This window comes from Channa argus, chromosome 23, assembly GCF_033026475.1.
Source record: "Channa argus isolate prfri chromosome 23, Channa argus male v1.0, whole genome shotgun sequence".
In the NCBI taxonomy this organism is placed as follows: domain Eukaryota; kingdom Metazoa; phylum Chordata; class Actinopteri; order Anabantiformes; family Channidae; genus Channa; species Channa argus.
The window spans coordinates 6,713,828-6,785,916 of NC_090219.1; positions in this window are offsets into that span (position 1 = coordinate 6,713,828).

Here is a 72,089-nt window from a genome sequence, read left to right on the forward strand (position 1 = left end):
TCAGAGCACATGCATACAGGCCATGTATTATTAACATAATGCATCACAAGTTGTAATTAGGCTTTAAAAACCAATGAGATCCCTATGGAAACATTGCATCTCCAGGTTATTAAATGGAATATTGTAGGTTTCATAATTTATTTCCTTTTGACTGATTAAAAAAGGAAAGTGTTCAAATTTAGACAGGTAAAACAAATGTGCATCTACTGCAGACATCAAGCTGACACAGCATTACATAGCATTGTACTGTAATAGCTCATATATTGTAACATAAAGTGTGTTAGTGGTAAAATTCATTTTCCAACTTTATTTTTGCTTTTTTTAATTTATTTAAAAACCTTTAATTTTAAAGGAAAATGAGCTGAGATTGAACAGAAAGCTCTTGTGGGGGTTGATCCGGGGCCATTTGTGAAGCAGGAAAATATATTGCAGAGGCAGCAGATCATTACGTTGCTTTAGTGAAGCGAAGTCACAAGGCCAAATGTTTGATTTGAGATTGAAGTTGACTTTGGTGACATGTCTCCGAAGAAACCGCCTTAAGAGAAATAACAAGAGATAGAGAGAACAGTGGACCATTTGACACATAGTGTGGGTCTAGTCTGATCAAAATCACTTCCGAATAGGGGGTGTGTTTGTGTGTGTGTGTGTGTGTGTTAATCACACAAGTGTATTTAAACTAATACATTGTTTATGGTTCCTACAAGCTTTTGTCAGAGGCTGATCACAACTAAAGCTTGCATGTTCCCCGCACCACTAGTCACTCAGTTAACAATATGTGTGCACACATGCCCACACACACACAAACACACACAGATCACTTTTTCTCTCACATTCACCTTTAGCCCCTTTTTTCTCACCTTCTCGTCTCCTTTGTTTGACCATAAAGCCTTCATGTGTTCCATTTCTTTCTCAACATGCAGGCTCCATGTGTCAGGCCGATGTGGAGTCAGCTCAAGCTGGGACTGCGGGACCGTAAGCCTCTATTCCCTTCGAATTTGTTCAAGTTCCCATCACACCGCTGCCTCTGGCTCTACCCTAGCTGATCTGTGCTGCAGCCAAGGCCACCTTACCTAACCTCACACCAATCCCTCTGCTGCTAGCTGCTCTATAAAGCACACTGGCCCAGTCCAACACAGCTCACTGCACATCCAGGTAATTTGCCTGTGTGGGATGTTAAAGTGCATGTTCATTATGCAATGTATTATCATATTGCTGTGTGAGGTAATGTTTCATAAAGCACCAAATTGCAGAGGATTGTAACATCCTTTACATCCTCTGCTGCCACACTGAATGGTTGCACACATTTGTTTATGTTTGACTTTGCAGTCTCTGACGTGCCACTGCAAAAGCAAAGGTCAATAACTCACACAAGGATTACAGAATTGCATAAATTGTTTGGGTTTTGAAAGAATCAGACAGGTCTACCTGGAACTGAGTTCTGCAGTATGATTCTTATTGTGCTGAATGAGAGTAGTAAGGGAAAAAGAGCATATGTATGTTTACCTTGTCTAGCCATTAAAGTGTGTGTGTGTGTGTATATATATATATATATATATATATATATATATATATATATATATATATATATATATATATATATATATATATATATATATATATATATATATATAAATATGAAAATATCAAAACTTTCAGAGCACTGTGCATTTATCTCTGTGTACTGGAAAGCCTGTGGAAGTCTTGGCAAAGGTTTGATCTGTTGGCTGGGAGTGTATTCAAGCCATATGTATGCGACTCCAGCTGAGCGAGATAATTCCCTAGATGCTCCCAGTGAACTGGGCCCTCACAGATCCACTATAATAATACAGCACAACTGAAGGATGGAAGTGATTGAATTTCCAAATCAATTTTTTTGTATCCCCATATGTATGTCTGTCTGTCTGCTCACCAGAAGAATCAAGCCCCTCGCTTCACCACACAGGGGATACAATCACTCGGTGATTGCGTGGCGCATTCCTCTGTGCTGCGCCGATGGATGATGCTCACTGCTTGGACAGCCCTCAAAGAGATAACTGTGCGGAGAGATAAAGGTAAGTAGTAGTTAAATCTCACAACTTCTCAAACTACATGCAGCCCTCCTGGCCTCACATCAGAAGCAACTTTCCTGTGTTTGTCTTCTCATCACCCCTCTGTCCCATTTGGCTCTATTGTTACATTCAAGAAAAATATGATTGCTCTCCTATAATTGGTAACAACTGTCCATTTTTTATTTTTTATTTTTTGTATTATTAAAGTGTGTTTTTTCTGCTGCATGGACCAATTTGCGTATACAAATCAATAGTAAAAGCACGACACAGATTGTGAGTTCGATTAGATGGTGGTCCTTCATGCTAAATGCCATGCTTTAACTAGTTTCAAGTGCCTCAGGGCTGTTTTGATGTGAACCAATTGATTTTGTTGTAACAGTAGACTGAAACATAGACTTCTAGTGCAGTCAGAAGGAATGACATTAAATCTGCTATGGACTTATCCATTACAGCAGAGGTTTCTTGCCAAATAGGAACATACCCGAATGTAACACAGTGGGGAAAAATTGATAATATGCACAAATGTACTTTGTAGGAAATCTCAGGGCAGTGAAATGTTTCAGTTGTGCCAGAGCACTAAACTTTTAGTACTCTTACTATTCTATGTAAGGTATGCAATATGATTATTTTCCCCCTTATACTCAATGCAGAATAACACTACATGTATTCAGCATTTCCCCAGAGACAGGGTTCTTGGCAGAATTTAAAACCCCTAAAAAGTGTTTAAAACATTAAGTGACAACAAAACTTGCCAATAAAATCTTTGATGAAAGTCTTTTAGGGTCAGCAGCTCATAAAGGCAAGGAGACCAACAACATCTATTCAATGATAAGTGGAAAACTGGCAGACATAAGGACTTTAAATAGAGAATTAACTCACAAAAACATCACTGAGCAAATTGCGGATAGAAAAACCATAACCTCTATTAATAACAGCAAATGACAAAAAATGAAACTAATGAATAGGCAAACTCATATGTGACTACACACTATTGTGGCCGTGGACTGGCACTAAAGGGCCATCATTACGTCTGACTTTAGCCTTATCAGTCTTTGAAGGCATCGTGTGTGAAAAGAAATGAGTGTTGCTGTAATTATGGTGAATTGGACCCCAAACACACGGGAATAGTAATTTTATTCTTTAAAAGATGCTTTTGTATTGCCTTAGCAGAAAAAAAATATGAAATTAAGACAGGGACAAAGAAGGGTGAAAAAAAACAAACACTCTCTGGATTTTGGCTATTGTGCCCTCACTTAAATCTGCTATCAATATTTTTTATGTTACCAGTGGATCAAATGACTATGTGTAGTGTAAAGTGGTACTCATAAACAGAGAACTTTAGGACCTTAGCACTTTCCTTTCCTTGGTTTTTTGGCCCATAACTTTGTTATTATGGTTCACTGTCTTCTGTGTATTCCTCATGCACATATTGTCATGGCGTAGGAACAAGCAAAGAAGGTTTTACCAGCTTGTACAAAGGACGAGTACAATTTCTCTCTTTCTCTGCAAATGTCTTGAGCGAGAAAAAATACAAATGGAAAGACTTAGATACCTACAGGCAGTTTCTCACACATGATCGAGAATAGAGCCTAATGAGCTGCCAGGCCTTGAGTAGGTTGAGCAGACTTGCCTCTGATGGAAGCAGTCTCTCGTCTTTTCCCACAAACGAAACCCCACTCGATAGGGTTAGAACTCACCTTGGTCTTGATTCCATATTTTCAGACCTTGTGAGTTCACAACAGTGCATAGCTGCAGAGCTACAAGAAGACAGATGAGAGTAGTAAAAAATGATGATGACTGTTGCCTAGAGAAGTGCTAAGAACATAGCAGTGCGTTTCCAGGAAGGGTTATTTTTGATGTTTTGTAAGTTTGTAAGAGTTTTCATTCCTGTATTAAACGGCATTCATGCTCTAGTCCACGTGGACTAGACTATCAACAACAAATGGAAGTCAAAGCAAGCAGTAAATAAGAAACTGTGAATTGTAATGTGACAAACAAACCAGAAACATTAGCTGAATATTCTTTGGGTCAGCGATCAAAAATAACCACACAGTAGCATTGTATTTCAGAAGGACCATCTGTGCTTTTTCTTATATCTCGTACTCCATGCTGCAATTTGACATTCCCTGCGGGCTATGGCAGCCTTGTTCAGTTTTTGACTGTGATCCATGAACTCACATTTTGAGCTGTGCCGCTGCCCACGGGAGCTCTATGCCAAACCAGTGGGCCGATGACCATTGCCTGGGCACTCGTCCAACAAGGCATCCTAGAGAAATAAGTAGTCTCTGTAGTCGCTGTGTTGGAGCAGAATGTAAGGACACAGATACATTATTTTCCAGACAGTCATTGGGAATGCAGATTTAATTTCAACTGATTTGCTTGTGTATCACGAGGAGACAGAAAAAATTGAAATAGAAAACAGGATATCCAATAAGGCAACTTGAGGCATGTGCGTAGTTTTCATGATGAATACAGATCTTGAAATAGTTGCTGTTTTGAATTCATAACGAGTTTTCTTTATTATGTGTTGTAGGATCAGCCTAAGTTCTGGCTTAAACCTATGACATGTTGTACATACAGTGGTAATCATAGACTCTGGGAGGCCCCCGGTAAATAAGCCCTTTAAGGCCCAAAAATCCCTCACGTTTTCCTTCACTTCTTGAATTTCCATTTGTTTCCGGTGGCTATAAAGTGTACGGACATTCACACCAGCTGTCTTTCCTTCTCAGTGGAAACCTAGTATAGTGGCTCAGTGCACCAACCTGTGCAAGACAGACAAAGTGTCTTCTCCTATTTTGGAGGGAGGTAAGGGGTGGCAGACGTCACAGTAGCAAGGTTTGCCTCTCCTGTGGTTATAGCTAAATACTAAATGCTCTTTCCACAATGCCTTAGCAAGCTGGTCATAATCCCTACCATCTTACTTTAGCGGGTTAGCATTCTAGTATTGATAGAAATATTATTAATACATGAATATTCCTGTGATTTTTTTTTCTTTGAATAAGAGAACCTGCTGGGGGCACTAGATGGAATGTCAAAGGGTCACCAATGTCATTAAGATCCTCTGCATAGCTTGGATAGCTGTACCAAATTTGATGCCAGTCCAACCAAAAGCCGTTGAGATACTTCTCGCTGTGGTAGAAAAACAGACTGGCAGATTGACATGACTCCCTAGAGCAATGCTGCTAGCGTGGCCAAAAGGAGCTCTGTAATCCTTTTTACAACCCTCACTAAGCCATAACAGGCCTACATGACATGCAAAGATAAAGGTTTAAGGTTTATGGCATGAGTCAGGAATTCAACCTATGTTTCTGGTTTTAAAGGAAATGTAAACCCACCCATCACCTTGAGCAACATATTCTTTCTATGGCACAATTTCAGTGTCAAGATCCTGTTTGTTTGGGTTGTGTCTCCTTTACAAAATCTTTTGGTGGAGGGGGAAACTTTTTCCTACTTTTTGAGAGTACATATTTGCATTTCAAGGCATCCTCCTTAGGACACAAAAATTTTAGAGAGCAGTTTGTTGTTTCTTAGACTCTGTGCAGAAATCAATCAGTACACCTCCACAGCTGTAGTCACTTTAGCTATATGTGTCGAAGTGATTCAAATGGCACATGTTTGAGTATGAGAGCAATGGTTTTTTTCCACCCTTCTGGCTTCCACAACGGTGGTTAACAACTGCTATCAGGAGCTTTGTACCAAAAAACTTGAAGAAAAAAAGCATTTGTTTATTGTCCAATAGGATTTAAATAAGAGAAAATATGAAACCTTCCCTTTAGCCATTCTGCCAGAAACTAAGTATCCGAAATGAAGTACCAGGCAGAATGAGTCATAGACTGTCAATTAGATAAATTATCAAAGCATTTGCTCCATGGGTTCCCAGTCCACACTTATTATCAAATCACCTCAGGTTGGCGTAGTGTCATTTTCCACACAAATCATCTTGACAGAGCAGATAATTGAGATAACTAGGATTAGCATTCATGCAGCACTTTGCCACCCTGGTATAAAACTATAGCACACATTAACACCTACAGTATGTAGGTAATTACTGACAGGTCCTTCAGAGTAGATTCTGCTCATACTGACACCATGGACACGCACCTATCAGTCCATCTGTCTGTCTGAGTGCCTGTCTGGCAGTCGGTCTAGTTACAAAACAGTGCAGCGCTTAAAACTGTAGGGTCAACAGTATCCAGAGGAAGACAAGGACATAGATTATGACAGAGATTTGGCAACAGCTGCCCTCTTGGATTACCAAAAATAGTCGAAGGGAAAAAATAGATTGATGGGCCATTATCCAACAAATACCAACCTACAGTGTTATTTTTCAGATAATGATTGCTTCTTTCCCCTTTCTGCATGTTATTTTTGAGATCTGAGTCAGCAGTAAGTCTATCAAAAAAACCGTATAGGGTATCTCTTAAATGCTGCCCTCTCTATGGGGCGACTGTGGCACAGGAGGTCATCCACCAATCTTGCGGTTGTTGGTTCGATACCCGGCTCCTCTGGTCACATGTCGAAGTGTACTTGGGCAAGACACTGAACTCTAACTTAGTTGCTCCTGGTGAGAGTTGGCCAGCTGCATAAGCTGCTCCCCCATTCATGTGTGTGTGAATGAGTGAATGAGAAGCAGTGTAAAACACTGTACCAAGAGAAGTGATTTGTAAGTGCAGACCATTTACTGTATCAATCTGGTATCGATTTCTACAAACAGAAACGTTTTTGTGGCAGGCGTTGAGAAAGATTTACGTGTAATGTATTACTTAGCTGATGCATTGCTGCTCATGACCTGACTCTAGTGTGTGATCTGGATAGCAGGAACAATTCCAATACACCAAATAACCCTTGTTGCATCCATCAATTACAAGCTACATTATAATCTATATGCATCGATAAGTATTCAGGACTATAATAACTGTCTGAAAGCTTTTCATTTGCATCCAGACACATATGTCCTTTGTGCATCAATTCCTAAAACCATACCCTCTAAATCTAAATTCATATTTATTTTCCTTTCTTTGCAGTTGGATAAAACTGCCAGTTCCATCTCGTTTCTTTATTTGGTATCAAATTAATTTCAGCAAGACCTGCAAATCCACTCTGCCATTGCATAATTCATGGAGCCCCTCCGACAAAATTCGCTTTCATGTGGGCAATGCGCCCTGAACGAAAATCCTTGAAAACCTGGATAAGCCCAAATGGCTTATACATGATGGCGATGCACAGCTGTGCTCAGGTAAACTGTCTGTCTCATAAAATAAGGTCAGGAGTGAATAGTGTGATATTTGATGTCATCAGCTACTAAAGAGTCAGTGACACTCAAAAGGTTTTTGACACAAAAGAGAAGGGATTGTTAACCTTTAAGGCCATCTGGCAATGGGGTCTCTGCACTCAAACTGTTATTTTTTTCTTAAAAGCATCTCTTCTTTTTGGCACCTGTTTGAGGTTAGAGACTTCTTAAAGCTTTAAAGTTGAATATGATAATTTCATATTGTAAAACAGCCATTTAAATCTCTGCAGATATACGAAATTGAACCCTTGTGGTGAATTGCTTCACTAGCGAGGAGGGTTTTTATTTGATGAATTGAATGGACCCCTGCCAGAGAAGTCATTAAAGTTATCCATTAAGGCAGTATTATTGAAATAAAGTGGGGGTGTCATTATTAAAATAACAGCAAAGTCATTTTTTTAAGAATAAATGTTGAGGCAAATGTCATGTTTTATAGTAAATCTATACATTTGTTTTAACCAGTTTTCTTTCATGTAATGCAAATGTTTTTCAGCCCCATTTTGTCTCATAATCATGCGGCGAATATCAACTTCAGGCAGCTCCCTAATTACCAGCTGTGTTGGCTGTTGTGAATCGTCAGTCTGTGATGTTCGGTACATTTCGGTCAGTCTGGATATTAGTGGCAGCAGGTACAAATGGTGCCGTACAGTCTCCGGTTTAGTTATACAGAACAAATTGCTTTGTTACATTGCTGCGCAACAGCAACTCAAATATAAAAAAAAATTCCAATTTCAGTATTAAAGGTTGAATTGCACGCTACTAAAAGGGGTTCTTTTATAGGAAACTGAAGGATAATTGTTGAACTACTGCTCACTGAATGAGCTGTATCGTGTGGTCCTTCACTCATATACAATACACAGCTAAAGTAATTATGTTCTCTTATTATCTTTGTAATAAAAATTGACGATTGCAGCATGAAGAAGAACGCAAACATGGGAGAAAGAGGAAGCGATCCAAGCATACTAATCACAGAAACAATCAAAAAGATTTGGCTGTAGTTTTTGCTGGAGATCCACAAATTTAAATGTAATTTCGTCCCCATCAATTTGGTTTGTGGATGTGAGCTTCTTGGTTTTTTTTCTTCAATCTCGCATAAATTACACCAACCAGTGTACTCCCCATTATTATACGTGGTGTACGGTTTGGCTTATACAAATGGGATGTAGCAAGAGTCACGATGTAAGGAACTGCTCCTACATTTCTGATGGTGTAATAATTTTGTCTTTGGTAGTCAAAGCTCCAAATCAGCCACTGGAGTACGTACTGTCATACCGCACAATACGATCATTGATTGGATCGGGCAATCATGGATCGGCTGTGATTGGATTTCACAGGGCTTCCCTCGCAATTGTCAGCTTTTGTTGTTGCTTTAGACATGCCATCAGAAGTACTTTGGGCCAAAAATGATGCAAAATGATTCTCCATTGGCCTCCTACTGAGAGCACGACAGGTGGAGCGATTGGCCTTTATTTCTCTGATACAGTGTACAGTAGCTGGATGTGGTGTTGTATAATTGGCATTTGAATTGTGTGTGTGTGTGTGTGCGTGTAGATTTAGCACATTTAACCAATGCAAATGTTTTAGATTTTTACTAGTTCTGTCCTTAATCTCTACTTTAGCCAAATTACTGTATTACTAGAACAAGTAATTTAAATTAACATAAATGGATGCGTGCTCTTAGTACAATAGCATATATTTAAAGGACTACATCTGCTTCAAGGCTATGTTTTTATTTAGATCCCTTATGTGTGTTTATGTGTCTATTATGAGCATAGAGGTTTGACCAAAACCCCTACCACCAACAGCCAAGTGTCTCATTAGCCAGAAATACCAGCAGTCAGCCTTTTACACACGTCCTCTGATGTGACGCCTGGTACAATTACATCCCTCCTTCACTTTCCACACTCTTGCTTTATGTGTCTCGGTCTTTAGATCCCTCTCCTCTAGCGTCAGCTATTTCAACACAACCTCTGATTTGGGCCAAAACGTTTCCTGCCAAATGGCCAGTCCCAAAGTGCTGTCTGCTGGATTAATATCTGAGCTTGCTAATTTATAATTGCTCCATTGTGGCATCTGTATAGTAAACGGACGCTGACAGGTTAGATCCTCTCTCTATGTTGGTCTCTCTCTCCTTGTGATGCCCTACTCCCTAGACTGTAAGAAATTCTCTTTCTAGCTTTTCCCCAAGGGAACAAGAAATAACTCACTGTAAATTTACCAAAAGATAAAGATCGTTGTAAGACCTAACTCTAAATATTAATTATGTAGTTCATCAGTTCATCATCATCATTGCAGACAAACTGTTTACACTGGAATCTATGGCAGTGTTTTTCTTGGTGGTTACTAGAGCTGGGAGACACATACTGCAGTGGAGGAAAAACTATAAGATTTCTCTCTGACATGTCTCTTATCATTTATCAAACTTCTGTGTGTGAATAGTTTGAAATTCATGTTTGACAGATCGTTCTTAATGGCACTGTTTCCTTCTTGACTCTAGCTACACTCTGAAATTCCTCATTGCTACAGTAGCAATGGCTGAATGTAAATGTCAGTAAATACAAATTTACTTAAATTTTCCATTCGGGTGTCCATGAATTTTACCTAGTCTTTAAACAAACGCTGCATCTGTAACTGTATTTTCACCCCATACTTTCTGGACAGACTTAAAACATTGCCAGCTTATGGAGTGTGTGGGCTAATGTAAATGCATTTAATAATCAAACAGTTCATTTAATAGTAAAAACACTGGATTGCTCATCTAGATCAGCCCTGTCTGTTGAACGTTCTGGTCAGCAGGTTTGTCGAGGAATGAGCTGGCCCGAATCTCTGACCAGTAAGAGGCCGGTTAAATTGGGTCCTCAGATCCCACTCTGTCAAGCAGCCAAAGCATGAATAAAGATGAAAGCTACTCCAAGTTTCAATTTTCCAATTTTGTGTTTTTGTGTCTGACATTCCAGAGATAGGAAATTAAAAGCACAATCCAAAATCAGATTTTCAAATTGGTTTGACAACTTAAAGTACAACTTTAGAAACTTTAATTCAATTTTCTAATTTTCTGTTTGGCACTTTGTGAAGAGAAAATAGAACTGATAAGCGTTTCACAGACCGATCAAACCCTCATTCTTCGTCCATCTTAGAAACATGTTTTTGGTTTACTTATTTCTGTAATAAGACTTGAGGCAGGATATGTCTATCTTCGAGTGCTGCTTGAATAAAATCTAATAAATCTTTTTAAGTCCCATTAGAATGCAGAGCGTCTACAAAAGGCATTTATCTTATGGGGCAGGCAAATTCAAAGTTAAATTAGAGAATATGACATTTATTTGAGTATTTAAATAATTTGCATTCTGCTTCATTGCCAATGCCAGCACTCTCTAACAAGAAGTCTTAAGTGATTCAGTGTTAATGAAAAGCATTCAGTTGGAATTGGGATGAACTAGTACGGCTCTTCAGACAAGATACATGACGGGGCAGAGTGATGCTAAAGCTGAGACTCTTAACCTATTGGTCTGGATTATTTATTCATGAATCCCCAGATTTAAAAACAACTATATAGTGTTAATATATGATTCTTTATTTGGGTGATTTGTTCATTGTTTATTAATATTAAAAAAGAGCAGATGGTGTAAAGAATTAAAACTTGTTTTAATTTGTAATGCTACTTTGTCAATTACATATGCTGAAGTCATTTACTGTTTGTGTGTTTTATGCTGCATGTGGTGTTTATGAGAATTCCATGTGCTGTATTTTGCTTGACTTTGTTTATACGCTGCACCGCCATGGCTGGGTAAATCTTCTGGAAGTGTTCCAGAGGACATAAAAAATGGAAAACAAACACATCAGGAGTGCAGTGAATTTAAACACATGGCAGCACACACTGCGTTGACATATAGAAGCACATAAAATCAGGGAACAAAACTATAACGTGGTCCTAGAAGCCAATGTCCTTATTAAAGTCAGCATAGCTAAAAGTACCTGCTGAGAGTTTGCATGTATCCCAACTTTAAAGCTACATTCATGCCAACAGTCCCAGTGCATGTGCATCTGATAGAGGTGACTATAAATTAAGGATGCAAATGCAAACATGGCCCGAAGCAATCATAGCTCAATGGTCAACAAAGACAAACGCCCTCTCCTGCATTTCCTATTGCTGTGAGGAATCAGTGCTGTATCAGCAGAACAAAGGGAAGGACGGCGCGTAAGCAGGTCAAACATGTTGCGACGTCACATGGTGTCAGAGCCTGTTGCTTAGTGCCTGTGTAATGCTGGATGACAAAAGCAGCTTAGTGATATTAAAACCTTAAGAGCACAAAGGGACCAGTAGCAAAGATTTGTGTGTTAAAAATGCAATGCAGAGGCAGTCACGATTTGAGACTGTACAAATACAAGCATTTCTTCTAACAAGGTGTGAGAGCACTCAAGATTTAACAAGGGTGAATCAAGTCTTTTCCTTTTACCTCCTCCACACGGGCCACTTAAGAGAGAGGAAATTTAGGTCCAAGGTGTATATAATTTACTTTTTTTACACAGACAGCCACGCATAAACCGAAAAGACAATATTTCTGACATTTCACATTGTCTTTTGATTCAAGCTTGCTTGTGTTGGGCCATCACTGGATCTTGAATGTCAGGGTGTTTTTAAACCTGTTAGGCTTTGATTGTCACTAAACCAAGCATAAAAAATGTATTTTTACTAATAAACACATTAATAGTTCATATTAGTGAATATTGTTGTGAATAAACACTCAAAAGCAGCGTGACTTACACTTTGTGGAAAATCAAATCTCGGTTTTTCTTCATGAACACTAATTTATTAATCTGCCTATTGCTGCAAAACTGATCTTTATTACATTAATTATTACATTATTAATTAATACATTTTAATGTTTTGACCATTAATACAACAAACATAGCAAACAGGAAATGGTAACAAGATATTTTAATGGCACCGGTTTGACAAATGTAAGGCCTGCTGTGTCAGGCTTTAAAAACCTTTCGCATATATACTGTATTAATGAGCAACCAAGTCTCCTAAAAATTGAAACCTAAAATTCTGCATCCAGTTTGTGGTTATGTTCAGGCAAAGAAACAAAAAAACAAAAAGCCAGTCCACAATCTTTCTCTAATAAGAAATTACTGCTGTGAGTTCTTAGACACAATTCCACAACAGTTGAATAGTGCTGTTATCAGACAAATTGGATGTTATACTTTAACATTATATATTTTATATATTTTCCTCCAAAATCAGATGTGTTGGTAGATAATGACACTCTTACTCTTCCACCCACTTCTATTCTCCCCTTGTCCATGTACGTGCCTTGTATTACTATATAAAGGAGCAACAATAACGGCTTCACTGGCTTTCTACCAACAACCTGACCTAATTTTAACATTATTTCAAATTAAAATGACTTGGACTTTCATGGGCCTGAACATCATGAGACGTTTGAATAATGAATGATGTCCTTTAGAATAAAACAAAAATCAAACACTTATTCCCAACCTCCTCTTGAAGAGTTCTAAGTGTGAAACGTGATGACTACTGCAATTTAGCAGTTTTATGGCACATACCTACAGGCAGTAGCACTTACTCTTTCTCTTCACACTCCCTTTGTCTCTCTCTTGCTCTTACACACACATGCATGCACTCATACTTTATGCCAACAATATTACTGCCAGTCCAGAAAGCAGATCCCTTGGTTCAAATTACATGCACCCTTTTATGATTTTAAAAGCAGGACAAGTAGGGGAATGCACAACTCTCAAATCATCAGTGGCAAAAAAGTACTTCAAAGGCATGTGCTGGAACCTTCACTTTCAAAGATCAAGACATAATGTGGTTTGATGAATATTACAAGCATGAGTTGATTTAAAAAAAATGTAACAGTGTTGAAGTTCAATCAGTAAAACCAACTATAATGCCTCATTTTTTTAGGCCTTCACTCACATTAGAGCACTGACTATTCTCTAATAGAATATAAATGTATTGATGGGTATTAGATAAGCATAAAGAGGACACATTTGTATTCTTGTGTTCTTACAAGAAAACCTTCGAATCTAATCAAATCTATTTTTAAAAACTTATCAATTAACATAATTTTTATTTCTTCCACCAAAACCGTTTTAGGTATTATTCCTTCCTTCGAGGTTCCCAGGAAAGAGGGTGTCATATGCTGTAGAGATCATAACGCTCCTTGAGGCAAATTCATTATGTGTGAGATTTGCCATTATAAATCAATGTAACTTGACATAAATTAACACTTGCCAGTCTGTAGTCAATGGAGCAGTTTTCTTTCCGGGATGTTGAACTGCAGAACAATAAGTATAGTTGGTCCAACCTTTATAGACTGACAACACTGAACCAGAAAGTGCATCCTTGGTAAAACAGACACTTACAGAACCTGTTGAAATACATAAATAACTAACATACTACCTAACTGCAGTTCAGGAAATACTCCTTGGGTTTTTCAGTTCAATGTTTTATCCAGCTCAACCCCTGCTTATACTTTATAGGTGATTTCTTAATACCCATAGATGTACAATCGTTTTAACATGAACTGCTGCAACTGTGGGTGGCTGCATTAAATAAACCTACTGTATGTATTACAAAACAAAGTACTTGTGGATCCTAATGGTAGCCATTATTGTTGTGGGCAAAAAATTGAGAAAAACAAACACACCAGACACTATGATTCACAAGTGACTTTTAGAGATAATAGATGCACCAAAAAGCATCATTACAGTTAAAAAAAAGAACCTTTATGGTCTACAAATCACTTTTTTCAGCTTGGATTTTTTTCCATGCTTCCTCACATTAAAGGGCATATTCACACATTAGTAGAGTATTAAAACATTCAGCACTTGTTTTTATTTCAGTGAGTTTGCAGGGTGTTGCGATCATCTGAGAACACAAGGTTGTCTGCATAAAAGTTGACCCTGCTTCAAGCTTTTGCTGTGACATGATTTGTATATTTGTATCTTTGACCTTGCAATGATCAAGAATGGAGATAAAATGATTGCCACTTCCTAATTCAACATGTTTTTAAGCCCATTTCCCATTTACATGGTAAAATCTGAATGGAAATAGTGCAAATTTGAGATAATCTAAAAAGTATGACCCAAATACGTATCACTTTAAGAGCTGAAATGTAGCAAAGATAAAAACATCAGATCTATGTGGAGCAACGGGGAGACTGTAACCTTCCTCACATTAAATTAAGGAACAAACATTTCTCTTTTTTTCATGAGTTTCTGTCTTATGACTCACTGTTTTAATTAAATCATCTTATCAGAAGATTGAATCATGTCAACTGGACTTCTTTCATCTATATCATTTTATGCAGTCTTTTTCTGCACTGGTTTAATGGCACCAAGATCAAGAAGTTTTACACCACCAACTGGAAAACATTCATTCATTCATTCATTCATTCATTCATTCATTCATTTATTTATTTATTATTGTTGCTACAACAGTTGCTAGAACTGCGCTACATTTGAATTGAAGCTTGATGAGCAACCGTGTACTTGCACCTGAGCCTTCACTTACTCAAACTTTTCTGGATCATATGTCATCATCTAATCCACCCTTGAAACGACACACACACATACTCGCACAGAAACACACACACACAGTGCAGCCCCTTCTGTACCTATGCTTTGCTATATTCAGTCTGAACTCCAGCTACATTATACTCAATTTACTTTCTCAGATTACATCATTTGGTCACGTCAGACAATACAATAAAACAAATGAATGTGAATGTCATGGTTTTTGCTTTTATGCTTTAATGAATTAGTCACAGTTCCGGTTTGGTCATGAGTGAAATTTTCCTTATTGATGTTTAGCGAAGCATGTTAAGCCAAGTGTCCACACATTCAGATCATGAAGGTCAAAAGTCCTTCCTCATTGAGGTGTCTAACAGCTATTAACAGGGTCAGACCAGCTGAACTATGGGGCCGGCCATCTGAATCAAATTGAAAAGGTCAGTGATTTGATACCTAAACACCAATAGGAGGCTCTCAGCTTGGGATGGAGAGCCTGGAGGATTAGAGTGCAGGCTGCTGATGTGCACTTGAAATGAAGCGTTTAACCCGCGGGTGCTGTGCCACAGTTGACCCTGCCGTGAGAGGCCCATGTGGAATATATTCAGAGGATTTAAATTTTTGTTTGCAAGTGTGAATTCCAGGTATAAAGAACCCTTCAGGAGCTTACCCACAGTACTGAGTTTAAGCAAAGATTACCCTTTCCAGACCAAACAGTCAATAATGCAAAGTACTGTGCACACTCTGCAACCTATTGAATATCTGAATACAAATATGTACCATATGCACCATAATCTAGGAAAAGCTGTTTATTCAGATCATTACTGCATAATCCCTATTAGATAAATGTAATCTTTATTTAAGCAGGACACATGACTGGGAAAACATGTGCTACAGTAGCTTTGGTGTGCAGTTGCAGAGAGGTGGGAGCAACAAATAACTACTTCCCACTGGGAGCTGCCTGTTACAACCACAGTCTTGCACTGAGCAGCTCCACTGTTGTGCATTATTCTCAAGCAGTAATTGATGGCAACTGCCCCGGTCTAATTGAGATTCTAAAGCAACTGCCTTCAGGTCTGGACTCTGCAGTTATCAGCTGTACCGGGAAGGGACCTACTTTGTGATCTTTGTCCTTTTGATGTCTGATATATAAATCTAAATTAAACTAATGCTTTCCAGAATGTAATGAATTCTAACGGAATGAAAATGGAGATGGACCTGCAACTGCAGTCACATAGACACAAACATAGGGAGACATAATGTATGCATAACCTCATATACACACAGGTCTACACAGAAGCATTAAATGGAGGAAAGCCTGCAGGGAGCCCGTGGGGAGCCTGTTGATTCGCCGAAGCAAATTAGCTTTATACCTAAGTCTATCAGCAGTCAACGCTAACGCGGTACAATTGGATCATTGGTGCAATTATCTCACTGACTGTCAGCTGTGTTTGGTGTTCAGAGCAGTCACATTACTCCAAAGTGAAAGGCTGTGTGACTCGATTAAGACGCAAAACATGTGAGGCAACGTAACCACCACCTGCATTCAGTACATAATATTCCAGTGGTGAATATTGTCTTTCTAATGAAGTCCTGCTTTACTTCAGGTGTCAAATATCCTTTTAAACAAAATCTTTAAAAAAAATAAATAAATAAGAGCGGAAGCCATATTTGATCACTCCTGGCTGACAGTAATCTTCCTTTTCTGTGAAGCTATTGGAAAAAGCCAGTTCTATAACCATTTTGGTGCATAGCATTTTTTTAATAATTTGATTTATGCTTACAGATATTAGTGCTAATACTACTTTTGCTTTTTGTGCTGGCAAATGTTCAATACAGTTTGATTATGTGATATGTGTGGTGCTTTTGTGGTAATATATACTAAACATTAAAAACATAATCATAAACTGCATTAATGAATATCGAAATTAAAAGGAATAACACCTGCAGATATAAATAATTATGATAAAAATAATAACACTGCTGCCACTAGAAATATATATGCATTAGAGGGTCAGTACCCGAGGGTTCGGCTCAGTTTCAGACTTTAGAGATTTTGAAATAACAATCAGGTTTGGTTTGGTTATGTAGTGTAGGATAAATAGGCATAATAAAAATATTCAGAAGTGCTATTAAACACAATAATTATGAGCCTATTGTGGCTATCGTGCTTCCAATTTAGTGTTTGTACAAAAAAATATACAGCACAAACTCAAATGCATCAGGCTTGGGTGCGGTGGAATACAATATTCATGTCGGGCTCAGGTCGGGTTCAGTCCGGGTTTCGTTTAAGGTTCAAACAGAAAATGCGGCTCAACCATGTTCTAATGTGCACATGGCCTCAGAGCAGTAAAGGACGTTTACTGCTGACAGCATATCCAACTGAGCTGCTGTCATCAGAAGCAGACGTCACTTTAGATAAAGGCTTCAAGTAAAGGACGTGTCATTTCTCTAAAAATATGTCTCTTCATTTCCTCTCTTTTAGCAAATGACGGAAAAGTGAATGCATTAGAAAACCGAGATGTACTCTAAGTGTGCTTTGAACTACCCAATACTGTAAGCACTATTAGTGGCAGTCTTAATTATCATAAAATATCAGCCTGAGAAGCACACAGTTCATCTGTTCATCTTTCCAGTTAATTAAGATGTTAAACTGCACTTTCTGCATGGGCAGGAGTGATTTGTACTGACCCACAGCCACTGTGGTGTAAAGCACCACACATGATAGCTGTTACTGTGTGCCACCAAAGTGTGACCAGAGCTCAACCACAGACCTAAACCCTATATTCTCTGCTTCCTTATCTCTACACAGTACTCTACTCCGAATCAGAAAGACCACAAAGTGTGTTGAGGAGTTCCTGCAGGTGACAGATCGATAGAGAAGGATGCAGTTGTAGAGGATTTTGATCTAGTTGTATGTATACCCCTGCACAGGACGTTGGCTTGTCTAACATGATTGTTCTGTGCATATTCAGACGCCTACTGCAAATCAATTTCCCCTGAGGGATGATAAAGCAAAGGAAAGATGGAATTCGAAAGTGCTAATGAAGACTTCCCACTGTTTCTTTGTTTCGATCCATGGAGGACTGCATACTCCCAGACCTTGTATCTATGCTTTAACATGCAAAACCTCCTATCTCTGTTCAAAGTATAATTAGTAATGGATGCTTTTGCTTTTGCCTGTGTAATCTTCCTTTTTTGAGTTTTCATTCCACCCTTTTTCATGGGTGAGATGAGCATCAGCACGCCTGCTGTGCCACGCCGGGGTTTCCACTAATGAAAAGGTGCTCGACAATCGAATTCCCTGCTTTCCCTCTGAGCCACTGATCAGCAGAAGCACCTCACCACCACCATGAGCAAACTTTCTTAATTGGGGTTTCCTTTAATTTTACCTTTAACAAGCTACTCAGTCACAAATAGATTCTAACTTTTGTTTTCATCATATTTAATTACTTGCTGTTAAGACCAACTTCACCATTTTTCAGCTTGCTTCCTATGGTTGTAGTTCAGGGAGAACGCATATTTTATGTGAATAGTATCAAACTCGCCTCTGCGTTTCTTACATAAAACACTACCCTAGATGACATCAGCTAGCTAAAAAATCTCAATCGGAGATTTTTTTTATTTAGATGATTTAACGCACTGCAGTTATTTAAATTCCCCTCATTTAATGAAGTGTTTTCTCCAAACTTAATTGTACTGACATGATTGTAGCATCTCCAGTCTTTGACAAAAATACCTGCACTTGCATCAATTATTTTGTTTACTATCTCTATAAACCCCATATGAACCCCCTGTCTTTCTAGCCATGACATCCATCCTAATTCTTATCATTTTATAGGCATGAATGTACACGTGAGATTTAAGATCCGTATAAATGACTGTAATTACTTAGTTGGTAGAATAAAAAAATTATCTCTGGTTTGACTTGTAAGGATCAAATTCAATGCAACTGGAATAAAAATCATCTTCATTTGTTCAATAAGATCTATTCATGACTTACTCAAGTACATTTTACCTAGGTTCACATTTAACCTGCAAAAAATGGACAGAATGTCTCCATTGTACACACTGTTTTTCTTCTTTCTTCCTGTGTGTCCCACAGCCAGAATGACTCAAAAGCCAAATAAGTGCAGTGCCCTTGATTCCAAGGTTCTTGTGTACAGTTTCACTTTTTGTATGCCTACATAAACTCCCACTCCTTATCTCGACTCTCAAACCACAAACTGCAGAGGTTGGGGGTGCATTCAGTTCCACCACATCCTTTGATGTCTTCCCTCCAGTGAGCCCCCTAGTGATGGAATTTGTTACGTTGACGAAGTGAGTCCTTCTGTTCCTCAGCGAGGGATCAACCCAAGTTCACATTCAATGCACCTCACAAAAACAAAGTGTTGACATGTTAAGGCCTCTTTGTTGTCAACAGAAACCCTTCAACACTGCAGCATTGTAAATAGATAATGAAAATTAGCCAGCTAGAGTTAGAGTTTAAAGGTGCCCTATGGGGCTTTCTTCTCAAACAAAGTTATGTTTACATTCAATGTTACTTGTGGTAAAGCACTGTGTGACGGATGTTTCATGTGGTTTTGGCACAAAAATTAAATGGATGGGGTATGATAAAATAATAAAATACCACTGAGTAAAGTAATAGCATTCACTACAGTCACAAAGTCTGGTCTTTAGTCACCCATCCATCCACTCTGATCTCCTCCCTGTAAAAACCTGTCAACTCAATATTACACCAGCTACTGCCACTGTGATGTCACACTGTCATATTTACTTTAGCCACTAGGTGTCAGCCATTTCTCACACATCTCATTTATTAGAATTACGTCAGTAGGTGACATACCAAACCATATGTATGTGATGATGATGAGAGAAAAACATTTAATGGCTTAGCAATGCTCAAATCAGTCGATGCTTCATTGTACTATAGTGCCACAACGGTTGAACAGTAGAATAGTGTGAACACTAATGTTTCTTATGACACATGGAAATTGGAAAATCATAATCACACTTTCATGATAGCAATGTTGACTCTAAGTTAAAAAGGTCAGAGGTTAATATTTTGTCACGTGAAAGCCTAAAAGTTATTCTGAATCAATGGCCCCTCCACAGTATACTGCTTGTCCTTTTCAAGATTTCAGGTCCTCTACAATGTGGTGCCCATTACCCAAGTAATATTTAATGTTTCTTTTCAGTTTATATGTTTTAGTGCATTCTATATGCAATACTACTGAACTTAACAGCTTATCACAAATTGTCACCTGGTGAACCATCGCAATTTAGACCAATGGAGACCAAGCAGCCACAGAGCAGCTAATCACTCACTTTTGTATAACTGCATGCCTTCAATGCATATAATATTTTAATTTCATATTTGGAGTATATGTGTTAGTATTTCAGGGACGGCTGTGGCATTTTCCAAGTAAAGTACAGTATTCAAGGTGAAATAAACTCTAAATGCTGTTCTGGGCAATATGAATAATTATTTCTGATTATCAACAAAAGTGAAACAACATCTACTTCTTGTTTTGTGTCATAAATTAATCTTCACATGTGCTGTAAAGCAAGAGAAATAGAAACTACTACAGATTCAGTCTTCCCAGTATTAAATGGTCTTATTTTTTTATTCTACAGAAATAAATATAATCTTTTTCTGTGAAAAGTTATAAGATGCAGCTCAAAAAAAAAAAACTGATAGGGGTAACACAAATGAAATTCAGTGTGTGAATTCTCTGCAGCCTCATATTATTGTCTCACTTTTGAAATTGTGTTAACATGACAACCCAGCCTGAACAGTGCAACACAATCAAAAGATAGTAAAAGTGAGGAAAAAGTAAGTCAGGAGAAAGAGAGAGAGACAGAGAGAGAGACAATGGAAACATATAAATAAAGTGGAGAAGGAAAAGAGACGATAGAAAGTGGCGAGAAAACTGCAGTCCCACTCTGGGGACTGTTTGGAGTCTGAAGTAGTTCAGTCTCTTTGAACACAAGCCATCAGCAATCTGTGCTGCGAAAGTGAGTCCCTTTTAAAAGCATAGGGGAGATTCCTTCTCACCTTTTTGGTCTCATCTTGTGTGATTGTTGTTTAAATGTTCTTTAAAAGCCTATTTTTAAGAAACAAAACAGAGTAATATTTTAAAGCACCATTTAACTTGGATTAATTGTAACAGTGCCTCTGTGCTGTCATGTGGGATTGCTGAGCTACTTTGGAGCTTTTACTGTAGTGATAAACACATCTATGGCATCTTGTTTTTTTCTGTCCCTTTACACAACAACTACTTCAAATCAACAGCAGCAGAGGCAGGTCTAGTTAACAATAGAGGAAAAACTGTATGTTTTTTACATAAATATTACAAGAAAGCCACAGTTATACTGCTTTGGCCAACACAGAAACACCTGTGCTTTCATTAAAAACCAACTAAAACAAACATTTCTGGCCTTTATGCCAGAAACATCATCTCACATCCAAATATGTTAGAAAACAGGGCAGTGGATGCAGCCTATAAATAGAGCTTTGTGTTAAAGCATCTTCTTTTGATTTGACACTATAGCTGCAGAAGCTGTTTGATGGGAGCAGAGAAGCTGTCTGTATTCTCACAAATTAGGACACGTATATTTGCAGGAATGGATGTGCCATTACACCACAATGGTTCCACTTGATTTGAATGGGTTTAATTAAATGTGGCTATATTTGTTATGAACTTCCCGCTTTGCCTAGTGCAAGACCACGAAACAATCAACTGTTATGAAATATTCAAGCCTGTCTCTATTGTAAAAATGTTGTTGTTTTTTTTTTGGATTTTGTATGTCCTAATGAGATAAAAGAAAACATCATATTATGCATGCTGGAAGGTGGAGTCAGTTCTCTTCACCGGAAATGCAGATCACCTAGTCTGACTGCAGCACCATATAGGTTCCTGTCAGTGAGGTTCACTGGTTTGCCCAGCATTTGGTTAGTTTTTTTTTCTTTTCATGCTTTGAATTGCTTAGAATTTGTAGCAGAAGGGGATTTCAAAACATTGAAATACAATAGAAAATGTATTAATCAAAAATATAATACTTTTAGTTAAAGGTGCTTTGCAAAGTGGGCACATTAAAGGAACACCATGAAGATGCCTTCTTACACAAGTGTGTAACGGCATCAATAGAGAGTTCCCTATATAATACATTTCTAAATGAAATCATAAGGGTAAATCCTCAAGGACCCCTGCTCTATGCTGTGCTTGTTTTTCAACTACCCACTGCAGATTACCTGGATCAGGTGTGTTCAGGCCCTTAGTGGGAAGCTACCATTTTAGATGAGAGTGGTGTAGGAGGATAAAGTGAATTGGTATCTTCCAGCTTCTGATTGCCTGAACATTCCTGATTCTGGTAATCACCAGTGGGTAGAGCGGAGGTAACAAGCAGAGCAAGGGTCCTTGAGGACTGAGAAACTCTAGCTCAGATATTTCGGGCTGACTTCTCAAGAATGGTTAATGCAGACATACTTCATGTAGTGATCAAGCTTTGAAACCGCAAGCAAACATGTCGGTGAAGATTTTCAGTCATCCAGATTTGGGTATCCAAGGATTGAATCATGTCGACTGGACTTCTTCTTAGTTAGAAACGTTTCGCTACTCATCCAAGCAGCTTCTTCTGTCGGACGAGTAGTGAAACATTTCTAATTAGAAGAAAGAAGTCCAGTTGACACGAATCAGTGCTTAGACACGTGCAAACATTGTTCACCTCAGATTTGCAATAGTAGTCTGTTCTGTCTGTAGTCTATTCTTTCTACCTTCCTCCTGTTCTTACCCAATTATTTTTTGTCAGCTCTTTGTCATTCTCTACATGCAAAGTGACCTCAGCCATTGATTACCAATGGATTTGCATACTGACTGATCACCACTTATTTGTTACTCTTGGTTGGCTTATCTTCTTTAGAGACCTTTGGAGAAGAAGCAGCACATATTGACATTAAATGCTCATAACCTCACAACATTGTTTAAACATCTTCAGTTCTTTGGAGCCACTGTTCAAATACAGTTTATATCTACTGGTAATAAAAGCGTTCAGTGAAGGTTGTTGCTTGGCACAAATATGTCACCCTGCCTTAGACACACTGTTCATCCATGCTGGCAGCTCTGTGCTTGGGCAAAGCAATACTTTAAGTTAAAAGCTAATCAACAAGTCCTGCAACCCGTTTTTTTTGTTCATATCCTCTCATACGACCCACAAAAGTGTTCAAATTGCGCCCCTTTGCCACCAGGCATCCAAATTGGTCACTGCCAGCTCAGACTATGGTACAACACAAGCAGTCCTTATAACTAATTTCAACTGCAAACGCAGTTTGTTCAGGGCTAGGTTTCAAAAAAAACATTACGTTATGTTGTCATTCTTAGAATAAAAATGACAGAAAATTTGGTGACCCAACCACCCATGTCCTTACAAAATTTGACAGGAAACATGACGAAAGAGACGGTTATGACCTCTGTTTACGTAGCATGCACATTAACCATTTACCTATTCATTATTGTGTAACAATTTCAAATCACTAGAAGAGAGCTGTATGAGTAAGCAACTACATTTTGAAACTGGAAATCTTTTTTGTCCTATTTTTGTTTGTCTCTGCACACACAAACCTTTGATACATGATTGTGTGTGTGTGTGTGTGTATGCGCGCACGCACGTGTGTGTCTGTTGGAGTGGAAGTAGAGTGTTAAGATAAAGGTGAAGAGACACAGCGGACATCAATTAGAGATTGATCTGTTGTGTTCCTGTTTTGTCAACTCCACTGGTTTCCTTCTGCTCGCAGATTGTAACACTCCTTTGTAATGATTACTATTTCTCAGCAGGTGTTACACTTTTAGCCATTTAGCCTTCGCGCTGTCTTTATTTTTTTGTTACTTTGATTTACTATCACAAGTCAACATGACTACAAGCAAGTCTCTACCCAAGGATTACCAGTGTAACTTGTCACGTGCAGCTGCACCACTTTTGCTTTGCTAAACCTTTCATAATTGCATTTATTTATGAAAGTTCTGACTGATCAAACGATCAATTCAGAAACAAAGACAATAAACATTATGTAATTAGTCAAAATCTATTCCAATTCATCTAGTGTAAGCTTTCATGGGGAGCAAATTAGACATTCCTTGGATCAATATTGTACGATACCTATAATTGCATGCAACAGCAGAATGACATGCAAATCTCAAAATTGTTATGGTATGAAATTGACATTGTGACTTGATTTGCCTTGAATCTGTGAACAGCACTAGGAATCCAGCTGCTGCTTCATGATGCGGTGCAAAAACATAGGTTGTGCCAGAAAGTTTTTGTCAAAGGGGCTTGATGGAGTTTTAGCATTATATAGTGGGGCTAAATAAATGATATTACCAAAAAGCCTACCACACCCAATAGAACAATAATTGCATACTTAATAAAAGTCAAACATCAGCACACTGACAGGATTGCTAGGTAGATGAGTGTTGGGGTATGAGAGTCAGCATTGAAGGTTTTTCCATGCACAGATCAGACCTCGAGTTTTAAAAGTGATAACGTTACAACAAGAATCGCTCATCCTCTCCAGGAGGAGAGAGAGAGCTTCTTAAGCACGGCATTCTCTAATATTCGACCACATTGAAAATTTTTAACTTTATATGGGTATATAAGTCATTTGAAATAGCTCCATAACTTATGATGTTCAGAATGCTGAGCCACCAAATAATTAGGCATGGATGCACAAAGGCAGACTATGAACCATCACCACTAAAACATCCCTGCATTTTACCTGATTTGTAAGGCTGCCGGCTTTAGTGAGAATTAGAACTAAGAGCAAATTGGCCTATTAAAAGTCAGCCGCACAGACCAAAGTGAGCTGCAGTCATACATTTAAAATAACAGTTGACAGGATTAAATCTTAATTAGACCTTGTGAATTTCTTTTTATCATTTATTGTAGAATAAGTGTAAATGATTATTTATATGCAGAAGTAGCTGAAGATAACAGGCATATTTACTTTGATTTATTTTCTTTTGCCCACCAAAACTGGAGAAACTACAGTCAACCAGCAGCAAGAACAGGGCTGTGTTGTCTATTACTCATAGTTTCAGTGGTCATAGTAGTTTAATTTGTTCAGAAGCAATTCAGCTAGGGTATCTGGATTAGGTGCACAGCCTGGGAATTAGCCAGCAAGTGGCTTTTTTAGATAATAGCAATTCATCTGCTGTAGAACAAGATGTGGTGCACATTCAGCACCACTGAATTGGTTGCTATTGGTTGCTAATGCTATTGGTTGTAGCATTTATGAAAAGATAGGCTACTGTGAGTTTTCAGTGAGAGCACTGTGTGTGTGTGTGTGTGTGTGTGTGTAGGTGTGTGTGTGTGTGTGTGTGTGCAACATGTAAGTTTCTTAATTGTGGGGTATATTGGACCATTTCGACTTGGTTCCCAAAGACATGCGTGTTAGGTGAATTGATAACTGTAAATTGCCCTGAGGTGTGAATGTGAGTGTTAATGGTTTTCTGTGTATGTGTTGGCTCTGAGAGAGACTGACGACCTGTCCAGGGTGTACCCCGCCTCTCGCCCTATGACAGCTGGGATAGGACACACTGAACAGAATAAGCTGTTAAAGATAATGGATGGAGGGATGCATAGATGGATAACTTTTTATGCCAAAAGTCAGATGATTCCTGCTGTTACTGTAATAAATGTTGGGGCTTTAGCTCCATCTAGCCCCATCCTGACATCACCTATGTCCCCCCAGTGCTAAAACTTCTCAACTTTTCTTAATCAATTTGAAAGAAATGGTTTAGTAAGAAAATGTCTGAGGTTAGAAATTAGAAACACGGACTTTGGATCTCACAAGCATTTTTCTCTAGACTAATTAGTCTCACTGTTGGACAGTGTGGCTCTCTGCAGAATAATGTGAAATGTAGGAAGTGGCCTCCAGCAAATGCAGTTAAGGGACCACCAGCGCTATTGCAATACTCAAGGCTTAGGGTTTGCTTTTAGAAGTTGATGTCCTCTATTGACTTTCATAAACTTTTTATAATGCAGAACAGTGAAGAGAGCATTTTTGACCCACCTTTTATTAATATGTCTGAGGTGTCCATGCTTTTCAATTATGCACTTCCAGTTTTTCTCAGTTTGTAAAATACAGTGGAAAGGCCAGGCAGAGTTGAAATTCTCAAAACGTCCAGGCTGTAGGAAGATTCAGGTTATGGCCCATTAAGTTACTGTAGTGAAAAACATCTACAGTATATGTAGCCTAAGCGGTCATCCTCAAGCCAAAAGTCCACACAGTGCTTCCCACAACACTTACTGCGGCCCATTAACCTCGTTGCTTTAAGCAGACAGCAAAAGCCTAAACCAGCTCTGATGAGTGAATCAACATTTTGTTAATAAAGATTATCTCTCAATGGAGCCACTGCAGAAAGACTGGACAGTATAATAACAACGTTAGGAGATAATGTGCCTGCTCTTTTTACTTATTTCAGGAGTTGTGTAGTTATTTCCCTCCAAATCAAAGTATATAGGTGTTAGAGGAGAAGTTGGAGGATGGAGGCAATAATTTGAAATATTCAGACCAAATGGGGGACCAACCAGTTAGGTGTCCACTGGGCAGTCTTCCTCATGCCCATTTGCATATCTCATGTAAATTCTGAGTATCTCTAGTGTCGAGCAGAAGCAGTTTAATTGATTGCAGACAATTTTTTTTAATTGAGGGGGGTATTTAAACTCTGACTGCTATAATGCGGAATAGCCACCAAGCTCCTCTTGTGTGAACTGATCTGTAATTTCTTTTAAGATGACAAACACTCTTTCTATTCACTACTCTTGTATGATTACTACATTTTGCATCAAGTCATTACTTATGCTCCGAGCCAAATGTCCTCAGCTCGGGTAGTTCTATGCTTGTAGTTAAGGTTGAATTGTTCTCTAAAAGCTGTTCTTTTGGAGAACAATCAGTTTTTCTTAATTGTGTAAGAATTCACTGGTGGCTTTATTTAGGTTCAAATTATGTGCAGGATGAATTTGCCAAGAAATAACAGGTTTCTAGGAAGTTCAATAATGGGGGATTTTTTTTTTTCTTTAAAAGGATTTTTACTGTTGAATCAACTGGCATCTCACTCTGCAGCTCAGCTTTTAGCCACTTTCAGCTCATTGTCTATGCCCCACCAATCCGCTGTTAAAAGACGAAGAACAGCTCTGCCCCTGCAGCACAACATTACAAAAGCTAATTGTTCACTGTAAGGTACAAAGGAGCTGAATAATCAAAGCAAAGATTGCGTATCATTCACATAAATGGTTAACCAGTGTTTAAAAAATTTAAATGCATGTTGACACAAAGGCCTTCAAAGGTTTTCTAATACAGTGCAGTAAGGCCACAATTGCTTGGCACGCCATTAGCCCTAACATCCGAACCTGATAAATCAGCATAAAGGCTGTGCTCGCTTCAATTTGCTTTGGGTCCTTTCATCCAATAGTTAGACATACAAGTATATGTGCACAATAAATATAAATGTGTATATCTGACTCTATATGGTTGTGTGTTCAGTTGTGTGCAGTACAGGTGGAGCGCTAACATGGCCTACAGTAACACCAATGCAGTCACAACCATTTCTACAGTGAGTCTTAAGCTTCTTAAAAGCCGCGTGCCCTGCAGGTCAGCTTGATGAGCAAACATTAGTGAGGTAGTCAAGAGCGCACCATGTCGCAGTTGCATAACAAGCTACATTGCCCACAGAGCTTTGTCACTCTGTCATGGCATATTTAGCATATTAATAAATTACAGATAAAGGACACATTAAGCATGTTAATAAGATACTGATAACATCTGTGAACTTAAGAGACTGGTGGCACATAAACATGAGAAGATTTCTTAAATGTGAAGCACCTATTGACCTACCTTTAAAGCTGAGGTATACAACAGTTTTCCAATATTTCTATATTTGTGAACAAGTGCTTTAAGAGCCTCCTGTGAGATTGACTTGCAGTGCTTCTTATATATTTACCTATAAAAGTTTTTCTTCTAACAAATCAAACAGGGCCAAACTGTGTGCGTCATGTGTGGACATGAAAGGGTACTTTGTGCATCATCTGCGTAGCTGTTTACATACTTTCTTGCGCAGTTTTTGTAGGTCTGGAGGACTTGGAAATATTCATCCCTTTCACTCATGAACTTTTTTTCTACAATAATAAATGGTTCATTTTGAAAAAAATGTGGCAAAAACATAAATGGCCAGGCATTTTTCCCTGCCAAACATTTCACCATTTTGATTTTTGCTTGGAAGCTGCCTCAGAATTTGTTTTTATATCGCCCCACTGGAAATACATGGGATTGCATCTCACGTATGCATAGTGTTAATTTCTAAAGATTTGCACACATGCTACATGAAATATATAGTTAATAATCAACTTAAACTGCTTGCCAACTTTTTGCCCTATGGGAGGAAACTGGAATACCAGCATAGAAACCCACATAGGCACAAACCTAGAACCTTCTTCCTGTGAGGCAACATCACTAACCAATGCACCACTGTGCTGCCCTGAAGTTAGAACACCTAATTTAAAATCACATTGGTACTTGTAACTGCACTTATTAATAAAAATCCATCTTTAGAGTCGAGACTTGCAGAGTGTTTCTCAAGAGCTGGGGGCTCAAGTTTTCAAAAGTGGCATCTATATATAAAAAGAGTGAATTTGAACTACTTTCAAGGATTATATTTATGAATAATAAATACATTTACTAATTGTCTCCCTTTGCAATCAGACTATGTAACTGTAGGAATGAAGCTACTGATATAACCTAGCAGGGTTTTTATTTTTTTATAGCAAAGCTGCTTTTGTGCTGTCATTATTTGTAAAGCTGAACTTGTGCTCGCTGCATCAGTTGATGTGCAAAACCATGACGTCACCATAGAGCTGGAACTTCCACTTGAGGTGCTTATGACTCGCTGTAATCTTCTCCTAAATGATACGTGTTACTGCTGACAAAAACGCCGTCTACACAACTGGAATAGCAATAGCAACGAGCCTGCTCACAAACTCCAGCCTCCAGCCTGATGCTGTAAACAACAAGAATTACTGTAAATCTCAAGAGGAACACAAAGCATTAAGTTAGGTGCAGGCAGCGACAGGGGTTGAGGACACTGAGTTTTAACTAATCTTAAGAGCTGTACTCCACAATTCACCTCAGGCCTTGGGCTTAAAACGCAAAGACATCTGCTTATAGCTGTTTTAGAAAATGACTAAAATCTTGACGATTTTACCTTTCTTTGATTTTTGTTAAATAACATGAGCTCACTAATGTAAACTTTAAAACATTAATTAGCAAAAAAAAAAAAAAACATGTAAAACAATTCAGTTACTGTCTTGCACCTTGCAAAACTTAAGGTAGAAAATGTTTATATACCTACCGAACTGATGCATCAGTAATCGGACTGTTAGGCCCCAAAGACTAAATTCAGATTGACAGGGCCACCTTGAAATACTTTGTGAAGAGGGTAGGGGCTTGAGTTCCCCTCTTTGCATACGCCTGCTCTCTTAAGATCACACTGTGTAATTTTCTTCATATGTTTACTTCTTTATGGAAATATTGAAAATTGACCATAGAAAAGAACACTGGTAAATATCCTAACTGGAGATCTTTCTCTATTGAAACTATGGTGCAACAGGATACATTTCAGATATGTATTTAATTTTGTTACACTTTAATTATTGTTAAAAATGAGTAATGTAGCTATCAAACTCAAATATGACCTCAGCCTTGTTGGAGATTTAAGTAAAAATGTAAATTCATTATTAACCATGGTGATCTGAGGAAGTGGGGTCAGAGGCTGACTTGCATCCCTTCTTAGTCCCCAGCGAACAATAACTTAGCACCTTTTAGCAACGGAGCTGCTCCACCTGAACACCCTTTACTGCATGTCGATGGTGTTTTGGCAAAGTGTTTGTGGTTTTCAGCAGGTGCATCATGTTCTCAGCAGTTACATAATTTAGTCTTGGAATTCACTGTCACCACTCACAATCACGGCTAAAAAGAGAAAACTGAAAGTACAGTGTGTCTTTGTGAGGATTTCTAAGTAGAATACAACGTGGTAAAATCTTACTTAACCTAACCTCCTTTTTCAGAGCATACAATTGTTACACCAGTGTTCACTCTCCTTTTGTGTCCCTCTGTTTTCTGTGTCTTTCATTTTTTTAAACTGGTATCATTCTGATGTTCTTGTGTCTATTAGTAAGCTATTCAGTAGTCAGTTGCTTGCACCATAAATTCTTTTAATGTTTTTTTATTTTGTCGTGACCCAAGTCTTCTAGGCCACATAGGGGCTTTCATTTGCTGTGCTAATGGTGGCAAAGCTTGGTTTCATCTGTGATGACTAAGCTGGTTAGAATACAGCAGGTGAACGTGGTAGCCTTCATAATGGAGACCCATGCTGTTAAAAAAATAGCTCTTTCTCAACCTACGCTACATTTTTTTGATCTGCAGTGACTTTACAACATTTAAACATAATTAAAGTCCCCCATCACTCAAAAAACTGTGCTTTGCTTATTGTTACATCAGCTGGATGTTTGGCTTTTACTGTGCAGAATCACATTTGTTTGACACTAAAAGCTGTTTGTCTTTGCATCCAGAAAAGGTGTAAGTTTCTCTGACACAGATTCTACTGTGATTCAATGTTCACTCAATGTAAAGTGGTAATGCTAAAAAAAAAAAAAAACACCCATTGAAACATCTCACAACTAAGGATTATAGTGAACACCTCAGTATCCTGACTGGATATGAAAAGAGCATCCTAGGGAAGCTACAGTCTTAAAATAAAAATGAGCTGTGTGTCATCACATGTGTTCCTAATATGTTTTTCCACAATGGAATAACATATTGTATATGCATAAGGAATGCTGCCTAAAACTGCACCTGAATGGTTGTGATCTTCGGGTCTTCAGACAGCACTGCATTAAAAAACAAAAATCCTGCAGTGGAAAACACTGCACAGACTTAAAAACCATTTAAAGGGGCAGAGTTTTTCATTGTATCCACAAACAGAAAGTTAAGATATAAAATAATATATACAACTTTTGGAGCGGCAAATTTTGCCTATGTTTTTCAGGGAACACCTTGTTAATCCCAGTAAAACAATGCATAACCACAATTTGCACCTGTTGCAACATGGCCACATTTTTGCAAACATCTTACTGGCATAAAACTTAAAATGAGCAAATATTAAAAAATATTTTTACACAGCATCACAACACTTATAGAAATGGACGTTGTAAATTGAAACTCCAGATTACTTAATGAATAAAAAAGAATATGTATCATAAAAATACAATCATCTAAGACTTTTCATTAAGGTTTTCAAATTAAAAGCTCTACCCTACTAAATATTGATTATTTTCCAGTTGTGCTGATCATACAGGGAATTTTCTACTAATGATGGGATAAAGGTGTATTTTTTAGGATTCATAGTCTTGTGTAGTTTTCAGGTATACATGAGAATTGAGCAAAAAACCTTCAGGACACATTCCTAATCATTACCGTTCAGCAATCAAATCAATTTAAGTAACGGGCAGATTTAAAACTAATCCATGAGATGTCACTCTATCTAAAAACTGAGGATTTGTCTTAAAAGGCTTAAAATGAATTTAACTCTGTTTTCATGTTGTGTTCCAACATTGGTCTATAGAGAAAGACCTTTTCTATTTAGTGAGTGAAGACATGTTTTAAAGTCCTTCACTATCATATTTCAGAATAAACAGCCACCCTGAACGACAGAGTGAAGAGTTTAGATAATAAAAGCATAGGATAGAGGGAAATGAAGGAAAAACTTTATGAGGTGGAAAGAAAGATGCACAGTGAGAGAGAGAGGATGTTTCTATGACGATACCAGCATTTCAACAATTCCATCACTCTGGAAAAAAATTAACTTGACATTTCTTAGACAGCGCAAATTGAAACATCAACGGTGCGCGGCCTCCTGCGAAGCAAAAAACAGGCTCCAGCATCACTGGAGCAATGTTATTTGTTTATACAGAGGCTCTCAGCAAGCTAAAGGTCATGAGTTTCTGAATCAACATTATAAAATGGATTTACAGGCTCAGGTGTAGTTATCCACAGTGCTCTCCGGTTTGTCACGTCTGCAGAATACACTGGAGTCAGTTCCTCCTCACAACAATAACCTGTCCAGGTCACCTATGGGGTGAGCAAAACAAACCTGATCCATTTTTATTTATGTATTTCAAGAAGATGTGTGTTGCATATTACAGGTTTTTGCTGCTGTGTTTGCACCCTGATTGATATTCATAGAGTGCATATTATATTTTGAGGTTACACACCGCCTTGGATTGCTCTGCTTGTAATCGCCTGTGGCTGTTAATAACCCAAGATATTAATGGAAAATAGTGTAGAAATATGATGTGAACATAGCAGAGTAATTGTTTACAAAAACACTTGAACACATAGTGCCCGAAGTTTCATAGTTAAAAAGTAATGTCATTAAACAAACACATATAAAGTCAAACAAATCTTTGTTTAATATTTATATCAATCTGTGTCTCACAATACTATTTTTGGCATGCGAGTCTCTTTGCAGAATGGCAACTCTCACTCAAATTGGAGCCACGTGCAAGCACTTTAGCGGATGAACTACATTAAAACTACCTGCATGTGCTCAAGAAACATTCAGTAAGAAACTTTCAAATTACTTTTAAACATTTGCAAGTTAAACACTGTGTGTTAAAAGAGCTGCATTGCCCACGATTCTGTTTTGGCAGTTTTTAATGTAGCATCAATTATCTCTGAAGCACAGAGCCTGACGAACAAACCAAATATTTACAGTTTGGACTCTACATAATCTGTTTGTGTGCCACAAATATGCAGTCAGTTTCTGAAATGATATGTCCTGGGGTTTTCAATTTATAGAAATATAATATTTAATACAAGACAGATCAGATCACATGAGAAAAATGCTAAAATCCCATAATCTCGTGAAAATGTACTTTGGTAATTTAAAGGCAGGACAAGCAGACCTGTGCCCACAAGGCCAGCAGATGAAATCCCTGGAGCAGCTGTAACACAATAAAAAATCTGCAGACAGAAAGTGATAGTCATTTTTTCCTTCCCAGTGGTCTCACCAAGTGCTTTCTGTCAGAGCTTAAGCCTCAAATGTTTTGAGATTAGCCCCGAACCGCTTTTGATCAAGTTTTACATAATTTTTTACAATCTCACCTCTCGCTGCCCCTGTCGCTTTATGCCTACAGAGCTTTAGACAGCACAGAACTGTAGCTAAAGTTCACATCAGCATTCTGGTTGTAGCAGCTTTATCATCATTTTTGTGAGAACATATCGGTGTTCAAGATGAATGAAAATGATGATATAATTTTAATCAGACTGTCTGAATAAGAGGAAGTAAGATAAAGTCGGTGTTACCCTACAGTATCTTTGCATCAACCCTGGAAACAAAAGCCAAATTTGTTCTTTTTTTTTTCACTAAATCTCTTTATGTCCAGCTTGGACATATCTGAAGGGCTTTAATAACATAGGACAATTTGAAGCTAAGAAACTTAATTTAACCAACGGGTCAGTTATCCATTTTCACAACATGTTAGACTGCCTCTACCTCAGAGCAGTTTGGGGTTAGTAACATTTTACATTGCACATGACTTTTTTTGTTGAGTACTTACTTGCCTTGGAATCATAAATCATATCTAATGTTTTATATATGAAACTGGTTTGTGTGTCTGTGTATTATTATTGTGTGTAAGTGCAATATTTTATGATCATAGTAATACATAGATGTTTTTATGTCTGGCCTCTTCTAAGGGTTCTCCTCCAAAAAAGACATTACATGTGAATTCACTAAAAACTAACAACTATTTAACTACTAATTAATTACAGCTACCTGCTTACTGTCTAACAACTGTCTACCTTCAACTACTACTACCTAGGCACACTGACAAGTAGACGACTGTACTGACGTTCAGCCATACACAAGAACACAGATTCAATGTCTTATTATAATATTTACAAGACATATGTGCAGCAGGAAGCTTTTCCCACATAGCAGTCATGTAATATTAATTTCAATTAGCTCCTGAAGCTATGCAGTTGAATTTGAATGCCATACAGATACATTGGTTCAATCAAACTCGCAGGACTGCATCCAGGGTGGGTAAGGTATAAATTCAGATATCACTAATCGATTCCCATCTCCAAGGCATTTTCTGATTTATTATGCATCATAGAGTGAGATAATATTTATCAATATTTTGCATGTGGTAAACATGGCTGTGTATATCATATTCCACACGTGTAATGAATATAAGGTAAAGGTTTGCTTTGTGGGATAAATCCAGTATGCTGATGAGGCAGGACCTGTTTTTTATGCAATTTCTTTTTACCAGCAATGAAATGAAACCTCAAAGATGAGATTATTTTTGGCTTTATTTAAATCTACAGATATTATGACACACCACGCTTGCAGGCACATTCATTTGAAACAACCCCAAAAGGACATTTCTGTCACTGAATTATATAACAAATCTTTCTTGTCATCATCATGGCACGCCGCTGCTGCCCCAGAGAAAACTTTGAACCCTCTGAAATTTAGTCAGACATATCCCATGTTACAGCTCCACAAATAGAGATTTTTATTTATTTATTTTTTTTTTTAATTCTTAGGCTAGAGGAGAGCGCTTTCGGCAAATTTCTTGGGTTAATGACTTTGTGAATTATTCATATTCAGGTCTAAGTGAAATGGGGGAGTCTGAGTAATCTGGCCAACAGTAGTAGTCATGGATATTTTTTTTCTTTCTTTTTTTCCACTAATTTAAGACAGGGAATGTCTTCTTTAAATAGTAAAACAATAAAGTTTTAGAATCTGTAAATTCACAAAAAACTGTGTGTATTTTTTATTTGAAATTTGTGCTTTCCAAGTTTAAGAAGCATGTTTGTATGAAAATATTACTAAACTAATTTCAATTCACTTAACTATTTCCAGGACACTGAGATTATAGCTGATACAAATAAAACTTAGAAAACCTAAATTATTGAGATCCCTTCTTTTATTTATCTCATCTATGAAGCACTGTAGTTTATTACTATCTATCTTCAATCCCTTAATACCTTCAGTAATTGTTGTTTTAATATCTGTCTAAATTTGGTCCCACGTTTACAAATAAATCATTCAAACTATTGGCAAGCTCCTTCTTGGCATTTATCTTTTTCATCTTTTTTAATGATTTGGAGCTTCCCGTTTTTTCAATTATTGTGTTCCATGTACAGTACCTTTTTGTATATAATTTTTAGTTTTGTCCAATAATCTACTATAATACTTCAAAACACATGGTAGTTTACACCAGACAACTGTCAGTATTGTCCCACTGGAGTCTCGTGCAAAATACAGCTATACAGGTTGTCTATACCAGGGCTTTCCCACAAGAGAAAGTTTTGAATCTGGATCTAAATCTGTCACAGCTGAGCTCATATGAAGCCAATATGTGATGTATCAAATGCCAAAAGGCTGCATTTTAAACAGACTCCTGCGTCCCTATGAGGGGGGCTCTTTCAACAAAGGGTCGTGTCAGTTAAATGAGAGCATAGGGGCAAAAAACCTCTATCAGGGGCACTAGAGGAACCATTTCATATTGTAGCAGTATCTTTTTTTAAATTCTCTTTTTTTTAAAACCACTCTGTTTTTCTCTCATGCATTGTAAACCTTTGGTAATGCATGGTTTATCCTCATAATTGCATCTGTCTGTAACTGCTAAAGGCATATGTTTCCTAAAATAATTTTCTGTTGTCAAAAATGAATTATAAGCTGAAGACCACATAGTCAAAATAACCGCCATCAAAAATTTGTTTAGCTATGTCCACATTAAAAATACTACTTTTTTTATCTCACTTATATGAATACGCTTTTATGTAATCATTATATTGTTAGAACTTTCATTTCAAATGGAAGTGGTGTAAATGAAGGAGCAGACAAAAAGGTTGGAATTATAGCATGCCTTAAAAGCACAGTTATACTGGTTAACTTCAAAAATGAGCCCGACAGAAATTGTTCCTCAGTGGAATTTTTAGCTTCATCTGACATCTTCATCTGAGTGTGAAGTGGTTTTCAGTAGCTCGTTTTGGTGGAGTTCTCCTTTTCTTATAAAGCCTGATTTGATGAGGATGAGAGGAGTCAGTTTCCTGAAATATGAAGATAAGTACTTTTGTAGAGGTTGGTTGGTGCTGAGTTTCACTTGAATATAAAACAGGATTTCTACTCTATGTATTCATCACAAACAGCAGAACCACGACTGAAAAAACTTTCAGTTAGTGCTGATTTCCATCCCAAAATAAAACATGCAATAGCACAGTATGGTGCATAAGTTGCATCACCAGCTTCCTTTCTTTTGAACCTTGAAAAGATGAAACTTGCATCCCATTATTTGTGGATTTACCTCAACAGGAGGCTTTTGCATCATATCTGAGTGCACCCCCTTTCTCCCAAAACCAACCACCCACTGCACATATGCACACTTGATCATCTGCTCTGGCACAAATTACCTTTTACCAAGAGATCACATCCTCCCTTGTGCAGTTTTAGCTTCAATGGGGTTAGAAACACAATTACCTGATCTCCCCTTGAAATATAATCTGTGACTGTAAAAAAAAAAAAAATGAAGTAAGAGAGAGATAGCGGTGGTTGCGGTGGAGGAGGTGGTGGTGGTGGTGGTGGTGGTGAAGGGGAACAAGCAGAAATGAGGGCAGGTGTAAGGGAGATAAGGAACGTTAGCTGTGCTCATAAGATGATGATTCAGAAAAGAAGCGACAGGGAACAGAGTTCAAATGGGCTGAGCTTTCAAACAGCACCTTAATCATTTGCACCGTGTATAACCTCTTATGGTTTGCCAAAACGTCTGCAGGAGGAAAAGATGATTCCTGCATTTGAAACCATGGAATAGAGATCAGAATGGAGTTCTCACTGCAGAGAGACATCACACAGATGCACTGTATAATTCATGGAAACGTTGTACTGCATAAGATCATACAAATGTCTCACAGAAAGTTATGTACAGGAGCAGTCTGAGCATAGTGTCAACAAAATAAATCATCTGACATTACAGATGCAAAGTCATGCTTGAATAAAAACATGATGTCAGCTATTAGAGCGAATTAATAAAACCTGTCTAAAACCACTGAGGCTCTACTCCCAAGGCTTTTAAATCAAATTAGATAGCATTGTAAACGGCGGAGCGCTTTAAGCTTTAATTGCATGAGATAATGCAGTAAAAGGTTCAGCAAATCTGTCTGTGTCAAAAGAAATGTTAAAAGGAAAAAAACTTTGCCCTGTATCCACTGCACTGTGTTGCCACAGATAAAAAAAAACGCATATGCACATGTAGTACACCAGCTTGACAGTTATTTAAAAGTTCTGCATGCTTTAACAATTCCACATTCCCACAGTGAGCTGAAAAATGACGTCACATCCAGACTACAGCCTCTTTTCCATTAGCTTCTGCATCGTAATGCAGTCTCTCATTCTGCTTTTTTATCATCAGTCTTTGTGGAAACCTCAGGGTGGGCTGCTTTGGAGGAACAAAATACTGTTTAGACTATTAGTGTATGTGGTAGTAGAAGTATTGTATTGCTCACTATGACAAGGTTTATATGATGAAGCAAATGTAGTGTAGTTTAATTTGCATAGATTTCATATATTGACATTTTGATGTGCGATGAGAAAATAATGGTTCACCAATTTCATGCAAGGTCATGAAGGTTGAATGGCTACGATATTTATTTGCAATTCATTCAGCACTCAACCAACCAATCTCGAGCAGTCCATAAAAATATACTGTACCTAGTATTTCTAACGTTGAACAGTGTCTTAGACATTATAGTTGCATGAAAATACTAGTGTAACAGTTCTTTTGAGAAACCACAGCCCAAACTCCGATTTTTCCAACAGCTTTGAGCTAGTGCATACAGTATACTGTACTTTTTGTTCTGTATTTCTATAGAGAAGCAAGACAGTTGTGAGACACATTTTCTTCCTTATTAATCGAGCAGAACTGTGCTCCTATGTTCTTTTGAGAAATGGTGTTTACAGAGAAGTAGTAGAAACAGGAAAAAAAGTGAAAAGTGAAAAACCTCAGCCTGCAGTAGTGGAATGTTGAAACTAATACAATTCTGACCGACAAGCTAAAAAAAAAAGATAACTATACACCTAAAGCAAATTGGTGAAAATGTTCTCTGCTTCAGTCTCTGTATCTCCTCTTACGACAGCATCTGCGCTCAAGCTGCAAAACTTTATTTTCTAAGTAGAGTTCTTATCAGCTGAAAGACCTCCACCAAGTTTTGTACAGTGCTTACGTACAGGCTGCTCAACCCAATTTACTTTATACGTGGTTACCAGGCTGTATTGGGTTTGTATAAGCTGAATTAAAACTCAGTAGAAATAATAGTAGTGTTTACATCTTAAAGAGTTTATGGAATTTCCTCTACTTTACTCACATGTATCCGGTACTTGTAATTGATCACGTTATAATCAATTAAAAGCATGGATGCTGCAAACTGCGTCCCAATCTACACACTTTACATTACAAGATCAAGGCTTGATCCATGAAGAATCATTTTTCCATAGAGTTGTTATGCTAATCCGTTGGCATTGCTGCATTACAGGCCAGGCTAGGCTGCATATTTAATACTAGTTTGTCTATAAATGAGATGATCTTTGAGGTATCATAAGTATCACTGCCGACGTATTACGAGCCTTCTCCACTAGTGGGTCTTCTCAGCACTGCTTCAGAGTGACTCAGACAGCTGGAGACTAAAAATAGCTCATAAGTCTTATCTCCTTACCCCCCTCCCCCCTTCTCCCTGCTTCTGGTTCCCGCTCTTCTCCTTTCTTCATTTGTCTCTCACAAATGATGTCCCTCCATTTTCCACACAAATACCCCAAACTGGTGAATTAAAGTATGAATCATCAACGTCCTCTGGAAAAGCCAAAAGATGATGTAGCAAGGCTGGGAAACGGCGAACTTGGAATATAATTCACAATGAGATGATGTTATCAAAGCTTAAGCCAGACAAAGGCTGGTGATACGACTTTGTTCCATGTTTATTATGCTGCAAACATAACCTACTTTCCCACCCGCCTGTGCCCTGATGATGCTATTATTTTTATTATCGCATTAAAAAAAAAACAAGTCAAATTAATCCAAATGAAAATGTTCTTCTAAATGACATCCCATGCTGGAGAATGCTCTTTCCTAAAGGCAACTCAACCGCACGGCTTTACACTCATTCACTTGCACAGATTTTCACCTGGGAGCTACAGAGTGCGACCACAGCCTTGTACTGATGGTTACTGAGCCATTCCAGTGGAGCAATCAGAGAGTTTAGTGACCAGCTCAAAGAAACCTTGACGGTGGTGGTTGCTGAAAGAGCAAGGAGTCATTCCTGTTAAGAATTTTGTCAACACACAAGCCTGATATCATCCTGTTTGTTAAATATTATCAATTAGTATTTCCCATTGCACCAAAAACATAACATTCTCTGTGAAAAATGCATTGAAGAACTCTTTATTTGTTTCTTCATTGTAAAGTCACTGTGGGAATTCATTCATACACTGTAGGCTGTTGCAAAACCGTGAGTTGCTTCAAAAATCAAGAAAGAGAATTTCAAAATCAATATAAAAGCAGACTGGGAACCAATTTAAGGCCTTTGCAACAGGTGTCCTGGATAGTTTTTAGACTAGATAGGAGAGCGTGACAGTATATTTTGTCTGGATTGTGGATGGATTGCTGAACGGGTCTATGGGCTTATGAGTCAGTGGCTCCGAAGTTTCTGTTTGGAAGGACTCAGTTAGAACACACAAAGTGACCACAAACGACACAATATGACACAAATATGCTAAACAATTGCCTGACACTTTTAAAAACAAATGCACAATGACCAAAAAGAGATGCAATGCTATGCAAAATGGCCAAAAAAGCCAACTTTAGCTCAGGAGGTAGAGCAGTTCAGGTCCCGGCTCTTCCTGCCACATGTTGCAGTGTCTTTGATCAAAACACTGAATCCCTAACTTAGTTGCTGCCAGTGAGTGCAGAGCAGCTTCCCCATTGGTGGGCATCATTATAAGTGTGAATGGATGAATGGGAGGCAGTGAAAAGAGCTTTGTTAGAAAAGTGCTGAATAAGTGCAGGTTCGTTTCACCAAAATCAATGTAAAAATAATGAAATCCTCACATCAACATAAAAGGCTGTGAGGCCCCTCCCATGTGTGTGCCCAGGGTCCAATTTGCTCATGATCTATTCATTGTCTGGAAAGTCATTTGTGTCACTCACTGAGAAATTCATGCAATTTGAAATGACAAAAAAGCACAGGTCATTAAATCAGACAGTGTTGTTGGGACTTCCTTATATGGTGGAATAAAAATCGTTATGTAAAAGTATTTGGGGCGTCGTTTTATATGATTTTTAGCATGTGGCCAGGTGAGGGTCAGGTGATCATGTTAGCACAGCCACTACTTAGTTGCTAGTATGGCAGTACTGTCCCTGTGAACTGTTGTTACAGTGTTCTATTACATTAATTCCTAGTGTTTGTTTATTGATATATAAAATGTAATTAACATATATAGTAGAGCGTGTAAACGTAGTTTATAAACTGCAATTATTCTAAGTCACATTGGTTTCATGTTTATAAAGTACGTACATTTTTATTTTAGAGAAAGATACCTGTCCCCTAAACAATTATTGTGGAAGAATATGTATATATTAGTAAAATTAACAGCGCAGACCTGAGGACTCTGCATTCTCAAAAACATTACCAAGTGGTGCTTGGCAAAAACAGCGAGTGGGAATGCCATCCACTGAACCTTGTTTACGTTAACGCTTCTCATACTAGCAGTGTTAATTCTGAGAGCTATAGCTGCTAATAACAGGCACACTTCCATATGACTCAATGCTGGCACCTGTGCTGCTCGTGTGGTAACACAGAAACTGCACCATGATATTAATCCCACCAGCTCTGTGTGTCTGTCAACTGAAGCAGATTGAAATCAGTTACTTACTGAGCAACTTAACAGCCGGTTCAAGCTCTTAACACAAACCTTTTACGAATTCACAAAATGCAAAATACTGACTCCCGTCCCCCACCTCTTACAACTACTGACACTCCCATCAACCTCACAGCTCTGTCACACTGTTTCTCAAGTGTACCTCAATGTCACTTTTAGACAATTTAATGCCAAGACACAACATAACACATCACTCTCATTTTTGGTTGCACACCAGGTTTTACAAACGGAGACAGAGACAGTGAGCTCCGTCTCGATTATTTATTTGTCGGTAAAAGTGATGGGGTTAAACCTGATCATTTAGAGTCTGCAGTACACCTACGTTTGTGTTGTTTTGGGTGTGTGTGTGTCAATTTTTAAACATTTTGTGTCTGTCTTTGGCCATTTTGTGTGTACATTTGGACAGTTTATGTTCTTTTATTTGTCAATTTTTCTGTTTTTTAATGTTTTGTCTCTTTGGTTATTTGGGACAATTCATTCCCAAATGTGTGTGTACTTATTTTTGTCTGTGTGCGTGTGTTTGTGTATGTTATTAGCTATTTTGCACCTCTGACCTTTTCTAAACAGCAATATGATCTGTAACTTCAGAAATCAATGGGCCCCCTGACCTCTTCGACCTAGGCCCAGTAGGCCATTTCACTGATCAATCCATTCAGGCTACATTTCAAAGAATTTGGGTGATTTAAAGGCCAGGATTATTGGAGAAACATAATAATTTTTGTAATAAACCGTAATAAGTACAATCAAATATTGAATTAAGTAGCCAAACAAAAAGGAATTTAGTCGCAAAGTAGCAGCAGTTAAATAATAATATATACTGTAAATTTGGTTCATTCAGCTTTGGATTTATTAACTTTCATGCAATTTCTCAGGGTTAGTTCAGTGTGGAAAACTGTCAGAGCAGCCAGAAGAAGTGCATTTAAGAGGGTTTTCTCTAAAATGTTATTAGCCATAAGTGTCAGTGGCAGGAACCAAAGATTTTGCATTAATTGAGTGCAGCTTCCTTAGCAAAGACCAAAAATAGCAGCTTTTTGGAAACTAAATGTGTAGTAGCCAAAATGAGTACCATACCACAGTTGGCATATTTATTATTCATATAATGACATAGTTTGCTTCTCCTGCAGAGATTTAAAACTTGCAGTCACTTTCTTTATGGAAATGGAAAGCTTTGCCGTTGTCTCTTATTATATATTGATATAGCTTTTTACTTCATCAGTCTTTCTTTCCCTCAGCTAGAGTTGCAGAGAATTGCAGCCAATGTTTTACAATCTACTTACTTCCTATATTTCAGTATCACTGACTTTTCTTATCTTTCCTGAGCCTGTTAATAGCTCCACCCGTGAGAAATATTCCACCATAGTGTGTATTAGGCACTCCTTCACTCACAAAATACGATTAGTAGGCAGTCCCGCTCACTGACTGCGTAATTACAGTAGCGGATCCCTTAGTAAGTCAGACATTCATTTCACACAGATTGCAAGTGTGGATAGCATGAAGGGCTAAAACCAACTGCACCTTTCATGCACTTTATATAAACCTGGTCCTGAAAATTACATTTTATGTTTGACTGTCAAGTATTTAAAAAATAACAGTTTTCTTCAAATGAATGCACAAGCCTAGGAGAGAGCATGGATATTCACTAACTAGTTCCCCTGTTGCTGTAACAGTTGGCATAGCAATCAATAAAGCATGGACAGATCTGCTCGGGGAATGATCAGCAGGGTTGGTGTAGATCTTCGACCAATCGTATGGCTTGGATGACAGCACCTGTTGCATAAATTATCAAAAGGCCTAGAGACAGCTGAGTGCAGCACCATATGTTAGATGGATGTGTGTGGTACAGTAGATGTTTTGGAAAACTCACTGCCTGCGTCTCATATTTAAAACCCCGACCGCCTCCCAGGATGCAGCGTCTGTTGTTCTGTCGAGGTTCAGACTCTGAGCCACTTTCTGTCTATTTTTGATTCCTGCTGCACCTGTCAGTCATATGATTTAGGGGGAAACCGTCACAGCCGTGTTATCTATCCCGGAGATGGTTTGACTTGACAGACTCACTCTGAAAGCCTGCAGGAACAGCTCGGCTCACTGAAGCAGTACAATCATCAGGGAATGTCAGGTAAAGACTCGCAGAGCTACACGGCCTCAGTGGTTTCGAGAGAAAGCTCATTATATATAAGCTAGTGGCTTCCAAACTGAAGTGTCGAACAACTATTAGTTCAAGAATATGTACAAACATTCATGGCCAACAAACAAGTGTCCAAAGGGCAAGTCCCGGTCACTTTGACATCTTTGGCTTTTGGAAAAATGCTTGGACAGCTATCCACAATATGGCCATGAAAACTGGTACAGTGATTCACAGCACAGAAGATAAGGTGCAATGACTGGTGATTCCCTGTCTTTCCATTAAGCACCATCAAAGGTCAAAGTTGACACTTATCCGGTGTAAACTTTTAATCAGTTTCAACTCCATGACTCACATTCAGTTGGAAAACCTCACACTTTGTCATGGATTTTTCTTTAATTTACACCCAATTACTTTCAGATTATAGTCTTTCAGATGTCGGCTGTGTCTGCTGACACTAAGAGCAAGTTCTTCAAAAAAGAATTAATTCATTCTGGGCCAATATTTCAAGTAACAGTCGATAATGTGCAACTGTCAAACCAAGAGCATTTTTTGTTTTCTTCTTAGCAGACAGAAGCAGGTCCATTGTATATGAGACAAATGCGTATCAGTGTCTTATGGGTAATAGAAGCTTGGGAAAGCAGAGGATGAAGCACTTACATACATACACTGACAATACAGCATGCGCATAATACACTTAAAATCTATCACCGCCCACTTACACACACACAGTATTGCTTGTGTTGCCATTTCTCATTCCCTTTATATCTGTCTGTTCTCTCTTTCAGCTTCCAAGAGCAGGGTGCGGGGAGTCATTTGCTAATTGGTTTCGCAGAGGAAACGTATTAGCTCGCCTCTTTCTCCTCAGTACCCCAGGGCTCTCTTCCTCTTAGATGATTCCCCTGTCTCTTGCTCCTGCCAACTCAGCCGAGCATTCACCCAGGCTTGTTATTCTTCTGCGCAGGGCAAAACTGCGGAGCTGCAGGGGCTTTAAAAACACTTCCCCCGGATCAGAAATCCATAAAGTGTTTTAAGGGAAAGACTCTGCTGTCTAACACTTGTCTTACACAGATTGTAAATTATGTAACTTTGACCAACTTTTGGCCACTAAAAGTCTCAATATAAAAACGTGAGGTCATAATCACTTAACAGAGGAAAAACTCCATGTCAGTATTTCAGGGATGATATCAGCAAGTGGCAAAAACAGTCAGAACATTTTTGATGATTGGGCATACAGAGGCCAGTGCTGACTTTAGAGTTGCCACCCTGTACCAACCTCCCGGAAGTGTCTGTTGAGCCTATGTTAAATATTGTCATTTGTTCAAAAATGATTTGAAATTTTTTCTAGTTGTTTTGAGGAGCTGCTACAGCTGTTGCATTATGATTGAATTATCAGTTCTTAAGTTTAACTTAAGTCATGTGCCCCCTGGGCATAATCTAGAACTGACCCTGTTCTAACATCTTAAAACTGAAATTGTAACATTCCCATTTCAGGTCTGGCAAGGGAACCTTTTATTATATGTTGTCGCCATATTTCACATCGTTTTCTGCAGTTGACATGGATAAAAATGGTACAACGCTTGTGTAGTACCATTTATGGTGACTTGTTCACAGAGGTAGAGTGTACTTGAGTATAAGGGATAAGTGGAATATAATTTAACAGGTTATTAATTATTATCCTCTCACAATACTCCTTTTTTGAGAAAAGAGAAAATCTCTCTCCAATGAAGAAGAATGTGACCACACTATTAACTTACTGTCACTGGTCAGGTGCATTATCACTACCAGATTGGAATATAGCCATCACTGATTTGCATATAACTCAGAAAAACCTAGAAGGATTGCAATCAAATTTTAGAATAAACAAAGTGAGATGTCGAAATGTAGTTTAAAGTGACTCATGTCTTAAGTGGATTTTAGCCAGTTATATGCCACTTGAAATGACAAGTGTAAATGGGTTCAAAGGCATTCAGTAGTAGCTGTGGAGATACTTAAAATCACTATCAAGCCCAGTCATAGCATTTTTGCACAAAGAGGCCACCATTAAATAAACACCTGACCCTTAAGCTTCAAAAGCAGACATTAACCATGACCATGAAAGTCATTGTACTTCGGGCTGTGTGACCTCACACATGTGTAATCTGTACATACAGTTCAATCAGACACATAATGGACATGGAAGAATGATGACACATTGGCTCCTAAAGCTATGTGTTCACGGATACAATTTGACATAGAAATGTGAGATTAGTTTAAATCTGTTTCATGCTCCTCTCTTTGGATTTATCCAAGCACCCAAAAAAAGACAGACTGATTTCACACAAGTACGCTGCATGGTAAAACAGAGCCGCTAACATCCAATCATGTTCTGTGTCACATCTAAAGGCACTGAGTAGACTCAGTTTAGGCTGAGTATGGACGACTGGGGCTCCACGTGTTTGACAGCACCATCCATCTAGCACCATCATTAAAACACCAATTAAAGGAAAACCATTGAGAAGAATGGAGTTCCAGAGACTTGGAGAATTGATTCTAAGATGCAATATGGTGGCCTGACACCTCATTAGTTTGTTAAGATGTTGATATTTCTTTATATTTGTGACTGGTCTATGTTTTTAGCTTCATCATACATAAGGTACAAAGTTCCTACAGCTTGTCTTTCAGCTTTAACCTGTACATGCACTGTGGCTATGTCTACAGCCTCGCAAGCTGTTTTCCCTCACTTTGTATGAAATAAAACCAACCACAGATGGCCATATCTGCTCAGGGGTGTTTAGGAGCTTGTAAAAACAGTGTGAAAGCTTAAGTGATGAAAAGTTAAAAAAATGAGAAAGTTGAGGTGAATTAAGGATGAGGAAAACGCATGAGAAGTGTCCCATTTCGGACAACGTTTAGTTTCATAGAGACAGGAGTTGTACTTCGAAGTGTATATCCAATGTCTTGTGTATTTAATGAGAGGACTTTGAGTCACTTACTGTAGCAAACCAAGCAATTTCTGCATGTTGCATTTCTTATCTCGGCCATACTTTGAAACTTTTCACTATTTAGCTTCAAATGGCAGAGCACTTCAAAGTTCCCTGCTCCAAACGTGTTGTGTCAGGCATAGCTTTAAGCCTACCAAAAATGTTGTTGCTTCCATCAGCAATGGAAAAAGCACGGGAAAAAAAGAGACACACTTCCTGTCACGGTCTTGACAGGTTCACAGATAAAACTCTCAAGTTTCACCCTTGTGACTGCTACTGTCTAGTTGGTCCCTGGGTGACAGAGAAGAAGTCTTGTCCTCGGGGTTATATGTGCATCTTAGAGCAGAGATGAAACTTTATAGGCGCTGTGTTGTCTGCTGTCATGCTGAGCTTTATTTACACCCTAAGCTCCTTTGACTTTAGGGACTTGCTGCTGTCTCACCACCCATCACATCTTTCTTATACTGAGAGAAGCTATGTAAGCAAATATTTGACTTTATTGTAAAGATTAAGTATAAGAATAAGAATGTAAAGAATAAGCGTTTTAAAGGTACAAGGTAGCAAAAGTTTACTCTGAAGCATGGTTTCACTTTATTTAATGTATTTTATCATTTCTGATTACAAAAAGGAAAAAGATGTTGACTATAATATTATGTATTTAAGTAAGTGCAATAGAAAAACGAACCATAAAAAACAAGACTTATAGCAAATAAAACATAGTGCCTGTAATGAAAAATGTGACACAAAGTGACGACATAAACACAGGATGGGGCTCTGTGGGTTTAACCTCTCATTAAAGCTGCAAATTAAAGCCTCAATAAATTGGGCCTACACTAACAACTACATCCAAGTTCAAGGCGTAGAGAGAGGTGACAAAGTGTGAGGGCAAAGCTTGTGTGTATAGAAGAATTATAATATCAAATTGTTTTATTCAGGATTCAGGTGAGAACTGCAGCCCACAATGCAGAGCCTATGGGTCACACGGATTGCTTTCACACATTATCAGATGGTCTTTCCCAGATGGCTTGTATAATGTCACAATTGTTTGTACCCACAAAAAGTGATAAATAGTTGTAACAAATGAAAGGACTTGAGAGAGACGAGAGAAGAAACTTTGAATTGACAAAATGATCTTTTGTTGTTTTCCAATCTGTGTAGCTTTTAATCAGACTCGGGTTTATGTTCCACCGTGAGACCATTAGTTTGGGTAGATTCAAACAAATCATTCATGCTCAGATCATAAAAACATCCGGCCCTTCAGAGAAAGTGGTCTCTGTCCAGCTACAATTCAGTTTTTTTTCTAGAGCCAGTGCAATAGTTAAAAAATCTTCAGTTGTAGACACAAGATTATGTTCATGTTGTAGATGTTGCGTTCTTCCTTCTGGGCGCTGATACTGCAACAGAAAAGATTAATTAAATCTATTGTATTAGTATGGCCATCATCTTATTTTGTCTTTCAAGTCTCATGTGTGTGGAGGTGGCCAAACAAATTGATCATTTTGTGTTAGAGGTAAAAATAACTGAGACAGTGCCAGTGTTGGAATTACTGGGTTAGCTATGTGGATAAACAGATTGATTTGAGTAACTCAAGATGCCTCATCCTCCTTATGTGTGTCCCGGGGCCCCTACCAACTGCTGCCTGACTCATTATTTAAAAAAAAAAAAAGAAACACTGTTTTTACCACACGTACTGCCTCAGTCTGTGTCTCTGCCACAAAGCAAAAAGGCAGGATAACAGCCAGTACTCCAAATCATTTTTTTTTTTTTTTTGTGGATTAAAAGAAGATCTGTAGCTACTTTAAATCACAGTGGAAAAAAAGAAAAAAAAACCTTGAAACATGCTTTATTGTTCAAGCAGCTTTTTGATGTTGGTCACATATGATCATTGACATGATCATTTTCCACTAATTTAATGTCATGAAATTGGTTGAAAATGTTTCATTTGTGCACTTTTACAATGTGCCTGCATAGAAGGAATGAAGACAGGATGCTTACAGAAGTGTAGAAAGAGGCTGAATGTCACTTTTATGGATGTACAGCCACTGAGTTGCCTGTGTAGACAGCAGAACTGATGAAAATAGAAGTGCATCTGTTCCATCAAACATGAGACGGATTACTGGAAACCATAGTTGAAATGTGTTCTGTGGATGTCGTACAAGGCAAAAAAAGTGACATTGTGTTAAGTTGTTTTTATGCATATCTAAAAAGTTGCCCACTGACCTTCCAGAGCCCAAAAATATAATGACTTTTAACATTTCTTTGAAAGCCATACAGCTTGGTTTGAGGATGCAAAATAAACACAAACAGAATCAAGAAAACTACTCAAAATTGCTACTAAACATAACAAAACAAGCACAAAACAATCAGAGAGATGCAAAAGAGACACAAAATGAGGTCAGGGGTCATGTATTAGAATGGTAGGAGAATTGCTACCTCCCTGTGCCTATCGACCAACATTGAGTCTTTAATGATGTTGCTTTATGAAGTAATCAAAATAGGTTTGTGAATGATTTGTTGTTCTGCTGACACCATAATCAGCCAAACAATGCTACAGTACTTCTTGAAACTGTCCAGTCCTACTTTAACTGTTCAGCTGGACATCAGCCAAACACCATATGATGATATAGCCTGAACATGTGGGCTGAACACATCCCAACTCTTGGCCTTTAGCACGGCCTTCAATTTAAAACTGTTGTACTCAACCTGTGTATGCATTGAGTCCAAACTTTAAGGTTCAATATCAAGTTATATTCTCACACACACACACCAATACACACTCACAGCCACTCTCTTCCAGCCAATTTAACTTGCACAAAGCTGAATTAACTAGTAATCCCTGTGTTCTCCCTGGGGTTGTCTTCACTTTACACTTGTCTCAGTGAATTATTGGAGGCACTACCTTCTCTTTCCTAGGCCCCATTTACATCACAGTGCTTAAAACAAATGTTGCACATTCAGCTGCTTCTGACACACTTGTGTTTTTACCCTATTTGAAGCTTCAGTAGCAGTACATTTATTCAGCTTTGTCCAAATTCGAAATAATTTCCTAACATTGTTTGATGCAACACGTAAAGTGTTCCCTAGATCTAGACATAGCAATTTTGCAACCATGGAAACAAAGATAAGTGGGTGTGCTTAAAGGTAAGCTAAAGGGGCATAAACATAATTTCTGCATGGAAGTCATCATCTTCTATTACTTCAGTCACTGGAACCAGACCCATTATAGGGAAGGTAATACAGAAGATACATAATAGAATAAATGCAGGACGAGTCCTTTAACATGGACCTCCAGTGGTGACATTATGTGAAGGTTGCAGAGACAGACTGGCTTATTATGAATCTGTATCATGCTCTTAGACATAGTGTTTTTTTTCAGTTCAATGACTCTGAAGTCAATCAGCGGGCGAGGGAGCAGGCGCCATGCCCAGAGGCTGCGCTCTGTATCTGCGCATCCCTTCAGTTTCAACTGCTGGGAATCATTTCCTCCATCTCCTTTTTTGGATTTTCGCTGCCATCCTGCTATTAATCACAACCTCAGTGCTGAATGTGCTACAGCAATGTACTGTAAGCAACTTGCAGATTAAGTTGAAAATGAATGCAGACCCTACTCATCAGCTTTGCATTGTAAAGCGTTGCCCTGAATTGTGCTTAGCCTGAGCTTTTTGTGCAGTGAGTATGCACGATGATAAAAAACCTCCAGGGAGCTTGGAGGTTTCAGGCCAGTGCTAATTTACGAACTGGGGTTTACTGACTTTTTTCTTTCCATTGGATTTCCATTCAAATGTGAGACATGTTGAAGTAACATATCCTGTGAGTATTGGTTATATATAAAGAGTTGTCATGTAATAAAGTTGTTTTGAGCAAAACCTTTTACTTCCCTATGTGTATATGACATCTGAAACATGCAGGAGCAAAACTTCAGTCTTGTAAAACTTCTGCATTAGTATTGACACAACCTTATCCTCTTTTTATCTGCTTACTGTGACTTGTGTTGCTCCGCTTTAATAATTAAATCAATTTACTTCTGCAGTTAGAAAGGCACTATGAATAATTCTACCACATTTAAACCATTCGAATTGGCCAAATAATATCAAAGCTCTGAGATTTTTATGCTTCTGTCCTTGGCAGCATCTTATTAGTTACTTGACTACTTTTAATTCAACCAATAATATCAATAATTCCCAGTGAGTCAAGAGGATTTTGTAACAGGCTTGGTTGTGTTTTCATGAATTTTGAAGCTGTAAAGAGATTTCCCTTAATATCAGGCATCGGTCTGTTTTATGTCTGTGGTAACAAATCCACAGATTGTCAATATAAACATACTGTTATCCTTTTTCTTAACACTTTCAACAACAAGAACATAATAAAGTTTTGGCAGAAGCTTTAACGTTGGCCTGAAGCAGATCGTAGCAGAGCCTGGTGGAGTTGTGGTGGCAGATGAGGGGTCTTTGAGGGAAAAGGACCGTGCAATGAAAAGCTCCAAATGTGTGGAGTGGTTGCGTGAATGGGATCAAGTGGGTGGACAGATTAGGAGAAAATGAGCACTTGGGGATAGACAGGGTGTGTCCGAAATCACCCCCTAATTATTATATAGTGTGTTTGCCATTTTGAAGTAGTCTCCAAAGGTTGAGTGTTTGAATCTGAGGTAAGTCCGTCGTCCACGGATCAGTAGTTCGACTCCTGGTCCCTCCTGGCTACATGTCGAAGTTTCCACGGGCAAGAAACTGAACCTTGAGTTGCTCCAGGTGAGCACCTTGTTTGGCAGCCACCCCCATCAGTGTGTGTGTGTGTGTGTGTGAATGAGAAGCAACATTTTAAAACGCTATATAAATAAATGTAATCAATCTGTCCACTGTGCACTCAAAGTGTCCCACAATGCATCAGTAAAATGCCATGGCAAGTACACTACTTTCACTACTTTCTGCTAACAATTACACAATGCCATGCTCCCCATTTTAAAGATGAGAAAATTACTGTTGCACGGCTCAAACAGATGTTGGTGATGACGCAACGCGACAATGGATAGTATGTGTCTGAAATGTCAATTGACTGCTCAGTACTGAGTCAACTACTTAGTGTACATATAGGGAAATAGGGATTATGCAATTAGTAAGTAGGGGGTTATTTTGGACACAGCCAGAGACTTTTCTTTATGGTTTTGGCCTTTAGTCATTAGATGGTCCTTTTTGGACTTTTAGTGTCTGTTTTGACCATTTTGTAGTTGAGTATAGAAGGGTAGAAGAGTAGTGGAGATGCTGGACCACAGAGGTGTGAATTAATCTGGCTCACTTTCATTGTTGATCTAAGGTAAGTTTCCAGTGCTTCGTATCTAGGTTTCATGCTTCCCTCACATTCAGGAATAACCATAAAAACATATAACACGATCTTATAAACTTACATCCATGCCGTCTATGCAGTGGATCTGTGACATGAACGCGTCCTCCACCAAATCCAGTGATGTAATAATCTCACTGTTTACTCGTCTTTCCATCTCTGCAGGGATGGAGTCGGCTGCTACCCCACCGATGCGGCCCGCTTGTAAAAAGTAATTAGAGTGAACACAGATCTTATTTGCGGTGGCAAGGGTCGACCACTTGTACGACTGATCAGATTTTCCAGCCTGTTGGAAATTTTCGCCACACACGGACAAAGCTTATTGTGCGCAGTTTGTTTTCAGTTTGCAGTGACACTGCTGTCACATTAGAACAAACCTTTGGGGTTTGAACAGGAAGCAGTAGATGAAACCCCTTGTTTTTCTTTTGTTTATGGAGCATTTGTATTCAGATTTAAGATGTTTTGACACATAAAAATAAAAGCAATGGAATATATATTCAAATCAACAACAATAAAAGTGACTTTTTATGTTAGGTCAGTGTTTGTGAGCAACTGCTGGACATGTTTTTTTTTTTTTTAATTCCTCTGTTTTTCAGGCTGAGTTCAATGAGAAATATTCATGACTGCTGACAAGTCCCGGTGTGTGGGCTCTGCTTCTCACAGTTTTCACCATGGAAACCGCAGATAGTTGAATTACAATGACAATGGCTGATATTCTAATCCAAACGCTACTTGTAGTTGCAGATTGAGACACATCATGATGTTTCTTGTTACTGTGGAGCCCGAAGCCCCTACTCTTTTCCACAATGTATGAAAGGTGCCCCTATATACATCAATTAATCCTACGGGGTCTTTGCCATTTTTATTTTACAACTATTAATGCCTCAGCTATTTTGCCAATTAAACATTTATATACAGTACATTCACTACTTTTTGACTCATTTTTTTTAGGAATGTATTTTTTAACTGACCTGATGCTGTTCTGTTTTATCTCAGTGTGCTACTAAAATAAAATTTTCACATATATCATTATATTTATTATAAATGTGATTTTAATTAGAACGTTTATAAAGTCACTACTCGTAGTCAGATATATATAGATTTATTTAAATGCCGTTTTTCTCCAGCTACCTACATTGTTTCTAGTATCACAGGAGTGTTTCCATCCATAGTGTTCCTCGTGGGTGGGAAGTTGTTTAGTGTCATATGAGGTAAACGTGGGTAAGGACACACCTTGCTGTTGAGCACCCACTCCAGTTTCAATGGATTCTGGACAAAGGATTTAAGCAGCCAGGGTTATCTTCAAACCTCCTCAGCGCTATGCCACACACCCTGTCAGGAACACATACTGGTTCTTTACACAACATGACCCACTGTGCCGCTCTTGCATAATACATCACCTCCTTGACACCAAACGGGATAGACACCATTGCGGCTTACATCTTCCGACTCGTGAAAGACACGTCTTTGAAGCTCCACTGCGTGTTAACTCCAGAGAGTGTCAGGAGCATTGCGACCTGACATTGCGTCTGAAATAAATAAAAAAGTGTAGGACTTTGAATGCACAGCATTTCTTGGGAAGCCAGACTGTCTGTCTAAAGATAAATTTGCTGCTGGGATGGAGGGAGAAAAAAAAAGGGTTATCTCAAACATAGTATTGTACACTATGACAGGCAAATAATGATGTGTTGTTATCAAGGCGAGGCCAAAAAGGCTGCTGTTTTCTCCCAACCTGACAATTTAGTGGACTTGTCATGTGCGACAAAGAGTGGATGAGGCTGCTCTCATTTCCATGACCACTGTCAGCAGGGGGCAAATTGGATATGTGTTTCACAATGGGAAACAGGAACACGAGCGAAGTTACAATCTGCCTACTAAAGTCTATTATAGCTTTGTTTAAAATCTTTTCACGCAACACATTACTTTGCCAACTACCATGGAATACAATGAATGGAATACAATGACCAATGACCAATGCAAATATATTGCATGATTAAGATTAAATTATTTGTATGTACATGTCACTTTTAACTAATCTGTCACATCTGATGGCCAAGAAAAAAACTTTTGTCATCTCCGTCTCAATTTTCGACTAAACTTGACAGCAATTATGTGCTCATTTGACAAAACCCTTTTAATCAAATGTGCTATTGATTTAAGGTCATCTTTAAATTGGGGGCAGGATTAAACAGGGTTTGTGTCCATTGGCAGAGAATTCACCTCGCTGGCTGGCTGCTCTGTCAGTGCTCTCACAGAAACTGAAAGAAAAACATTTGCAGCACTTCAGCGGCATATGCACCTTCATGATCAATAATAAAATTGCTATTTTTGTGTCTAGCAATCTAGATCGTACTGCGGGAGAACATGTAATTAAACTCCAATTGAATTGTGTCCAATATTGGGCAGTAAAAGCTCTCAGTAAATGACAGAACAAAAGAAAAAAGACTGTGTTGCACAAAATGTTGTCATTAAGCCTTCTAAGCGTCTACTCCCTTCAGTGACAGATTAATACCATTCACCAGGAAAAAAAATGACAGCAAATTAAATGTTCAAACAAACCAAGAGTCGAATGAAATCACTGACATAACATCAATAACTTCCCAGCTGCACTTTGGCACACCGAAGGTTTTATTTCTATAAATGGATGGTCGTAGCAAAGTGTGCTGCGTCCTTCTGCGTTAAGGTGTATTTACAGTGTCAAATGATGTTTGAACTGTAATAAATATGGCAACCTAATACTTGACTCTTCTAAGCAGTCTGTTACTCTGGTGAAACAACTGAAGCAATCTAACAAAAGTGTTTGTTTTCTGGGAAAACTTATTTTAAAAGTTCTTGAAATTATTTAAAATTAATATTTTAACTCATCATAAACTCATAATTGCAACAATTGTTATAGGCATTGTTATTATTTTATTCTATTAAAGAACAAGCAGTTCCCTTTGTTAGCAGTTACACCAATCAGCCATAACATTATGAAACAGACAAGCACATTATTCATATGGGGATTCGATGAGTTTAGGATGCACTGTAGGGCTAAGATCCATGGAGCCCCCACCTTGCATTTTACAGGACTCAAAGAATTGCCGTGGTGTCAGATAGCAAAGGTCACCCTCAGAGGTCAGGACTGTATTGGTTACATAACTCAATATTAGGCAGGTGGTCATGATGTTATGGAGTGTTATGCCTATGTAGCCTGCACATAATCCCCCAGGACATGTGTGTTGGTGGCTAAGTATGCTGGCCATTGTTTTCTCTGTGAAATGTTTTATTTTTTACTTTTTTGCAGTTCAGTCTTTTGAAAATAATTCTCTTTGATTTCTGACAAAAATGGCGGTACATTCATTTTGTGTATTTTGAACCGACATGTTTAGTTGCCTAAAAAAGACATAGCTCACGAAAAAACTGTGGGTACTTTAGTCATTGGATTGGACTTGAAGTCAATTCTCAAGACATAACAGACTTGATATTCACCTTAGTAGTTCTGCACTGGCACAACAGTGTTGACAACTCTCCTCGTGCAACATAAGTTTTTCCTGCAGTCATAATGTCCCCCCTGTCTGTCACCAAAACCATGAGTTTAACAACGGAGAACAACAGTGCTAATCCGAACAGATTTCCTGTCGCAACTGAGTGCTGCTTGATGTGTGCTTCAAATGCATTGGATTTCAATAGCAACAAAGAGACCAGCCAACAAACTGTTAGCTCACGCAAACACACATACACACACACAGAAATCAATTACCTGCTGTTGCCTAAAACGGAGCTTGAGTAAGCAGAAGTGTAAAAATGTAAAAGTAATTAGGAAAAGGCGTTAAGTCGATTTGGGGCCTGCTGGGAGTGTTTGTGTGTGCATTCGTGCATATTTGTGTGCTTGAGTGATACTGTATATGCATCAACTTGGGCAAACCACAGCCAAGGGTACCATTGTCTCATGCATTCTCCACCCCCACCAAAAGTTATTGTGTACCCCCTGGATCTTTACATCTGTACAGCAGGGACAACATATAGGAAAGGTTAAAAGGGAGCAGAAAAGCTGTCTACAGTATAGTGCTTTACCTAATGCTCAAAGGTATATAAACACTTAGAAATAAGTATGAAGACACTGATATGTTCACTCCTATGTGATTCATGAATGTTAGATTATGTGGGAAACAACCAATATATTCTATAATTGTAAAAAGAAGATGAAAACAGATTTGGGTGGAAATTCACATCAAACTTATTAACCTTTTCCAAGAAACATACATTGTGTATTAAGAAAAGAAGCTAAAGCCATGACACATAATATTAGACAGAGTGTACTGTACATGTAATTATGCTAAACGTTTCACTCCACTCCTGGCATTAAGATGCGACTATAAAAATAATACAGGTTTCTGGCTTTTCACAGGCTTATAAAACCTTGCTGCTGGGATTTGCTCCCATGCAGCTACAAGAGCATTAGTGAGCTGAGCATTGGAGGTGGGTTAAAAAGCCTGACTCGCAGCCATTTTGCAATTTTTTCAAAAGGTTTCTATTTCTTTTTTGGTTATTGTCAACTATTTTTGACGCATTACACAGCCTCCAGTGTTCAAAGGAGGGCTTTATTTAAACTTTCTTCTATCTTAGAACCTGGCTGCAATGATTGGTACCTATTAAGCCCTCAAAGCGTAAGAGACAGCGGATGTTGTTCAGCCTAAAATTATGGACTTGGACAGAGGAAACAGTTCACTTATGTAAAATAACACAGTAATACCACATTTATAGAAGAGCATAGAGACGCACGTACATTGTGTTGTTGAGGACGTAGAGAAATTACTGAGAGGCAAAAACTGTAGATATGTGGACATGTGAATCTTACGCATGTAAGATTATTGAATGTGTCAAAACACTATGTTGCTACACAGACTTTACTCTTCCAGTTTCAGTTTTTAGATTTTGGAACCATTCAATTATTTTCTTGTCAACATTCATGGCAATAAAATCTGTCCATCCATCCACCATCTACAAGGCGTATTCTCTTAAGGGTCACGGGGCTCCTGAAGCTTATCCCAGCCCTCATAATTATAACACGTCCATAACAGGAAACACATTTTGAATTACTATATAACCTTTGGACTGTGGGAAGAAACACGTGTATCCTGAGAAAGCCCACACAAGCATGGGAGAAGTTTCCCACTTAACAATGAATTTCAAAACACAATTATTCATCTTTGTCTAAATTGGAACAAAGCAGTGTCCTGAAAATTTGGAAAATAATATGATTTTATACACAGAGAGAGATATATTTGTTTGTCTGTTTGTGCCTTCCAGTCTTTTCCTCTTGCTCTGAATGCTCAAGGTGAGTTCAGCCCTTCACAGCTCAGTGGGCTGGTAAGATTTTCTACCCATTAGGATGGCTAGCTATGCACACACACATTCTCTCTCTCTCACACACGCACACACACACATACATGCTTTACACACACTAAAAAAAGACAGGGAAGAAAAGGGGAGGCAAGGCAAGCGCCAGGCAGAATGCGAGCAGGCCAGCCAAGGTTTTCCGGTACACGGGTCTCATCCCGCCACACGTCACCCTCAATTGTGGTTAACGCCACTATGATCAAAGCCTCCCCGACACTTCTCTGTTGCTTCGGCACCCAAAGGCAAAGGAGGGGTAGAGAGCAAGGGGTGGAAAAGAGGAGGGTGGTAGATGGCAAAAAAACAAGTAGGATGAAGGAGAAGAAAGGAAAAGGAGAATGTGGGGTGAACAACATAGAAAGGAAAGCAGGAAACAGGAGAGAGAGTGGGAGGAAATGAAGAGAGGAACAAAGTGGCGTTGGCGGAGGAGGAGGAAGAGGAGGAGAGTAGTGACGGAGATGACAAGAAGGCAGTGGGTGAATAAAAAAGGAGGTGGGAATGTCTATGTGCTGTGTGTAGGGGTTGAGTTGAAATTGAGGAGGAAAAGGGGAAGAGATTGGCTGTGTATGAGAGAGAGAGAGAGACAGAGGAGGGTGTGTTTGACAGAGCGAAGATATGTTGAAGGGAACATCAGTGCTGGTGTCCCATCCGCTGTTATTTCTGCTCCACTCTCCTGTCATTAACCAGTATCACTGCTGCAGCAATTATCTTCACAACTGTGTGTGTGTGTGTGTGTGTGTGTGTGTGTGTGTGTGTGTGTGTGTGTGTGTGTGTGTGTGTGTGTGTAAATTAATTAGGAGTGAGAAAATGAGGGATAGAGGGAAGGAGAAAAGGGAAGAGTGATCATTCTCCTCATCAAGCACTGACAAAATGCAGGCGACACACGCAGCCCCTGTGGAGATTTTGTGTGTGCGTGTGTCTGTGTGTGTATGTTCAATTCAATCAAGCTGCTAATTATTTGATGTGTTCATTTGCTACACATGTCTCTAGTGTGTGTGTGTGTGTGTGTGTGTCTCTATGTAAACTCAGTGCCTCATACCGGACTCAGTCATGCAATCATATGTGTGAGTAGGTGTGTTTCTCACTTTGTATGTGACTTTGTGTGACTCAGTCTGAGTGTGTGTGTGTGTGTGAGAGAGAGACAGAGAGAGAGAGAGAGATGCCAAACCCAGTCAAGTAGTCTCTCTTAGTGTGAATTCATTACTTACTCTGTCTGCATGTAGCTACGCTGCTACACTGCTCTCCTTAGTTTCCTTTATTTCTTCTTCTTTCACTCTTTGATGTGTGTGTGTTTGCAAGCATGTCCCCATCAGCGTATGTGTGTTTGGGTAATGTTAGATTAAGCCGAGCAGTTTTGTTGCCCCAGTGTGGCCCGGTGATTCACCTTTTCTCCTCCAGGTTTCCACCTGGTCACTGGAGCGATGTGCTGATACGACCTGACACCTGTCTGCTTAGATGGCCAGCAACAGGCCTCACACACATACCCCCACACACACACACATCTACACATGCCAATGCATCCATGCATAAATACACCTTCACACTAGAGCACATTCATTGCATACATACAGATGAAGATGCACTAATACTTAAAATAAAGGTACAGAACACACATGAAGACACACACACCCACACACACTTACAAATTGAAAAAAATCACATTATTTTGCTATCACAACCCTCACAACTTGCACAAAATCCTGACATTATTGCACTAACATTGCCTCAAAAGCTGACAAATCCCTCCTGCGTCTTGTAAAAGAGTTGCACCACGATGTGTGTAAATATGTCAGAGTTTATTTAGTACTGTTTTCATAAGGCAACAAGGCACTTTGATTCACAGTCAGCTTGAGTGCATTCATGCAACGCCTCAGTGCGGGCTATAAAAAAGTGTTTGAATCGTGTATATGTAGATGTCTCTGCTGAGCCTAAACCTTATGGCGTTTTAAATACTTTGGGCCTCTACAGTACTGTAAGTCATAAATATTCAGAAATTCAAAAAAGTGCTTTCAAGAAAAATATCACTACTGCATTCTGCTGTGGAAGAAAGTGCTAAGTGAAAATTTGATTCCACGCAGAACTGTGGAGACCTCTTAAAATATTCAGTTAGCATGAGAAACACGGAATCATGAAGGAATTTGTTCCTCCCTGAAATAATAACAAAATTGTAATTATGATCTGATGACTGGATGGACCAACAAACAGTTGGTCATGCTGTTTTGCAAGGCTGCAAAAAGGAATCGTCAAAATGTCTCCTGCAACCTTGTTAGCATGTGTCTTTCACTCAGAGTTAATACAGTGGGGATAATGGGTAAGATGCATGCATGTGAGCAATAAAAGCAAATGCAGCGTGTGTAACTGTACTTGTCTGTTTTTATGACGCTCTCCTCTCGAGCCGGCTGAGAGCAACTGCTCCTGTACAATCTGAACCAGGTAATGAGTAAATGCTTTGTACTTTAAATAGCACTGTCAAAATTAATTTGTTGCTGTTAGATGATGCACAATGTCAGTTTGACTTTGTGTTCTTCACCAGCTCTGTCAGATAAATTGTTTTTTTTTTCTTTTTTAAGCTGGATGATAAACAAAAAAGTTTTATATAAAAAGAAAGTGAAACAATTTTTCATCTGCAACCAGTATCTATCTGTTTCTTTTCAAAGCACTTAGGTGTTTGGGAACATATTAGAGTCCAGACTGCAGCACACACACTGCACGTTTGACCTCTGCACCATTAAAAAGTCTAACATACACCTACTGACATAATGTTAACAACCCATATGTAACATCGATCCATATGTGGTATTTGTAATTAGTCCATTACGCAGTAGTAAGTAAATCCTTATAGATTTAAGATGTATAATTTAATAAGTGAAAAGGTTAACAGTGTAATTCATGCATTCAAAACATACAATGTGAATCATGAAATGTTTACCTGCGGCTAATAAACCCTGTGGTGTTCTAACAAGGCTAAATCTCTGTTAAAATTTGGGCCACTTTAGGGGGGAATCGCATTTGCTGCTTAACTCACTCGCTTCAAATGTCATCCCACCTTTCAGTGGCTGTTACTCGTTGTTTTTAGCACCAAATTTTTGGGTCAGTAGGTAGTTTCACATGCTACTGGGTTCAGTAGGTTAATATCATGCGAAATGATGCAACTGAAATTCATGAGAGACATTTGCCATTTGTAGCATTGGGTTGGGGATGCAGAAGGTTGTGTTCAAAGCCCACCCCATCAGGTTTGGCTCCGCCCAGCCACCAAGGGCCACCTTGATGCCAGTCCCATGACAGAATAAAAAAATTGGGAGGGTTGTAGCAGGAAGGGCATCCAGCGTAGAAAGTCATGCTAAATCAACGTGGTGAACACGTCATGGTGACCCCTCAAGCCCAAAGCCATTGATCTTTTGACATTTAAGCGATAAATGTTAGGATGAAAGTTAGCATTACACAGTAGCAGAAGAAAACAACTTATTGCATAATGTTCTATTACACCTTTGCTAAAATGTGCTGACTTTAACTTTGGGCTGAAGTGGTGCAAGAACCAATGCACACAGAAAATACGTTCAATATAAATTGTAATAATATAAATTTATTATGGAGTTACAGTATGTAGTAGTTGTTGTCCTGGTCTATCCTCAGGATTTCTTCTCTTATTCACTCAACTGCCATGCAAAGACTGTGATCTGGCACTAGTTTTAGTGGTTTGTGGCAGTTTGAGCACACAGGCATGAAATGTTGTGAATAGACTTGCTAATTTGTGGCCTGGACACTGTTTGCGCTGAGTTGCACATGCAGCCATAAGCAAAGTAGCTCTGACAGTGTGATAGCTCACATCTTGCCACCAGTGTAGATGACAATGAATTCAAGGAAGCAGCCCCAAATCATATTCAAATGAAAATGTGACTAATAAGCAGATAAGAAGAATCAGGGCTGGATCCAGGCTATTGCAACAGTGCAAAAAGAATGTAACAAGTTGTGCCTCATGAAATAAATACATCTGTGCTCTTTTTATCCTAAGCTAAGTTCCACCTTCCATCTTGGAGGATTTGCTTTAGAATGCCCGGAAGGTCACATCGGTGGCCACAAAAGTAATACTTTATTATTTCACTGGTGCCTGCAGATGTAACAGCTGCAGATGTACTACTTTTAACAACATGGGCTCCATGGCAACAGTGTACTAATGACGCACCGGTGCTCCATCCCCTGATTCACATTGTTTGGGTTGTCATTGTGGGCTCTTTCAGCCTGGGAAAGTGTGAGGAGTGATGAGGCACTTATCAGTCACTCGTGAAATACAGGCATCGGGCTTCAAAGTTCCTATCTGGAGCTTTTTTTAAAACCTTTGTTGAAAAAAAAAAAAACATCTGTAACAATGCAAGCCACAGTTGGTATTTCTATATCTTTCATACCCTTGACACACTTGAAAGTATATGTTTTGTTGTCTGAAGGTAAAGAGACTTTGATGTCCACAACTCTGTCATAAAAGCGTCTCATGAAAGGCCCCTAAGCAATGTTAAGTTCTCCAGTGTCAGGCAGCCATCTGGAGTTGCAGTCAAGTGTGAGTCCAACATCACCTGGAAATGTCCCATGACATTTGCAAGTGCTGATGTAGACGGGGGTCACAAGTTCCACACATCTAATGAGTCCATCGTCCCTCTGCTGCCATCTTTACTTTGAATCATTGCAACCTTCACACTGGGCTGACAGCAAGCTGCACATGAGTTGACCTAACAAAGGATGGAGGACTTCTCCTTATGGGCCAAAGTGACCAAACATCAAACATTCCATGATGTGATTACACTGGAACTAATAGACCAGTGTTCACTGCAACAAAATGTCTTCTCTTCCTCCGCGGGTTTTTGTAGGCGATGCACTCCCAATCCAGTATTCTCTGCATCACTTCTGATTTCCCACACAGTCAAATCCTTCTATTTAATAATGTATTAAAGACAAATGCAAAGTTATTTAAAAGCCTACTTCACCTCCTATTACATCTGTTTGTAGGTTTCGTGTTATTATAAAGTCATAAAAACAATTCTGCGTTAATGTGCACAGCAATCACACAAATTTCCTTCAGGAAATGCTCCTCTAGTTTTTAGTATTAACACATACCAACAACTGCCACTGTACCCAACTTGTGACTGGCTGCCAGTCCCTGTTGACTGATCCCACTCATTAAGTATCTCACTGAGACATGCAGCGATGGATTGCAGTGGCTGCTGCCAGGGCTAATCAGTGGCATGAAGGAGGAGGTTAGAGAATTTTAATGCCAGCAGCCTAAAATATTGGAAACATCTCTTTCTTACTTAAGTTCCAAATGCCAAAATGGCTGAATATCATTCTCTATCTTATGAAAAAACAGCAAAGGGTTCTCTCTTTTTTCCTTTTGGAGACATTTTTATTCTATGTTGATCACATCGCAAAAATACTTTACTTCACATTCATGTCATTGATTATAAGTAACGTTAGATATTTGTGAAATGACTCCTTGTCTTTGGTATGTTTTTCATTCAGTTAATCCATTGAAGCAATGCCTGAGAAGATGTTGTCTTATTGCATGTTTCATTGTGCTTTTATTTTGTGATTTTAAATGGCCTGTTGTCGGTACAGTATAAAGGAAGGTGTGCTTGGGCTGACATTGGAGGGAAGAGATGTTATGCTGCTTTTTACCCCCTTGGTCTTTGCCCCTTTTGATAAGTTTGGGCTTTGATCGGTTTTTGTTTGATCCATCTCACTGTGTTGGACCTTTAGCATTTTTTTTTTATTTTATTTAGTTATTTTAGCTTTCTTTTCATTATTTGAATTCTACTTGGAGCTCTTTTGATTTGTTATAAATATATTACTTTATGATTTAGTTGTGTTACCTTGAGTTTCTCCCACCTGATGTGTGTGTCCTGTAAGGCCCAACATTTTTTTAAATTTTGATCACACACTTTTGACTTTTCTTTATTTTCCACAATATGTGAAAACTTATAACTTTTTATGCAGAAATGCTGCTAAACCTGGGTCTTTGGCCTGCTTGTGACAGCATACTGTATGCACACATAATTCTCACATTTCCCAAATTCGAACACGTTTATCAAACCATCGCTCTAACTGAATACATTCCCGATGGCAGCTTGACCTCGATCTGATGCCTGATTTGCAGAGGACTGCAGTTTCCCTTCTCTATTCCACTGGGTTCTATGGTGCCAGGCAGGATCAATCAAGCCCTGCTGAGGCATTTGAGAAGAAGGGAAGTTGTGTTTGACCCTGTAGGTTTGTTGCCAGACGAAGATAGTAAGCAGAGCGGACAGGTTCAGCCTGCCTCCACTCTCCAGACGACCAACCTGGACTAGACTGGACAGCCAGGGGAATAGAGACGAGCAGTGGGATGACGGCCTTATGCCAACGTGTGCGTGGGCAGATATGTACGTGAGTGTACTCTCTGGTTAGAGAATCCACTTATATTTGCATTGTGCATGTGTTTGGTTGAAGTAGCTGCCATATGTGTGAGTGGGGTTATAAAGTTGAGTGATGCAGTGGGGGCTGTGGCTTAAGAGAGATTGCGTGTGTGTTGGGCCTGTGAAGTCTTTGTGATGGCCTCCAAATGTGCTACAGTATCTATTTTTTAACTCTGAAAATTTATACCACCATAAGATTCCACAAAATTGGTCACTCTGCACAAAACAACCCAGTTGTGTTTTTTTTTATTGATAGTCACTGATATCTTATTGATTTGATCATTAAATAAATATCAGACAGCGCTCCTTGAAAGAAAACACCATTAGCTCAGGTTACAAAGGAGCCACCATGGATAAAAGAGAGTAAATGCCTTTAGATGAGGCAACTATCTAATCTACACCATATCTTTGATAACAATGCAGGATAGATATGAATAGGGGAAACATTATTTTCCTCATTCCTAGCAAACAGAGTTGTGATCCAGAATCTTCCATCTTTCATGTCTGTAGAGATCACCTGTCCCTGCCCTTTCATATGATCTGTAAAGTATCCACCATAGACCCCTGCCTCCCTTCATGAGGGCACTGTTAGGTCAGACTTTTTAGAAAAGAGCCGTGTTATAAATTTGTGCAGCAGAGTTTTTTCTTTTCTACTACATTATTTACCCCTTTTGAGTTAACCCTTTGGAAGGGTCTGACCTCTAGTCTGGCAACCGCTACACAACTGAAGTGTGTATATGAAGCAGTTAGAATTAGCTCCACCAACCATCTATCACAGTGAAATGCTGTTTACACTTTGTTGGACCAGTATTAATAATCAAGTACTGTCATGTAATGACTCAGAGTTTTTTGTTTTCCTATCACATATATATCTGCTTCTATCACATCCATGGAAATTCTTCAGTAACTGACAAAGCTGCATAAATAAATAAAGCACCTTCTCTTCCTCTGTGTACAGAATATCCTGTACATTTTCACACACTTCATCAATTTGCTTCTCTGGTACAATTGGAAGTGCAAATGACACAATGTGCTGCTTCTCCTCTAGCATAAATAAAGCACGTAACATGCATTGCACAGCCAGGTGGGAACTACCATCCAGAACAAACAAAGCATTGATTTCCAATCACTGTTCTTGTACACAGTCCCCATTTGCTGGAGGAGGAAGAAGCGTGGGTGGGTAGGCGGTCTCCATGGGATTACATTATAGAGAAGCAGTAATTGGCAAGAAGGTATTATAGAATTTATCCCATTCATCTCCAGTGAGTCACTGCTGTGGTTCAATCAGCGGGGTATGAATTAAATCTATAACAATGTTGTAGCAGGATTGATTCAATTAAAGATGATATACTGTAGCTGGGTGGTCATGTGATAATCAGTGTCATTACACTCAACATGACCTTAAACACAATGTGATTTGTTGTATGTGCCCTCTGATCTCTGCCCTCTTCCTCTCACTATATTGCTATGACATTAGCTTTTAAAGTTTATAGGCAAAGGGCCCATAAAGCCAGCTGCACCTGAGCCTTAACCCAACTCCACCTGGGGGCCTCTGTGTAGTGCAGTTTATAGAAGAGAGGCCATAAAGACTTGCCATCCAAAAATGAGATACCCACCTACTCCTTAGAAAATGATCATTGACATCAAAGCTGATGATGTAGTGCCACTGAGGGTTTCCTGTGTGTGTGTGTGTGTGTGTGTGTGTGTGTGTGTGTGGAAGGAGTGAGATTACAAGCCCCGACTGTGGCCAACATCACAGTGCAAATTAGCATTAATAACACTATTTGATTCCAAATAAAAGGAGCAAACAAATGCGTACAAGCACACCTGGCTTCACAAATTTAGTCAACAGATGGGTACGCTGCATGCCAGTTATTGTGGAGGAAAACATGTTAATGAGCATTCACTGTGGGGGGAAAAAAAATCGCAGCAAAACAGGGGAAATGGGCTCATATTTTTGGCCAGCATGTTGTCCAAGGTGACGGCGATGCCCAGAAATGCAGCAGCAGTAAGCGGGGACACCACAAAACTTGGTGTCTGCCTGTCGGCCAGCTGCTGGTTGGATGACTGCTCCCCACCGTCATCACTACAACTCCTGGCCAACATGCACATTTTGAAATTTTTCACTTTGTAGCTTGCTCCTTTTTGAGGGCCAAATACCCTAATAGGATCCTAATGCCAGACTTGCAGTCTGCTGAAGAATCTCATGGCTTAATAAATGGTACATTTTTTTAATGAAATGCTAAAGCAAGGACAGAACGTACCATGGGGGAAAAAAAGTTGAGACCCATGCTATTTCATGCAAATAGAGTCATGGCAATTTGCAAATTGTCATTCAACATTCAGAAATTTTGAAGGAGTTGTGAGGTTGCGGTATACTGATCCAACAGAAGAGTGAAATAGCTGGTAACAGCTAGGAAGCAGAGGTAAATAAGTATTAAGGTACGTTGTCAGGCCTGAGCCACTGGAAGCACACATGTCCCTGAGGGCCAAAAGAGAAATATGCACTCAGCATGTTGCCCACAGTTGCTTCAGGAAAAAGGGCCAACCAAATGGCATATTTAACAGCTTCCATTCACTGTGACATTTTTTAGTCAGTCTTTCTGCAGCAGCTCTCTCTCCCTCCCTGTAGTCACCTCTGTATTTGAGCCTTTTTTTATTTTTCTGTTGCATTAATGGAACAGGACTGACATATACACATTTTCCTTCACTAAAAATGTTGTTTTCCTTTTTCTTCCTATTTTTTTTATTTATTTATTTATTTGGTTGGGGGGGGAGGGTGGATGACCTTTTAAATGCGTGAAAATACTTGCAAAATGGAAATTAAAGTGTGTGTGTACATGTGTGCGTGTGGATCTGGATTTGTAAAATGTGTGGCTCTAAAATTATCTTACCAATTGTGTTATGCACCCAATACCCTGATTTTGAGTTTGGATTCTGTTGCATTTATATATTTTCTGGGTTTATTGGGTTTATTTTTTTTATTTTGAAAAACATCTCCAAAGTATGATTGTCAGACTGTGAACATATTGCATTTGTATCTGTGGCACAGTTGCAGAATTCATTCAAAAAATTCATAGACACTGATTTAAACTGCTGAATGCAAAGTCAGGCTTGTATAAAGTGTGATATTTTCATCCTGCTCAAAATTTGTGAGGCATGCAAATTGATTTTAAGCTCTACCACTGGATGTTTCTTACCTACATACTATAGTGCAACTGTAATTTACATCTAGGAAAATTTACACTATGAAAATTATTTGACTGAGCAGAAAAGTGTATGAAGTGGTGTGATTTTCTCTGTGACGCTTCCTGGTATGATATTGCAAAATATCTAGCAGAAAAGAGGGTACTTTTTCTCACTCTATACGTATTTAGATTTTGTTTTAATTGTCCATTGAATAAACAAAGTTTAAATAGTAACATAAATGTAAAATACATTGTAATTTTTTAAGTTGGGGAGGGATTAAAGACAATATGATGCTGTGGAGGACTTTGCTTTTTATGGAGTGACATACAATTTGAGATTTTACAATAGTTGAATAAAGTTTTCATAAAGTTATGTTGGCACCCTCAGTTTTCATCAGTTGCATTTTTTGTTTAAATAAAAGATGAGAAAAACCTCAGTTGATTTACACTTCTGTTATGTTACAAGCCTTTAGCAGAAATAAACTCTCAAGATGATGCTGTGTCTTATGGAGCTGGTGCAGAAAGGTTTTGTGCATTCAGACGAATTTAAAATTAAATCATGAACTCAGACCAAAACTTTTTACTTTATATATGTCTCTTTAATGCAACATTATTAGAAAACACTCCATAAATTTTAATTGCTATCCTGATGATACCCAGCTATATTGCCAAAACAGAACATTGCCAAAATTAGGAGCATCCTGTCTCAAAGTGATGCTGAAAAACTGGTCCATGCATTAAATTGCGTTACATCTAGTTTGGAATCATGTAATTCCCTACTTTCAGGATGCCCCATACTCACTATACTCACTAAAAAGCCTGCAATTAATCCCAAATTCTGCAGCACGAGTGCTGACTGGAATTAGCAAGAGAGATCATATTTCACCTTCACTAGTTTCTCTCCATTGGCTTCCCATAAAATCTAGAATAGAATTTAAAACCCTGCTTCTTACATATAAAGCTCTGAATGGTCAGGCTCCATCATATATAGAAGACCTCATAGCACCATATCATCCCAGTAGACCACTTCGATCTCAGAATGCAGGCCTACTTGTGGTTCCCAGAATTTCCAAAGTAGAAAGGGTGACAGAGCCTCCACTCCCGTTGAACCAGTTCCCAGTTCAGATTCAGGAAGTAGACATCCTCTCTACTTTTAAGTCTAGGCTTAAAACTTTCCTCTTTTATAAAGCTTATACTTAGTTATAGTCATTCTGCTATAGGCTTAGACAATGCGGGACCACCCCCCAATGCACTGAGCTCCTTTCCTCCTCTTGTCCCTCTCTCCTCTCCTCTCACCCCACAATTGTCATCACTGTATGACATTAACTCTGTGTGTTTTCTCTAGTAGTTGTCTTTCTCCTGGTATGATATTGCAAAATATCTAGCAGAAAAGAGGGTACTTTTTCTCACTCTATACGTATTTAGATTTTGTTTTAATTGTCCATTGAATAAACAAAGTTTAAATAGTAACATACATGTAAAATACACTGTAATTTTTTAAGTTGGGGTTTAAGTTGGGCTTCTCTGTCTCCCTCTCTCTGTCCCTTTCTGGAAGTGTCCCCGGGCTTTGAACCTGTGTGTTTTCCAGTGTGCAGCTACTGGTCCTACAAACCTGCCCGATGTTTTGTTGTTGCTTTTGTTGCTCTTTTTCTTTTCTCTCTTCACCTTCCACTCGCCCCAACTGGTCAAGGCAGATGGCCGTCCACCCTGAGCCTGGTTCTGCTGGAGGTTTCTTCCGTTAAAGGGAGTTTTTCCTCTCCACTGTTGCCTAGGGCTTGCTCAAGAGGGAATTATTGGGTTCTCTCTATACATCTTTATAGTCTTGACTTTATTCTGTAAAGTGCCTTGAGATGACTTTGTTGTGAATTGGTGCTATATAAATAAAGTTTAATTGAATAGATGAGAAAAAGAGAATCGGCTTAGCAAAGCTGGTTTCAGGTTGGATTGGCAGTGTTATGACAGGGTGATAATGCTGCTGGATCGGAATGGTTCACTCTGTGAGTGCTGGTGCTCTCTGTGTTAATTAGGCCTCTCTCTTCACTCACTGACAGCAGCATTCAGCTGCAACTTCTGTAAATCGGAAAACAACTCTCTGCCATCTCCACACATTGTCTTTTTCACTCTTTTCTAATCTGTTGCTTTATTACAAGGATTTCAAATCAGTCAGAGCCGTAGAGTAGGTCAGCTGCTTAGAAAAAAGAAGGGCACAGAATATAGTTAGCAAGCAGAAAAAGGTCAGTAATAGTAGTGGAAATGGTCGAAATAACAGTTTAAACTGTAGCTACGAATCATGTATAAATTGTTTCATTATAGCTAAAGTAGTGCTAAGGGACACAGGGCTTTGTTGCAACAGTGATGGATAAAAAGTATGGATTGAAGGTAGGCACAGGCACAAGGGCACAAGGGCTCAAGAGGTCAGGGGGCCCATGGACCAGAGCCTCTGCAGTTAGTGCTTATATTTCTCTTTGGAATGAGTTCAGTTAAAAGACTCAAAATTAGCACAGACAAACACAACAGTCACAAAAAGATGCGAGGAGACTGAAATATAAAGAACAGGGGCCTGAAACTCTCGAAAAAGAAGTGAAAATGACCCAAACAGAAACAAAATCAATTTTCCCGTATATGTGGCCTTGAGCCTATTTTCTAATAACCTGTCAACAAATCAGCGGCTTTAGGCTTGTGCATTGAAACATGTTCCGCACATTGATTTTGGCATGGGATTTGATCATGCGGCCTACTGTATCCCAACGCGATGCTCTACCCATTGAGCCACCAGGCCCCCCATTTCCTAACATCCTGTACATTGATAAACCTTATATAGGTCTGATTAATTGTTATGACAGCTAACCAAACATAAAAGTTAAATATCAGATCGGTTGGAAATATTTAAATTACTAAATGAAAAGAGTTAAAATAATTTAATCTGAAACGCTTGGTGTTTTCAAATGCATAGCTCAGAGCCAACAGTAAACATGTATAAATCTGTTGTTGAATATATGCTGGAAATGTTCAGCTTCTCTCATCCCAAGTGGTATCTGTGCACGTTCATTGACCAAAGCAGTAGTTTAAGTCTATGGAAACATGCTTGATACACACAAACAGAAACTCAAAACTATTAACAGCCAGTTTTAGATATATTAAAATAAAGACATTTCCGACGTGAGCGTGTAGGTACTGACAAAGCTGTGTTGGCAAATCTCCTCTCTTTTTATACTACCCTGCTGTTGCATGTTTATTAGGCACTTTGAGATTATAAAGCCGTTCAGTCCTCACTGCAGACTTTTAACCATGGCTGTCTTCTTGCGGTCGGCTCACAGGTGAAGTTTAATTGATGGCTTGGGGACACTTCCACCCCCTCTTTACCCCCCTCCTTTCCTATTGTGATTCAAACAAGATTAAATTGAGGGAATCCATACGAGATCATTTGGATTTACGCTTGTCAGTGTCTTTCACCAAAAGCATAAACACTCCCCTTTGGGTACTCAGAGGATTTAGCACCTTGGTTTTCATTTGTTGCCTTTTTGGCAGAGTCGAGCTTCGATGAACAGAGATTGTCTTCCTCTCTACTGTATGGCACTAGTTAAATAAATGACTTAACTGACTCCCTACTCTGGTGCTTTTCACACCAGAGTAGCAAGTCAGTTATCTTTCTCTGCCCGTCAGCAGAAAGCAATGCGGGTATTAAATTGCAGAGCAATAACATTCTTATAGCACTTTGGTCAGATCTGCAGTTATTAGAAAATCAGAAAAGCACAATCCTCGCTCACAGACACACTCACTACAGACCATCTGTAGTTTACATACAAAGAAATACCGTGGACATGCATTACTCATAGTGAACTTGCACATGTGCTTGCAAATACACATACAAGATGGTGACAAAACAGGTATGAATACATTAATCAATAATGATAAAAATTCTGCTCTCTTTGCAAGATAACCCTGCCAAGACCTCTGACTGGCTGCGTTTGAATAATAGATGTCTGAGTGACAGATGAATACTGAGAGAAGATGAATGTCTGTCACTCTTCTTGTGTTTGCCACACGTGCACATACAGCCGTGCATACAAATGATTTCAAACTTGGCGGCGGTAATCGCTAAAAGTGCAGCTTGAACGCAGGCATGCGACATTGGCTGTGGCTGCTTGGCTGCACATCACATCCGCAAATGTACACGCACGAAGGCGCCCACACGTACTAGTGTCAACAGCAGGTTTCAGTGACTCCTTGAACCACACGGGGTATTCACGGTTGTGGTGAAGAATAATGATTGACTGGCTGGAGCCTGATCTGCGTCAGACAGAGTAGGAGACTCTGAACTGTGCTGCAGGCAATTACTTTGTTTTAGACGAAAAGAGGGAGGGAGGAAAGGAGAGGGGGGGTTAAGGGAGGCATTGAGGGAGTACAGAGGGGGTGGCAGAAGCGGGAATAGGAGAGATTTGCCAGGCAGGGGGAAGGGTTGTTGCAAGTTAACAGTGGCACCTGGTGGTTAAGGACAGTACTGTGTGTCAAATCAGAGTCATGGTTTGACCTTTTTTTCACGTGATTCTACATTTTCCGTTTTCCATCACCTGTAGCAAGATTAATAACTGACTGAAGATGAGCTAAAGCTGCTGCATGTAGGATCTGATGCACCAGTGTCTCACTCTCAAATTCATTATACCCTACTTTTCCTTAATGTTTCCCATTGATTGTGAGAATTTATTTACCCATTGTAAGTTTGAGGGTTTGTGTCTGTCAGTTAGTTACAGAAATATTATTACTTTGATGTTACTTCAATGTTAGTCACTGCTAAGCCTGGGAAGACACAAGCAGGTCAGAGAGGTGCCGTCAAAGACCCTTCTAAAGCCACATTCATTGAAGAGCCTGGCAGCCATGCAGATTATAACCCTTGAAAATGTTTTTTAAGTGAGACCGCTGTTCTAAACAAACAGAAAAGGTCACTTATTTCTATTTGATTGAAGTTTTGTGGCATACTACTGCCTAGAAATGCCTGAAAGGATGTGTACTGTAATTACACACTGTCTTTCCACTGTACTGTCTTAAACGTCTGCTTGGTTTATTGCCAAAAGTTGCAAGACACAAAATAAAAAGAAAATCTGTCTTTGGAGGTAATGTTTTTCTTTCACGCCTACATATGTGTCTGAAAACAAAACTATTGATCAGTGTTTATTCAGATGTGACGTCAGATAGTCAGCTGTTACTTAAATGCTTATAGGTCCCAACTTTGAATCAGGCACACAAGACCAAAATGTTTGAAAGGGGCTTAAACGTTGCAAACTACAACAATGAAGTACACAAACCACTGCTGCTGCTTTACTACGACTCCCTGCAAGATCTCTAAAACCATACGAACTAGTCCAAAGGATAAAGAGAAATCATTATATGGTGGTAGGCTATATTCAGCTGCACCTCAAAGGGAAGCTATAACAGAAGACAGAGAATAAATTAAAGGTTGCCTCATGATTGAAGAATGGTGCAACTGGTTGAAACGCTGCCACCTCGCTATTGGCTCATTTACATTATATGTCATTGTTCAATGTTAAATTTATTTTCTATGCTCTGATAGAATTGCAAACTGCATTTCTTACTTCATCTATGTCTTGGCTGCTGAAGTGGAAGGGAAAGTCGGCTGCAGCTTCCAAAATTTTGCATGTTAAATTAATTATCCATCCAGTCCAGCAGACCTCAGGACAGATTACAATTTTTTTTCAGGAGATTTCAGGAGCATAAGA